General features: G+C 39.6%; 1 protein-coding gene across 1 annotated transcript; it reads right to left on the bottom strand.

The window, feature by feature from the left end:
* Window positions 1-29,457: 29,457 nt before the first annotated feature.
* On the bottom strand, window positions 29,458-59,603 carry FAM170A (family with sequence similarity 170 member A). Its single transcript, XM_081053131.1, has 7 exons — window positions 59,544-59,603; window positions 49,871-50,028; window positions 34,990-35,880; window positions 32,102-32,242; window positions 30,513-31,284; window positions 30,154-30,212; window positions 29,458-29,564 (listed from the first exon to the last, which is right to left on the bottom strand). The coding sequence occupies exons 3-6, from the start codon at window positions 35,057-35,059 to the stop codon at window positions 30,206-30,208; spliced, it is 990 nt and encodes a 329-aa protein (XP_080909257.1). The 5' UTR covers window positions 35,060-35,880; window positions 49,871-50,028; window positions 59,544-59,603; the 3' UTR covers window positions 29,458-29,564; window positions 30,154-30,205.
* Window positions 59,604-60,948: the final 1,345 nt, after the last annotated feature.

Genomic DNA, 60,948 nt, shown 5'->3' on the forward strand with positions numbered 1-60,948 from the left:
TCTCAGACTCTTTGTCATTAAAATGTTACTGCCCTTCCATGTCTCTGACTGGTTGATGTTTTATCTTTCCCTTGTTCCTGGTCCCCAGTGACCTTCTCCAATTTCTCTCACTTCTTCCTTTTCAACCACATTTTTCTCAATTTCAAGACCACTGACAGATAAACATGAGAAACATCAGAGATAGTTTATTTTCATGACATTCCCTTCAAAATGTCACCAGCATAAATGTTTTTGTGACATTTGGGACAAAGTACCCCAAAATACTTTCCCAGAAACACTCAGTATTTGTCAGACCCTTCAATATGTAAATGGAGGTTTCAGTGATCTAAAGAGATCAACAAAAAGGATCTACCTAGCATTAAGGGTGCTGCCTACATAGTCTGAGGTACAAGCAAACACAGCAAATACATGTAATAAACACTTTTTTTGATTCATTGGCAAGATCTTCTCTTTCATTTTAATGAATAGTCTAAATGCTAACTCACTTGCTTTAACCTTTCCTCTCAAAGGATACCACTGAGGATAATTTGCATATGCAAAAGAGTCACACAGGAGCTTAAATTAAGGCACCTGACAACTTTTCTAATTATTACACTTTTCAAGACTGCCAAAAATGTTGAACTACAGTCTGGACATTTTTCCCCTTGTGGAAGAATATTGCTTCTAGAAATCTGAATGGTTCTGCTGATCACTAGTAACTCCAGTAGATGACAAGTACCTGGTTCCACAATTGACACACTTTGTCTCCTTAGGCAACCTTGAATTATCCTAAGTTATAGGAAAGTGATATACTAGTGACTTGACTCTTCTTTGGGATTACACAGAGTATGACTTAATTTAATTTATTTTAATTATGTAAGGTATTTCCCAATGGAGAAACGTTCCAGGTACTGTAAGTAAACTTGCAATGTAATATCTTCTATTAAACAATCTATTCAAAATGGTTGGCACGTTGAGATTTCCAAGGTTTGCAGTAGTTCCTCTCTTCCTATGTCAAGGAGCTGTTTGTTCTGCTTTTTGGACAATAGTTAATTTAATGAAAAATTAACCTACACATCAGGACACCTTAATGTATCCACATCTCACACTGAAATATTCTCCCTTCGCTGAAGAGTTTTCACATTGATCACTTGTTTCAAATGAGCAATTGAAAGAAAAGCAAAATTCTCATGGTTGGCAGGACCCACATATTAATTGGTGTATGTATCGGTCTAATGTCAAGGATGTGCCTTTCCCTGCATCTTAGGCAATACTATTCTCAGGCTAAATGCCAACAGGCCTCAGTGCTAATCATACAAATCTCTAATACCAATCTTGTATGTGTGTGTTTTTAATGTTAACTGAAATGTAGATTCCCACATTAAACATTCTGAAATACTGTGTCCCCTATAGCTTTATCACTTGAAGAAGTTGTACAGTACTTTAAACTATAATGAAATAAGATTTTTTTTAAGAGGGAAATTTTTAGCACCACTTTTAGAGAGCACTCTTGTTACAAGAATCAGAATTATTAGCAGCACCTTTCTTGCTTGTTTTAAGAGACTCTTCATTTTCAGCTGATGGTAACATCTCTAAATAGATTTCACGCTCCCTGCTCAACTAGGAAAGCTCACGTAGCTCTCTTAACATTCAAAGAACAATCTCTTCACTGAGCATCACCAAAGTCCAACATGTATCCCAGAACCTACTAAAGCGCAAAATGTTTGTTGGTCTCAAAGTCTCACAGAAAAAATGTGTTTGTGAGAGCATTTTGCTCATTTTATCCCACTCTTCCACAGAATGTTCTTACATTCCAGGATGCACCTGAAAGGATGTAATAGGTCCTTCCCTGTGATCCTGTGAATTAATCATAATGACTGCTGTCAATGACAAAAGAAAGTCCTACAGGGGGAGGGATCTGAGTGTAAAGGACTACCGCTTGGTAAAAGCCCCAGTTTAGGAATACACCATCATGTAGCCATGGAAAGTTCAATTTACTGTATTTCAAAAACAAGAAAGGGGTTACTTGTAAAACCCAATTGAAGATGATAAAATTCAAGAGGAAATTCTGCCTAAGAGAGGCACTGGCAGCGAAGTTAAGTGCAGATCTAAGAAAGCAGTCAACCTCTGAGGTCAGAAACCAGGTCATTAAGCAAGGTTAGCAGGAATGGGCACACTAGGCAATCAGCTCAGAGGACACCTGCTCACCAGGTGTGACACAACCCTACTGGTTCTTAAAGACCTACCACAGCAACAATGCCTGGCAGGAAATGTTCAGGAAAGATTAAATCTTTCCTTTCTGCAGCTTTGATGGCTATCCATAGCCCTGTACCACCCAGAATCATCCTGTGCTGCCAGAAGGCAAGCAGCTAACCAGTGAGCATGACATTTTTATAAATTTCTCTCTCAATTCTAGAATGCTTTCATTTAAAGGAACATTCTAAATAGACCTTACAGATAATTTCAGAGCTGGGGGACCTACTAGATGCCAATATGTTGTTTTCAGATGTATTCATTTAGTGCTGACTCTGCCTCGCTCTGTACCACCTTTTCTCCAACACCACCATCATGACCAGTCATAGCACTAGGAATCATCAGCAATATTACCAAAAGTTACCAAAAAATTTAATGTTAAGATCAAAATGTTTTCAGAGGCTGCCAAAGTTGCTGATGCTGAGTTATCTAAGCCAATGCTTCTCAAACTTTAATGTACATACAAATCTCCTGGAGGCTCTTATTAACATTCTGTAGTTCTGGGGGGAAATCTGAGATTTTTGCATTTCTAACAAATGCTCAAATAAAGTCAAAGCTGCTGATCTATGGACCACACCCCTGAGTCCCTTGGTGATTCAGAACCCGCATAATTGACCAATACTCCAGGCGCTTCTTCAAATTAGAATTCAGCCTAGAGCCAAATCAAATTCTCCAAAGCAAGGGTTCTCAAAATGGGGTCCATGGGTCTCCAGCTCTGGCATCAGACTGCTGGATGCTAGTCCCAGCTCCTCTGCTTACCTCCTGTGTGACCTACCTACTAAATCTCTCTATGCCTCCATTTTCTCATCTTAAGAATACTATAGCATAGACTCTGTCTCATCAGGTCATTGTAGGAATTAATTGTGATAACTCAGGGTAACATGCCTCGCACAGGGCTTGGCATGTTAATCAAACAATAAAGGTTAGTTGTCCTTCGAGGATCCTAGGATGAAACTTCAGGGAAATCTATGAAGACACTGGAATTATTTCTAAAATGGTCTATGTGCTTAAGTTTGTTTCCCTAGAGAGAGTCCATATCTTTCTTTAGAGTCTAGGTGGAATCAATAACCCCAAGAAGTTTAAGAATCATTGATCAAGAGTGACTATGAGGTCCAGAGCTGCCCTGGTGTCTAGAATATGGATCTAAGGAAAAGACACATTTTGGTACAGCACAGCCATAAGCCAAACCCCACTGGGTTGGGGGACAGGCATAAGAGAGGACAGTAAACTAACTTTTTACTACTTTATAATTACTTAGTGTCACTGTCACCATAATCTTATTAACAGTGCTTGTCCATTGGGATAAAGTTCTTCCTGGAACTCACATTCTCTAAGGGCATAAAATAACATAGTGGGAAAACTCTCTCAGGTCACCAATCACCTAATGTAGGTAATACACTCAGTCTTTAAACAGCATCATGTGCATGGTCAGCATGCCCTATTCAACAGACCCCAAAGGGACAGTTCTGTCACAGCATGTCACCGAGCTGGGCACAGAGGAAGGAAAATACCAAACATGTCCTGACTGCTTGTTAGGACAGAATCGACTGTGAACAAGGTAGGCAGAAGGGACAATTTCATTGTTCCTGAAGAACTTTCGCATTTACAAAGGTTAATTGCAAATATCAAACAGAAGAACAAAAGAAAGCTGGAGAAAATTCAAATCACAGCCAAGAACAAATTTATGAACCATAATCAGTTGAGGGAACAGTGCGGGCCAAAGCGGAGGTAAAGAAAAACAATACTTTAAAATCTGCTTTATCAGTCTTCTTCCTTATTGTTTAGTGGGCAAAAAGAAGCCCAGTTTCAGAAGAGATACAGGAGGAATTTTTAAGTGTATCCCGTGAAAGATGCGAAAGCCATTGAATGAAGATTCAAAATACTCCTTTTATTGCTAAAACTAGTTTAAAGCAATCCATATGACTACACAGAATATTAGGACCTAACACATAGGAGGAGACTTTATTCTTAAGATTCTGAAGTAGGCATACGAAGGCAAATATATATGCAAAATAGAAGGCCTTGAGCATTAAAACAAAATACATTCATTGAATGTAGTTATAAAATCTCAAGGTGAGAAACTGGTTTTCATAGATACGCACCCAAATATCCAAAAGTGAACCTGATTTTAAATTATACAAGTAAACACTATGCTACGGAAGCTCACTAAAATGTTACAAAGGACAGCCCTTTTTCAGACTTTCCACAACCACAGCATCCCTCCAGGATACATGTGGATAGATACCATAAAAATAATTTCTACTTTCAGTTATAATACCCAACTTAAATTCTTACAAGGATGACTAAAGCTGATCTAATAGCTGATGCAATTTACTAAATTAGATTATTTGCTCCATTTGTAATAAGTTTTAAGTCACTATGCATATCACAATTTGAGTAGTTACCACTAAATCCCAAGGTTATATTATTCTTCTATAAGAAATAATCACACTAAAATAAAATTATTTTATAAATTTTAGAAATGGTACTTCTTAATCATAAACTATATCCATATCCCAGTTAATTGTATATTTCATCTGGATATTAAAAAAAACATATAAAACTCTAAACTGCTAGAAGAAACATAAGAGAAAAGCTTCAGGACATTGGATTTGGCAATGATTTCTTGACTGTGACACCAAAAGCACACACGACACACAAAAATACACTAACCAGACTATATCAAACTTTAAAATGTCTGTGTAGCAAAGAAAACAATCAATAGAGTGAAAAGGCAACCTACGGAGTAGGAGAAAACATTTGAAAATCATATAACCAATATGGGTTTAATATCTGTAATATCTGAAGAACTTCTACAACTCAACAAGAAATAACAAATTAAAAAATTGGCAGAGAACTTGAACAATTCTCCAAAGAGGATACACAAATGTCCAACAAGCACATAAAAAGATACTAAACATCACTAAACATAAAAGAAATGCAAATCACAACTACAGTGAGATATCATCTCACACCCATTAGAATAGCTAATATCAAAAGAACAGAAAATAACAAGAGTTGGTAAGGATGTGGAGAAATTGGAACCCTCTTGTGCTCTTGGTGGAAATGCAAAATGGTGCAGCCATTATGAAAAACAGTATGGAGGTTCCTCAAAAAATTAAAAATAAAATTACTATATGATCCAGCAATCCCACTTCTGAGTATTCATCCAAAACAATTCAAAGCAGGATCTTGAAGAGATATTTACAAGTATACACCCATGTTCATAGCAGCATTATTCACAAGAACTAGGAATGGAAACAACCCATTGACTACCCATTGACAGATGAATGGATAAGCAAAATGCTGTACATATACCCTATGAAATATTATGCAGCCTCCAAAAATAAGGAAATCCTATCACATGGGTACAGGATTTCAGTTTTGCAAGACAAAAAAGTTCTAGAACCCTGTTGCTCAACAATGTGAATATACTTAACACTACTGAACTGTACACTTAAAAATGATTAAGATGATTAAATTTAGTATCCTGTGATTTTTATCATAATTTTTAAAAAACATATTAATTTTCAAAACCCTGAGGGATATAAATGATGAACATCTAAGTATTACCTTGTCTTGTGCACCTGAAACTAATAATATAAATATATATACTAATAATATATATATAAATATATATATATTAATATATATATTATATCTGGGTCTTAACTATAGAAAATATTGTTTAATTTCTCTGGGATGCAAACTGGACATTGGGTTTTTATAAGCCCCCCTGCTGATTTATCTCTGCCATATGGGGCCATGGGCCTAGAGTTGTTAGATCTTCTGATATTTTCAAGAGAAGGTAGAATCAGGATATTTATATAAACAGTTCTGATTTGTTTAATGCTGTGAATTGATTTTTTAACTGTGATGCAAACCCAACATAGCATTTGCAGCCTCTGGGCAAGTGACGTCTGACTTCCTTCTAGTTTAAAATTTCTATGGATTAAAATTAAGTTTCCAGTGTCTCGGTACTGGCCTCCTTACTGGCCTCCTTACAGTGAGTCTCCCCTGGCTTATAAATCTTCCCTGCATGAAGTACTTATCAATAAACTAGGTCACTTTCCACACTGGGAGTGTCACAAGAGGTCGATCATGGTTATAAGTCCTCAGCTCCACGTGGGTATCGTTTTGGCCAGTAAACTGGATTGAGCATCTTTGAAGAGTTATTTCAGGCAGAGAACCCTGTTGTTGAAGTTAAATGTTACCTGGACTCCTCCTAAATACATTTACCATACAAAAACTGAATTGCTTTGATGTAAATAGGATTGGGGAAGGGGGAGTGAATGACCATGCACCATTTGCCACCCCATTAGCAGACTTTCCTATCCGAAGCAGACTCCACAAAGCCTCTGTGTAGGTTCAGAGGAAAAGCTTCAGAAGCTAGAGGAGGGAAAGTAGTGAGCTAAACCTCTTCATCCCCTGCTCTAAACAGAGCAGCTGCTGCTCTTATCAGCTGTACAGAGCTCCCCCACTTAAGCTTTGTTCAAAAAGGGGGTTCGACCGCTTTAAAGAAGAAAACTGAACAATCTTGACCTAGATTAGGGTACCTAGCATGCTCCTTAGTTTTTCAGATGACACCAATAGAGATAAAATAACCACGCAAATAGAAAATATAAGCATCAGTGAATAGATAGGGGAAAGGTGGGATACTGAGGCTCTCAAGCAAATCAAACAAAATATTACTATTTAGAACAGAACTCCAGTTTGGGGAAAGCATAAGTAGACAGATGTTAGCATGGAGATGTGAGGTCCCATAGCCCACAGCCTGCTCACTGTTCTTCCATGTAGAGCAGCATCCAGGCTGGACATCAATGTCTGTGGGAGTGAAAAGCACGTTTAGCAGTGAGGTTAATTACAGGTCTACAACATGAAGTTTTAGGAAAGAGTAAAGTAACCAAGATTATTCTGTCAGGATAAAAACACCATGAAGAGATTTAATATTAAAAGAAAAAGGCTTCAGAGGCAGCAAAAGAAATAAATTAATTAATTAGGTTGTATCAGAATTTAAACATTTTATGCATCAAAAGACACTATCCACAAGAAAAGTCAGCCAATAGAATGGGAGAAAATATTTGCAAATTATACATTTGATAAGAGGTTAATATGCAGAATATATAAAGAACTTCTACAACTCAACACCAAAAAAAAGAAAAAAAAAGAAAAAAAAGAAAAAAAAACCGAACAACACAATTAAAGAATGGGCAAAGAATTTAAATAGGCATTTCTCCAAAGAAAATACACAAATAGCCAATAAGCCCCTGAAAAGAAGCTTTACAGTACTAATCATTAGAGAAATACAAACCAAACTACAATGAGATGCCACGTTGCACTCATTAGGATGCTTATTTAAAAAGAGAGAGAAAAAAATAAGCATTGATAAAAATGTGGAGAAATTGGAACTCTTGTGCATCATTGGTGGGACTGTAAAATAGTGCAGCATCTTGGAAAACACTATAGCAGTTCCTCAAAAAAAATTAAAAATACAATCACATGATCCAAAAATTCCATTTCTGGGTATTTAAACAAAAGAATAGAAAGCAAGGACTTGAAGAGATAGTTTTCCATCCATGATTATAACAGCATTATTCACAATAGCCAAAAGGTGAAAGCAACCCAAGTGTTCATCAAGGGATGAATGCATAAACAAAATGTGGTATATACACCCAGTGGAATATTATGCAGCCTTGAAAAGGAAGGAAAGTCTGACAAAGCTACAACATGGATGCTTCTTGAAGACATTATGTTAAGTGAAATAAGCGAGTTACAACAGGACAAATATTGTGTTTCCATTTATGTAAGATAGCTAGAATAGTCATAGAGACAGACAGTAGAATGGTAGTGTCAGGGGTTGGGGGACAGAGGAAAGAGGAATTATTATTTAATGGGTACAGAGTTTTCATTTTTCAAGCTGAAAAAAGTTCGAGAGATGAATAGTGGTTATGGTTGCACAACAATGTGAATGCCACTGAGCTGTATACCATTTTATAAAATGGTTAACATGGTAAATTACATGTTACGTATATTGTACCACAATTAAAACAAAATTTTTTTAAGACACAGACTGAGAATCATGAAAGCACGTTGGCCTACATGCCAAGTGAGTCTCATAAGGACATACCAGCCATAAGGACTTAACATATTTCCTCTTCATAATATCTTCCTACCTTGTTTGGTAGACATGAGAATCTAATCCATGAGGGTGAACTCTGAGGGCTTCTTCTATGGCAGCACTGATCACAAGGACTTTGACTTAGAGGGGAAAATCAATGGAAGCAAGAAAGAAAGCTTAGAAGGGAAGGATTGGTTGAGGATAATGAGGTGAGAAGGGTAAGTAAAAACATTTCAGGCCAAAAGATTTTGGTGAACCTGATGATTCTTGTACATTATGTGCGAGACAACTTATAACAGACATCAAACTACTTATTATAACAGGGTAGATTAAAGTCTGCTGGTACCGTTTATGAGAATGAAGTCTTTAGACGACTGACAGGGCCAATGTATAGGAACAAGGGATTGTCTTTCAATCACTGAATGTAATATAGAGAGCAAATAAGGATCCTCCTTCTGAAACGCACAAAATTGCCTCATGGATGCTGAAACAATCTTGTGGTTTAGAATAGCAATGATTTTACACAATTTAGAACACTGAAAGTTCTCTCCTCACTTCCTCTGAAAAAGTTAAGATTCTGATACGTTTTTTTTTTCCATCTTCCCTGCATCAGAAATCTCTGAGAACCTCACACTTGCTTGGCATGGCCAGTGTCAAACATTCTTAAAGGAGTTTAAATATTAATGGACAGTGAATAATGTAAAACTAACAATGAATAAAGAACACACCAAATTTGATACTGTCATGATTTGAAAATTAATAGCAAATTCACAACAAGTAAGAGAAAATTCCAACAAAATAAGCTGGGAAAAGTTCAAAATTTTTTTAGTTACAACAGTAAAGAAGACTTTTCAAGAAAACATTGTGCCAATGAAGCTTTTGGCAAGGTTCATTGAAACAACCAGCTTCAAAAGTAGATGCAAAGCTCCCAAGTTCACGGTGGTGCTCGAGGGTACCAGCCCGTGACTGAATGGAGGAAGAAAATAAAAACATGAAAGACACACAAGAAGCTGCCAATGAGCTCCATCAGCAAGCAACCCCCTCCCCAATTCAATGTCAGCACAGTGGTGACCAAACACCTGAAATACGTATCAGAAGGATGTATTGTGTCCACAGACATGCCAAGCTTCAGAAGGAAAGGTCTGTCCAGGTGAGCAAAACATAACTGACCTATGTACTTTTCCTCTTTTTATTGAAACTCTTCTTGACCTTGAGTTGCTGAGTATTCACATCAGAAAAGCCATGTTCCGTTTCCTAGAGATAGCCATTTCAGTGTTTGGGGTTTAGACAAATCCCTACATGCATAATCATCATCTGCTTCACAACAGCCAGCCATCCATGAGGCCTGCAACTATTATTTCTCAGTATTTGACCTTCCCAAGCCCACCCAGACAACGGCTATATTTCCTCCAAAACATGTCTATCAAACCATAGGAGCAGTGCTTATTGGGTGAGCAATGGCTCACACTGCTTGTGATTCGCCAGTCACGTCTCCTTGGCATAAAGATCACTAAGACTTAATGTCTTTTCTGTGTAGAATATAAAGAGGAATAAAACCACATTTTTGTAATCAGAGCTATATTTGCCATTATGACATTAGCAATCAAAAATAAAACATTCACTGACCATCAAGCCTTAAGAGACGATGTTAAACTGTCCAGCTTTCTGTTTTAGTGGTCATTTCTTACTGAAACATAATCAACTTAAATTTGATGAAACAGAGACAAGATTATGGGAATAGCAACTATTCCAATCCCGGAGAAAGCCTAGACTCCCATTACGTGTTATTTCATTAGACTAAAAGTATTTTGAGATTCAGGTCTATGAAATTCCTTTTTAACCCCAGTGAAGGTCTTGCTCTCTTTTTCTCCAAACTGTTGTAAAGAAAACACAAATTCATAGTTAATGCAGATCAGTCATGTGGGGGCGGATTGCTTTTATAATGAGATACGGATCTAAGTCTCAGCTGTATCATTTACTAGTAATGTGTCCTGACGTGAGTTTCTTTATGTCTCTGAGCCTCAGTTTCCCGTCTGTAAAATGGGGCTGAAAATGCTCACCTCTGCTCATTGTTGAGGGTATTAAATGAGGTAATGAGGCTTGACACAGAGCCAGACACATGGTGTTTCAAACTTGAGGTAAAAGGAGGCTAGGCAATTCCTGTTTTCTTCTATGTGTTCTGAGGAAGGTGAGGAAGATGTGTAGAAAAAGAAAGGAGAAATATCACAGTACAATGCATTGACATATCATAGGTCCTCTAAGATATGTAGCTATGTTAACATCCTTTCCAATAGAAACACAGAATAAAGGACCCATTTTATGCAGCCATCTCACAAAGCAGGTATAGGCCTCCCACCATAACATCAGGAGTCCAAAGGGTTGCATTTAACTTCGACTTGTATTCACACACATTCAGATGTCAGGATGAAATCATTTCTTTAAAAAATAACAAGGAATTTAAAGATGTCCATTTATCCCCAGTCTCTAATAGGAGGGCTAGAAGATTTCCATATTTATCTCCCTTTCCCCTTCACGTTAGACCTGCCATGCCCCACTAGGATGTATTTAGCCTATATGCTTTTCTTTCATCGGTGTTTGATGAGAAAAAAAAAATCATCTATTCATGTGTTGATCTAGTCTTTTGTTTCCTTTCTAATTAGTTTTCTTCACATCATATCACAGAATGATAACTTCAGGCAAGCCTTGAAGAGTAAACTGCAGCCAACTTACAAATTCACAACAAGCTGAAGGTCAGCAGCACACCAGTGAGGCCGGAGTTTATTTCTTGGATAATAGAAATATTTGACATGAAAATGAAAAGGAGAGTTAATCAGTTAAAGAATCTGGCACAGTGGCATCTGGAGGGGGAGGGGAGGACAACACACTAAATGAGTTCAGAAACCAAGGAGACATAATGGACAAACCAGGTCGTTGCCAACATGTTCCTGCTTCTCTCCCTAAGATTTGAACTTCCTTTGAATCCAATCATTTAAGAGTGCAACCCTTTCCAGCTCTGGGAGGATTGAATGCCTCTAGTAAAATGCCAGCATAAATGAAAATTTAATAGCTTTCCACTTGCAGCACCTGTGCAGACAAATTTTACCAGGCTACAGACAAGTTGAAGGGCATCAGTGTGTTATAGATAGAACAGCTGGTCAAGTCCATGTTCATTTGTTGAATGGCTTCTGTAATCCCAGTTTGAGCTGGAAAGGAATCTCTAGAAAGGTAGTTAACTCAGAGCTTCCATGCAAGAAGCACCTGTCATCTAAACAACTTTGTGGAAGCTGTCTATCCTCTCAGCTGTGGCAAACAATGAGGAAAAACTGCCACTGAAAAGAGTGACGATGTTAGTCAATACATCCTTTCTGAAGAGACACAGCAAGGCCCTATTGCCACTAGTTCATGTTGTTAAACAACATCTGACCCAGAACCTGAGTCATTTACCCAATGCCTTCCTTGAATAAATGAACACTGGATTATTCACAATGCCTTTTGGTCCTTGTTCCACTGAGAGGTATTTTAGCTACCTATTTATTTTATCTACTGAGAATACTCATTCTAGGTCATTGTGTCTGCTCTAAAAAGTCTCTAAGTATTCTTATGAAGAAGAAGACTGAAAAAAAGAAAGCCTTTTCAGGAACAGAGTAGCAGAAATCTTATAACAACCCAATGAAATGCAAAGTACTTTCTTAGTACCAGAATAATCCCAGTGAGTTACAAGCATAAAACTTATTATGGAGATTTTTGGATTTATTATGGAGCACATTTTTCAAATAAAATGTTTTCTTTCTTTGTATTCATTAGCTGAAACATGCCCTATCTTCTCATGCAATTACTAGTTATTAAAGTTCTTTCACTGAACTGTTTATTAAGATCTGCTTCTTTATTTTTTTTCACTGTATCAGTAATATTTTATTTCTTTAATAATAGAAAAAATATCTGAAGCAACTAAGACATATTATTAACATCTATTAAATCTGGTATTGGGTGTAGAGGCAATTTGCAGCTGCCACAAGAACAGCCACAAAAACCTTGGGAATAAAGCTAATGCTGAATTTGCATGAACTGTAAAGGTATAAAACATGAAAACGATGAGCAGCATTAAGATAGAAGTATCACAGTATAATGGGAAAAGACGTGGCTTTGCTGCTTCTTTATTGATTTACACCCACTAGCCATCACTGAAACCACCCTATTCCAGGGCTTCTCAGTAAAAAGGAAATGAGAAGGTTGCACATACACAAAACATATGTTTATACGTGCCCTTCAAAACTAATAAACCACATAATTGAAAAATCAATAAAGATAAAAGGAGACCCCTCCAGAGAGTTCCGGTCAAGATGGCGCAGTAGGTAAATGCTGTGCTTACCTTCTCTCAGGACCACATCAAAATTACAACTACAAAACAACCATCATTGAGACTCGCCTGAAGTCTAGCTGAAGTCCTACAACTAAGGACATACAGAAGAAGCCACCTCAAGACTGGAAGTAGGGGCAGAGACATGGAATGGGCTGGTCCCACATCCACATGTGACCATTAAAAATGAGGAGGAATATCTCAGCGTCAGAGTTTCCCCCAGGAGGAGCAAGTGATCCCAGCCTCTCCCCAGCCCAGGATTCCAGTACTGGGGAGAGAAGTCCCCATACCTTCTGGTTGTGAAAACAAGTGGAGATTGTAGCTGAGTTAGACGAAAAACAGCTGTTGTCCCAGGCACTTTTCTTATAAGTCCCACGCATGGATTTACTCACCATCAACATCACTGGCTCTGAATTCCAGCAACTAGGGCAGCAGCTGGAGAGACAGCAGGGACATATGGTAGGGAACTGAGTTGTCTGGCTTTGGGAAGGGGGCTGGAAGGGCAGCTTTCTCCCAGACAGAGGAGCTGACGGAAGCTGTTGCTTCTTTGTTAAGCCCTCCTCTTCCCTGCGTGCAGACACAGGTGGCCGCTATATATGAGTTTCCATCAATCCGGCTAACACCGGTCATTCACCATGCCCATTCCTGAGACCACATCCTACCCAACTTTCAGTGGCTTTTTCATACAAACCACCTGCTTTGACTCATGCTGCAGACTTTGCTAGGGTCTCTCAAAGGTTTGCAGAACCCACATAAGCAGCATCTGTCTTGAGCATGCCTTGTACCTTCTGACACTAGCCAGAGCTAGCTGCGGTTCACAGCTTGGCCTCTCAAGATACCTCCAAGTACAGCACAGGCAGCGGCCATCTGCAGATTGCTTTGTGACTTTATGACTGCTCAATTAAAGTAGTCTTTGAGAATATTGATAAAGTACCTTAAGAAAGAGTTTATACTTTGCTCCTTTTCTTCTTTGATTTTTCAAATTCGAGAACAGTATGAAAACAGTGGAGAATAGCAGTTTTATTACTCATTTTTAGTAACTAAGAAATAAAAGAGAATGAATAACCACCCGTTCACTTCCCATATTCATTCTTTTAAACTTGGTCAGCAGCTATCAACTTAATGAAGTTTTCCTGTGACACCAACCACTATTACATGCAGACAATTAAATTCAGCAGGACTCAATTATTGGAAATGACACTGTAGTCATTCTTAAATCATTAACTGTTTCATTTTTCCCTTAGTCAATTCACATAACTGATTCCTACCCTTAGATGCTTAAAGTGGATATGTTTAATATAAAATCAGTAGTGCCCTTGTGCTTTTTGTGTCATTTCTACATTGTATAATTATTTAAGTAGTACCACAGCCAAATAATGTGTGCAAGGAAGTATGAGTTAACCATAAAGAAAAATTTACTTTTTCTGTTATTTAATATCTCTTGATAGAAAGCAACTTGACAACACTTTTTTTCTCAAGAAAATGACTTTATATGGGTTCTCCCAGAATCATATTCTGTAATAAACATTCTAGTTTAAATAGCTAATTTGAGAAATGGAAGAAATCCAGGTAGGAAAGTTAGAAAGTAAGGAGAAAGCAGAGTGTGCAATTAGCTGGAGAATATTGTGGACAACTGGAGCTAATTCACAGAAAAACAGGGACACACAATGATTCTACCTGAAGGGCAAGGGGGTCTGGGGCAATTGTGTACCTACTCCCATCCTTCATTGGTTGAGGGCTGCTCCAGGGGAGCTATTAATTCCCCCCACTTCCACCCTGCTGTCTGTGCAGACAGAGAAGACATCTACAGCTTCAGAAGAAGATCTTGAGCTAGAACATGGCAGGTACCCGCAGTTGGCAGCCTGTTGAGTGCACAGAATGGCAGATTCTCAGACATCTGGGAGAGGCACTAAATGAACTGCCAAGAGAAGACATGTGGCAAAAGCAAATTCAGAGGGTTTCACAGGGGCTCTTAGTGTGATTATAGATAATAAGAAATTTCTCTCAACAAGCCTGAGGTGCCTTATTCTCTCATTTACCATTTACTAAACAGTTCCTGTTTGCCAGGTACTGCAAGGAGTGCCCAATGTCCATGATCTCATTTGACATTCACAATCCTATTATTGTCATTACCAATTTGCAGATGAGGAAGTTGGGCTCAGAGGGATTAAGACACCAACCCAGGTCTCAATGATGCCAAAGTCTTTCTGCCTCCCAGTAATTTCAAAGGCTTCTAAATTGCTGTCAATTTGATGTCAGGTGGCTCCCTTCCCTGAGCCAGGCTTAAGTTTTCTTCTTTTAAAATAAACAATAGGGTCTGTATTTTAGGATACTAAGAGACTTAGACCAGTCTATACATAAATATGTATTGAACTATATTTTCCTGAGCATGGATAGGCAATCAGCTCTGGAAATTCTATCTAAACAACATCACAGTTCACCGCTTTCATATCTTTCAAATGCCAACCTGTGTACCAAAAATGGAGAGACTCCCCACTCTGGTGGGGAGAAATTTCTTATTATCTTCAATCACTCTAAGATCCCCTGTGAAACCCTCTGAATTTGCTTTTGCCACATGTCTTCTCTTTGCAGTTCACTTAGTGCCTCTCCCAGATCTCTGACAATCTCCCCATTCTTACAGTGGGGATGTTAACAAGAAGCTCTTACTTAGCATTTTGCACCTGTCCTTTTGTGGTTAGCACTTTCAAAGAGCGGCATGCTCCAGGAATTACAAAACCACCTCTGTTCTATTTCCTTTCCCTCTGATTTCCATTTGCACTGCCTGGTCCTGGATGGGGAGGTTTCCTTTTGCAGTCTCCTTCCAGTTTGAATTTTCTTACACCTCTTCACATTCTACATTTCACCAAGTGACAATTTTACTCTAAGATCTCCAGTTAGAACTTAAAAATGGATTTTCAAAGAACATCTGAGGGTTAGAACTTCACATATAACCATTTTCTATAATAAAACTTAAATTTGAATTTATTTTAACCAGTATTTTAGGCAAAATAATATTTCACACTCACATGTATTAGTCCCTTTTTACTCCTGGTTCTCCAAATCATTCTTAAAACCTTTAAACTTTAACCATCTAATGCTATCATTTTCAATGATATGTATCAATAGAAGGAACTATCATAGGGGGAAAGTCTTCTATGTTGTTTTGCCGTCTTAATTTCTAGACAAAAGCTTTGAAGTTGTCAACAGAGAGAAGAATGTGAAGCCAAATAATCCACAAACTAGAAAGATAGTCTAACAATTAGCAATGAAGTTCAAATTCTAGTACAACAAATTCCATGAAGTATACTGATGTTTTGTTGTAGTGACATTTCATAGTAATTGGCAGTTTGTTAAAAATTGCATTCCCAAGATCAAATGAGATCATGAAACACACTCAGAAATAGAAAGCAAGAGGACTCCACAAACAGTAGCTGTCTGGAACTTGTAAATGGTACCAAGTGACTAATAAAAGAAGATAAGCAGTATTATCACTGCTGGGGAATTTTGTTACTTTCAAATCACAAGGTGTTGGGGTAAGGGGAGAAGTGTCTGCCAAGATTACACACTTTGATTGTGACACATAATTACCAATCTAAAGATAGACATAGGCACAGACACACATATTGATAAAAACCTTTCATAGCATCTGTGCTTGAAAGACCTTTGGGTCTTTCATCAGTATGACTAGAGGCTACCTTCTCATCCTGGAACCTGCTTCCAGGAAGTATTTTACCTTCTTCAAAAGTAAAGTTAAAGAGGCTTCCAGGAGTGGCTCCTTTCCCTGAGCTAGGCTTAAGTTTTCTTCTTTTAAAATAAACAATAGGGTCTGTATTTTAGGATACTAAGAGACTTAGACCAGTCTATACATAAATATGTATTGAACTTAATTCATATAGACCCGCTGAATCCATCTTTCTGGTTTTAAGATTACTTCTTAAATGTCTGAGCAGATATGGATCTCGCACACATACCCACACACTTTGGTGGCAGGGAGGGTCTCGGATATGTAAGGTATTCAGCAATAAGTTTTAAGGAGAGAGAGAGAGGTTTTATTTTTTTATAACTTCTTTTGAAGCAAAAATGGTTACTGACAGCAAGGTCCAATCATAACTCTATTGCCTCAGTTGAAACAAGCCCAAAAGGCATGGCCTCTTCTGTTTTAGAGAGCAGCACTGCATTTAGAGCTGGCACAGGTTTGGACCAGAGAGACTTCTTTGAAGAAATTTACAAGAAGTGCACGTTCCCTGTGTCTTACTATTTGTGGCATATATCTCCTCAGGTGGTGCAACTCATTCAATCATCATGGATTTTAATTTAATTTTTTCTCATGAGAAAGACAGAAGCTATTCTTTGTATAGAAAGTGTCCATGAAAGGAATTTGATTAGAGTTCTCTAAAATGCCCTTTCGTTCTTACAAGGCTGGAGGTCAGGAAAAGGAGAAGGTAAAGAGGACCAGGAGTTACAAAGCTGTTATTTTTTTTGAAAGGCCTCTAGCTGTTATATACTTCTAGCACCCTGCCCTAGAATTACTCTAATTCCATTTTTTTCCATTAGCTGTTATTTCCATTCAGGTGTTACATGTGCCAGACTCCTTTTCTATAGCAATGGCCCTTAAAAGCGTCCTGAGGCAATTTAAAATAATACAAAGAAAGATCTGCCTTGCAGAATCTTAGGAGATTTCACTGATTTCATGTTGCTCTTAATGGAACTAAGCCATGGCATTCTCTAGTCTACCCTCACATAAAAAAGAGAAGGGGAAAAAATGAAATGAAACCTTACTTCCCTACTTGATTCCAGTGACCTATGTAGCCTTGTGACACTGGTCCACACACAGAAGATTTTAAGCCTATTGTCCATATTGATGCTCAGTTAAATCCACACTCTACACTTATATACCTACTTGACTTTTCTAAAACATACATCTGATGCAGTCCTCCATTGGACGCCTTCAGTGAATCCCCACTACCCACAGAACAATTGAAACTTGTAACTGCCTCTCTTTCCAGCCACATCTCCTGTTGTTCTCCTGCCTTGGATTTCATGCCCCAGTCATAATGAAGAACGGATAATATCCTCATCTTGAGGACTGTGTACAGACTCGTCCCTTTGCCTGAAATTTTCTCCTTCCCTCCATCTTTACCTAGGAAGGTCCTGGAAATTTTCTACTCATCCTGAAGATCTCCAATATCACTTCCTTTAAAAAGTCCCCTTAGGTCTCCCATCCTCTATGGGGTTTAATTAATTGACCTTCCTCTTTGCACCCATAGAAACCCTGCTTCCTCTGCCAAATGATGTATTTATTATCTCATAATTGCCTGCTTATAAATTAGGCCCTCTGACTGAACTATAAATTCCTCAAAGAGTGAAAATTTGTTTTCTTCACTATTGTATCTCAAAACCAAACATAGTACTTGACACATGATAGCAACTCAATACATACCTATTGGATGGACAGATGAGAGAGAAGCTGGCCAGCTGTATGAGGTCAAACACTATTCTATCTCTCACTCTCTTACCCGCAACCTGAATCGCAACCCAGTACTTCTGGTGGCACTCCCCGGTCCTGTAGCATTTGTAAAACTCCAATAAAATCCTTCCCATCCAGACACCTCCACTTCTGATAATTTGTTCTCTTTGACCGTTGTGACACCAGTTTTACCTAAGTATGACCAGTTGTATCCTACCACATATGACATCCTCTGAGCCAGGTGCAGCAATTCCTTTCATGATGCTATGATAGGCCACAAAACACGAAATCCCTTTGCCCACATCAGGGAGCAGCACCGACTCTTTGGGGCCTGGGAAATGCCATTGTCAGAAATTCATGGCATTTCTATAGTTTCAGCCCTGCTCTCTCTCTTGGGGTAAAGGTCCAAAGAACACATCGGAGAATTTTCTAGACCTCCATAGTTGTAAACAAGCTCCACCTTTGAAACATAATCTGGATAAAACCAGATATAAAAGCTTGCAAAGTAGATGAGGCCAAGGCCTCCTCCCTGATTTCCCTTCTGGGAACCATGTGCAGTTCACTGTTGTCTACAAAGCTATAAAAGGTGAACTTGAACTCAGGCCTTTACCATGTCCCAAGAACCATCCAAGCTTGGGTCTGCCTCTCTAAAACCAGAGCTTTGTTCTCTGGACCACTAGAGCCAGGTCACACATCTATCAGTATAATAAGAATATTTCTGTCTATCTGAGGACCTGGAATCTTTCACATTGATCCTATTAAATCTCCCAGGACTGCAAAGCTATGTTAATCCCAACTTTCACAAACCTCCTCATCTCTTGTTAGTCACAGGCAGCTAATTCCAGGAAGATTCCATTTTGAATTGGAAACACGGTTGTGAAGATGAGCTGGACTTTGGGGCTCCCGTTTCGATAGGGGCTTCCAGACTTTCTAAAGGCCATTAGGAGGAAGGTTCATCCTACCTCAGGGAAGTCCAAGAAAGTATTTGCAGTCAAGAATTGTCCATGGCTTCTGAGCTACTGCCATAAAAGATTTCATACTCTACCTAGATCTCTTCAAGCAACTTGAAACTATCCAACAGCCAGTGTGTACCATACGCTAGCTGCCTTCACCATAGCTCATCAGTAGGGTTGCTAGATTTAGTTGATAAAAATAAAAATACAGGATACCCAGTTAAATTTGAATTTCACATAAATAAAAATTTTTTTAGTATAAGTATAACCTATGCAATATTTGGGGCATACTTATATTAAATACGTATTCATTGTTTTTCTGACATTCAAATTTAATTAAACCTTTGACATTTTAATTAAACCTTTGACCTGATGCCTCAGAAATGGTGGAGGTTCATAAGGATCTCAGGGATACACCAGATAATCCTTGACTTTTATTTATACACCCTGAACAATGAGCATGAACTTTTCTTTCCAATTAACGGGCTAGAATGAAGTGTATCCTCAATTTCAGGCCTTTTTCCACTTGTCATTGTCACTACATTCTTTATTTTAAATAAATATTTTTTTCCAATCTTAATCGCTCATTAAAAGTATTGACAGTTCATTAGACAAAGGAAAACAACATGAATCTGAAAAATGAAGAGAACCGCCTGGTGTTTAGTAAAAACAAAAACAGAGGTATTAGGAAGATTGAAAAAGCCAAACTCAATAAGCAAATCTCTCCAAGGAAATTTTCATAGCTTGATATCCTCCCACACTCTGAAAATATTATTTCATCAAGAATGTAGAACTGCTAACCAATTTTAAGGCTTCTTTATGATTCTATCAAATTGGGGACACTTCTGTACTAAGAAGGGAGCAGAGTAATTGCTCTAGGGACCTTGGCAGTTGGTAAAACTCTTCCAAAGGCCTAGTATAGAAAGAGCAAGTTTTTCTATGGGTCTCCATCTTGGCCCCCAAAACGCTATGCTCCCAGTACTTGTCAAGTTTAAGTACTTTCTACATATTTTCATTTTTTCTGTTACAATTTAGACTATATCCTAGACTTGACATTACATAAATTGCATTAAAATTGCTGTTTTTACAAGTTGGAAATCTTGACTCGTACAGTCCCTGGCTTACCTTCATCCAGCTATATAAGGGTTTTTAAAATAGCAGTTTAGTTAGCCCATATAACAACCCCATGTTGTTTTAGAGAAGTGAAACTGTAACATGATATCGAAAGGTTTTAGTGGCAAATTCATCAAGTCTCCCAGATGGAAGCTACAGAGCAAAGTGATTAAGAGCATGGATTTTGACTTGCTCCAATGTCTCGGGCAAGTCGCTTGACCTCTGTGTATTTATTGGTACTTAACTGCACTAATCTGTCCCAGAGGGTTTATAATTGTACCTATTCTATGTGTACGTTGTGAAAATTATAAAATTATGTATAAAGCCATCAGAAGAGTGCCTGACACAGAGAAAGCACTCAGCAGGCATTTATTCTTAGTTATTGGAAATATTTCTCCATGAAAAGGACTGCTCTATCAGTAGATGACTCAGTGGGAGAAAGTGAATCATAGAGTCACAGCACGTTGAAGGGGACCTAGGTCATACTCTATGTGGAAAAAAGTGTATGTGTGCGTAGAAAAATGTCTGAAAGTTTCGATATCGAATGGTTAATCATGTTAACAGAGGACTGGAACAAATTGGGGAAGGAGTAAAGAAGAAATTTATATTTCATTTATATATCCTTTATGTTTTTACACTGAGACTTCTAATTCACTGTTTGTGGATTTTTGTAAATATGGCAGGATAAATGTTTTGAAGTTTTCCTACTATGTCTGTATTGTTATTTTGGAATTGCTGGCATTTGTTGTTATTTTTGGGTCTATACCCTGTGAGTCATCAGGCCATTCTGGAGGGAAGAGGATAGAACAGAAATGAAGTGAGAGAAAAGCAGTTTGCGGAATGGGAACTGACAATTTTGGGGGAAAAGGATATGATGAAGAAAAATGAGGTAAAGGTCCTACCCTTGTGATGAAAAGGATTCCTTCAGCTGAGGATTAGGGAAGTTGGAGGTGGCTGGACAAGAGAATCTACTAGAAGAGAACACACACGAGTGCAGAGCAAGCTCCCTGAGACCACGCTATTGGTCTCCATGTGAGCATGTGTCTGCAGTAGCCAGCACTTCACATATGTCTCCTCAGCAAGATGCATGTTGGGGGAGGGAGCATCCAACTTATTCTGTGTCCACTAAGCTGGGACACATATGTGGGGTGGCCCAGACACCTAGAGGGGTGATGGTGGGGGAATAGGGGACACCCTGCACCTGCACTTGGTGGGAACAAACAGAACCAGCTCAGAACTCCTCTGGGCCAGAGGTTTTCTGCACATAGAACAATCTGGATAGGTGTGCTTTATTTGGGCCAGGTGCACCTCACTGATCTTGGAATTTCTTAGTGCCTGATATGACTACAGTGTACAGTAACCTCAGAGGTGAATAAATTCTTCATCTGTGCTCATTTACTCCAGGCTAGCGTGATCTTGTCCCAGTGAACCCAGGGCTGCAGAAAGTTACCAGAAGGTTCCAGGAGTTTTACCCACATTTCCTTAGACCAGATAGGGCTCATCCTATGTGATAATGGCATCTGCCTCATACAGCCATTCTGAAGACTAATTTAATAGTCTATTCAAATGCTTAGAAGAGTACCTGGCTTATGATGCTTTCTCAGTAATTGTTAGCTATTTTTTTAAATTGGGGAACACTGGGGAATAGTGTGTCTTTCCAGGACCCATCAGCTCCATATCAAGTCGTTTTCAATCTAGTTGTGGAGGGCGCTGCTCGCTGGCCCATGTGGGAATTGAACCGGCAATCTTGGTGTTATGAGCACTGCGCTCTAACCACTGAACTAACCAGCCACCCCCAATTGTTATTTGATTTTATTATCATATTTCCCCTCCTTATTAGAGAGGGTTAAAGATTAAATTGTCATGACTCCTGAGAAAGGGTAAACTAATTTTTCTATTGATAATGATTCTGACTCTAGGTTTAATAAGCCATCAAAATCTACTGTTAAAAAACAGGGAGATTTAAAGTCTTGAGGGAAAATGTAGAGTACCTCAAAGAGGAAAGAGTTTGGCCAAGAGACTAGCAAAAATATTCCCCAAGAACAACAAGAAGAGAGAGTTCCAGGGGCGCAGAAAAGAGAATGCTCAGGTCAGATTCTTGGCAGCACTGTGATTACGACAGGAAATCTCAAAGTGAATTGTGGACTGAAATACCTGCGAAAGGAACCCCAGGCCTCTGCACTTGAAGGTTGCTCCAAAAAGCATGGCGGAAACAGCTAGAATCTGTCAGGCCTGATGCAATTATTGCAGACACGGCAATGGGCAACTCCACTGAGCTTGTCTGAAGAAGTAACTAGAGCTCGTGATGCCCTTTCAACTTTTTCCCCACCTCCAACATACCACAACCTTAAACACGTACATGCTTTGGTATGGATTAAAAGCTTGGAACATTTACAGTGTGTAACAGATTTTCTTCATAGTTTGTGAAATGGAACCATTCCCAAATGTGTTTCTGTGGAATTTTCTTCCTATTTTTGTTTTGGGGAGTTTTGGAGGAGGGATTTTCTATTTAAATGGATTTTTAAGACACATTTACCCTACAACTTTTACCTAAGTTATCTTAATTGGATGGGAATACAAAGCTCAGTTTAAACATTTTTGACAATTTGCTAAGAGGTAGTCTTGGTATGAGCTTTGTTCTTAGAAGGATTTGAAACTCAACTGCAGGTCTGCATGGGCCAGCTTTTGTGAGTTGCCCGACAGGGAGGCTTCTATAATTGCAAGAACACATGTGACGTTATGCCATTTCAACAAACATCCTCTAAATTGTGAGGAATAAATTTTACATGTTTGTGAGGGAATTAGGGAAGGAGATTGAAAGGTTACTGAAATAGGCAAAAAAGATGGGGATCAGGATGGTAAAGAGACAAGAAAGGGACCTTCAAAGATAGAAAAGATTTGCCAAAGAAGAGAAACAAAAAGAAAATATTCCTCCAGACTGTTTCCCATAGTGGCTGTACCGATTTACATTCTCACCAGCAGCGTTTGAGGGTTCCTTTCTCCCCACAAAATCTCCAACACATGTTATTATTTGTCTTGTTGGTAATAGCCATTTTAACAGGTGTGAGGTGATATCTCATTGTGGTTTTGATTTGCATTTCCCTAATAGCTAGTGAGATTGAGCATGTCTGTGGACATTTGTATGTCTTCTTATGGAGGGTCTTCAAAAACTTAAGAATAGAATTACCATACAACTCAGCAATCCCTCTTTCAGGTAACTACCCCAAAATTTTGAAAACTTTTATTCATAAAGATATATGTTCCCCTATGCTCATTGCAGCATTATTCATGGTGGCCAAGACATGGAAACAACCAAAGTGTTCTTCAACAGATGATTGGATAAAGATGTGGTACATATATACAATTGAATATTACTCAGTCATAAGATGAAATACTGCCATTTGCGACAATATGGATGGATCTTTAGATTATCAAGCTAGGTGAAATAAGTCAGATGAAGAAAAAAACAAGAACCATATATTTCACTCATATGTGGGATATAAAACTGAAAACAACAAATGTACAAGACAAACACAAATAAAAACTCATAGACACAGGCAACAGTTTAGTGGTTGCCAGAGGATAAGGAGGGAGGGAGGAGGTAGAATAGGATAAAGGGGGTCAAATATATGGTGATGGGAGATTTGACTTTGGGTGGTAAACATATAATGCAATATATAATTGCATTATGTATGCAATTATAGAATGTATACTTGAAACCTACATAATTTTTTAACCAATGTCACCCCAATAAATTTCATTAATAAATGTCACCCCAATGAATTTAATAAAATTTTTTAAATAAAATAAAAAATTGAGTAAGAAAGAAAACATTTCAAATGGCTTGTGAAGCTACAAAATTAAAAGGATTACTGATGTGTGAAGACTGTGGCATAGAGTGGATAGAACTTATCAAAAGTTGCTGAGGATATGGTGAGAAGCATGATTATCAAATTATAAATTTACTGGAATGGCATATTAGGGGAGATACTAGGGAGTACTCATTAGATGACAGTGGCAGGTGGAAAAGTTGTTTCAGGGAAAGATCAGTCTTGCAGAGTATGTCAGAGGTTGACAAGTGTGAGCAAGCAATGAGATAATGGGGTACATGGTTCCTTCATTGAGTGAACCCAGCCCCACGGCTAGCCTTGAAAACAACCAGGACTTTAGGAAATACTTGTGACACTGGAGTTACATTTCATTAAGACTTGGGGAAACACCCTTAACTCAGATCTTTTCTTCAAACACCGTCTTTCCTTCTTGAGCCTAGTTTGGCCACATCCCTCACCCTCAAGCTGTGAACTAATACTGCATAGCAAGATGACTCATTAGTGTCCCTGATTCCCTAGATATTGTGCTTCACATCAGCGGAGGACCCACAGCCGTTACCAAACTGTGGGAAACAAGAGGGTATGAACAAAAAGAGATACTGATAAAGCAGCGGCTTTCTGTGACTTGTGGCCCAAGTCAGCTGTGTACTTGGAATCACCTTAATTATAAACATCCTTTAGGGAGAAGTTCTCAGAAGACAGAGCCTGGCTATCTGAATATTCTGCACCCTCACAGTCCACTCGGTGACCTCAGTAACAGCTTCAGCTCCCAACATCCCTCCCTGCGTCTACTCACAGTTTACGGATTCTCCTTTCCTCCACATTTCTCTTGGGGTGTCCAGGGCGGAAAGTGGGGAGACTCAGGGCAGCCCATACTCTCCTGGGTTCCCAGTAGAACACTCAGCATTAACCTCCTACCTTCTGGGAAGCTTCTTTGATCTTCCCATTTGGGGGACTTTTTATTTCATCTGTGCCTCACATTGCTGGCTAGAGGTGGCCTGTGGGAAGGTGGCTAAAGGCAAGCAGTAATCCTTCAGACAGCCTGGCCCTTTTTGACTGTTAGGAAAAGTCTTTAGGGATGTTCTAGGAAGTACTGTTTGTTCTAGCGAAGGGATGGAAACAATCCAATCATACAATAATGCTAGATGGAAAATAAATGATGCTATATTGATTGTGATTGCATATAAATGATGGCATATTATGGGATCACAAAAAAGAGTTAAAAACAAAAGACCTAGGTCTACACAAATTGAGATGGATAAATCTTGAAAACATAATATTGATCGAAAAACATAAGATACAAGATGTAGATTATAACAGTTATGTAAACATCTGAATCAATTCTACATATTGCTCATGGATATATATGTATATATATACACACACACAAAAAAAATAATTAAAATATGAATTGGATACTTGCAAATCTTTGAAGTTGGTTACCTCTGGGGAGGAGGAAATCTTAAAAAAATGGTATAGAAAAGGTTATGTTTTAAAAGTATTTATAAAATGCATCATGACAAACTAAAGTTATTCACAGAATACATTATTTCCATTTAATGTCATCATTTATCTAGCAAACCTAAAAGAATCCACAGATAAACTCGTAGGAACTAATAAGATAGTTCAACAAGGCAGATGGATACAAGATCAGCAAATTTTAAAACTCAGTCAAGTTCCTCTACACTAGCAATAAACAAATGAGAAAATGTAAGAAAAAATAAGATATTATTTAAAATAGTAACAAGAGTTATATAAAGTATTTAGAGCTAAGCATATATAAAAGTAAATACAACTAACAGAGTATGACCAATTCAATTGTGCCCAACCTCGGGTTACAACAATAACCCACTCCACAAATGTTAACTATATGGAGCTCTTAGTTCATGAGAAAAGACCATTGTCTCAAGTAGCAGATCAATCGTGACAGTGAATCAAAGAAACAGCATTTTAAAGGTCAGCTAGTCCAAGCCTCATGATTACACATAAGGAAGCCGAAGCACAGACAGATGAAGTTACCTAGTCAAGGGCCCAATGTCCTGACTTGAAGACTAGCATTTTGCACTGATTCATAAGCCACAATCAAATTCAGCACTTTGGAAAGAGAAGGAAAAGAAAACAAAGAAATCAATCATGTAGTTACTCAACGTTAAGTGGAAAAATAGCCATGACAAAATTCCAGATACTGAGGGAAAACTGAAGTGCGGAGTTTAAGATGTCAATAATCCAGAGGGAAACTGGAGACCATTTAAAATATCTTATTGAATATTAATAATACCCACTGCAACTTAGAAATGTAATTGGATGAACAGGTAAAGTCACAAGACGATTGCGGGAGACAAGGGGCATCTTTCTCAAAATGTCCATCAGGAAGGGAATAATTATAATTTGTCACTAGAATAAAATTACACTTACCTAAAAAATAGGGTGGATCTATATTAAAAATTTATATTGAATATTCACATTAAAGACATTAAAACATCTCCAAAAAAGCTAATTTTAGAATATATGTTATGAATAATTTATGAATCAAAAAACTCTATAAAATTATATGTCATATATAAAACACCTATGTATGTAAATGCATGGACCAAAAGTCTTGAAATCAAACAGCTAGTACTAAAAATCTCTGCAGAAGGAAGTAGGTTTAGGAGTGGGGTTAGGGTGTTATGAAGGGGAACTTTTGTTTTACTTTAATACTTCAATATCATTTGAGTATAAAGAAACTATTCCTATATTAAAAAGAAACTATTCCTATATCACTCCTAAATTTTAAAAAATATATAGCTGGGTAATATTAGGAAAAATTAACTGGAATATTTTTATTATTTCTCTTTGCCCTTAGATTTTTTTCTCCATCTAGTCATGGTAGATGGACCATCAGCTCTAATGCGTCTTTTGGAGCAATAATTAATATAAGACCTGGTGTTATATTATATATTATATTATATTACATTACATTACATTATATTATATATTATACCAGGTCTTATATTAAAATAAGACCCAGTCTTATATTAATTTTTGCTCCAAAAGACACATTAGAGCGAATGGTCCACCTAGGTCTTATTTTTGGGGAAACACAGTAGGTACTCTAAGTTCATTACCTCAGGAAGGTGAAGACCCAGCAGAAATAAGAGAGAAAAAAGACAAATTCTTGGCTTTGGAATGTGAGAGCAGAAGCCACGGTAGAACAGGAGAGATTTCTGTGAACAAGGAACAAATCTCACCTTGGTTGCACTGGGAGGTAGGAGACATGGAAGGAAGTACAAAAGGAGATAGGTCAGTGTGGCCAGAAACAAGGGAAATTGTGCTTTAGGGACAATATGCCCAGGGCCAGAATCAGTAACTAGAGACTATCCAGCCTGCACTTGACCACTGACTCCAACCACCGCTCCCAAGCTCAGATACTTGGGAAACTCAGGGTGTGAGTGTCAGTCACTGGGGTCACACCTGGCTGCACCCCCCAGATAGCCTGTGTAGCAAGAGTTGTGGCCATTCCCTGTTTATGAGAAATCCTCATCTATTTCCATTTTCTGTTCTAGTTCATTTAAATGGATTTCAGTTACATCTACTTTACTGGAATCCTAACCAGTTTAAAAGATGAGCTTTAGTATGGCGTCAAACTGCTCTGAAGTACCTTAGTCTGAGCAGAGACTCAGGCTTATTCAAGCTTTGTCTTTTCAGGAGCCCCAGAGAGGATCTGGTGTGAGCGGCTTAGAAAAACATTCAAGCCACAAGCCCTGAGTCCCCTCTTCGTGGTCAATGCAGTTCTTGTGAGAACATGTGAGCACAAGACCTGCTTCCTGCAACACTCTGAACCCCGCCTACAAGCCCTCGTGTTACCTCCTCCACGCTTTACAGGGAAGCCTCTATCCCAGCAGGAACAGCATTTCATAACCAATAACCTACCAATGTATGTGGAATAAACCCTAAGTGTTTGAAGCAGTCAGTGGGAGAGAGAAGTCAAAAAACATTCCAAGGAAAGGAGAGAAAGTGATGTCAACATAGGAAAAGAAGGGGAAAGGTATAATTCCCAGTGAAGGAGGTGAAAAGGAACAAAGGTGAAGATTACAGAGTACACAGAGGTAGCCAGGGTAAGTGTGGAAGGGAAGCAGAAGCCTCAACAGCTGAATTCTTTGAAAGGACAAATGAGGCACTAGGCATCTTGAGGCAAGAGACGTGGATATGCAGATGACATCCCAGGTGGAGAAGCTAGGAAGCATGAAACCAGTTAGGAAGCTGGCTTATTATTATTGTCAAAATAATAACGACAACACCAGATCACTAAAACCATTGCTGATTTAATAAAGACCCATAGAAGACACACTATACACCCTAAAAAAAAAATCCATGGGACTTTGGAATTAAGACTTTATTCTTCCTAAAATGACAAAAGCTCTGAACTTCAAATCATTTCCTTCCAATCCCATTAGTCCTTCCTAAAGCCTGGTTTTGGCTCCCTATGCATATTAGGAAGACACATTACTCCCCTCCTACCTTTTAGATCATGGACAACCTCAAGCATCAAAATGAGTCTTCAGTGCCTCCTAGACAAGCTTAGTTCCAGTGCATGGTAGCAGCGGGGTGAGGATGAAGTTCAGAGGTGATGGGGCCACAAACTTGACAGACTAGAATAAGAATTTATGTACAGATTGAAATATTAATGTCAGAACTGGAAATAGCAGATCTCATTGGCTCAAACTTCCAATACAGCAATCTCCTCCCCAAATTCCTGACTGCGGTCAGATGGCCTCTTTTTGAGTGCTGTAACAAAAGTGTCACCATCTCAGGAGGAGCTGGTTCCATGGACAGCTTCAAGACAGAAATTTTCCTCTGTCCTGGTGTTTCCTTGTGAAGCTGCAGCTAATAGCCCCTTGTCCAGGCCAAACCTAGGGAGACATGCAGGCCATCCTCCAGCCCTCTGAAGTTTCCCTCCTTAGTGCTGTCAATCAGGACCCTCCGGACATGGTTTTCACAGCACCTACCACCTTCCAAAAGCTTCATCTCAACTTCATGTACCTTGTCATGATCTCATGAAAAATACGGCATCGAGCCTTGGAAAAGTCACACAGAAGCCTAATCAATCAGGAGCTTGGGTACCGCTGCGTCTGCAATAGGATGGTGAGTATCTTTGGTGCTTATGGAAACCTCATTCACAAACCACTAGAGAGACAGATGTAGATGACGGATGAATCAGTAGATAATAGAGGGATAGATAGATGATAGATAGACGATAGACAGACAGATAGATAGATGATAGATAGAGAGATAGACAGATAGATAGATAGATGATAGATAGATAGATAGATAGATAGATAGATAGATAGATAGATAGATAGATAACTTAATTAAAGAATGCATCCAGGAAAGTTTTGCAAAACAGCCTTTATTTCACATGATGTTTGTATGTTAGACTGAGTACTGGTCCCTTCATCTTCCTTCATACCACTGGCATTCTGTCTGCTGCTATCTCGATAGTCCTATCTTCTCCCTGGACGTGAGAAAACAAATGAGTCCACAGGAAGAGACAAGAAGCAGTATGAGCTCTACTAGTCAGTTACCTTTCATTTTGTCTTAAAGCTCAGAACCACGCACACCACAATGAGTTCATTTCCAGAGCAAAATGAAGGTTTGGGGCCATTCCCAGATCTCATTTTCATGTATCTCCCTCTCCACATTCCCCTTTCTCTTAGAGGTCTATATGGGGCACAGTGAGATCCCAGCTCCGGCCAAAGACTCTCATCCCTTAAACCTCTGGCCCTGCAAAGGCCCCTGTCCTTTCTTCAGACCCTCCTGGTCCTCCAGGTTGTGCTGAGCTCTCTCTGCCGAGAAGGGCTGCTGGCACTATTTCTTCTTAGAGTGAAGTCGATTATGGACACACTGAGAGAATTCCTATCGAAACTCGCCACTTTCTCGTGTAAATCATGGAAGTCAATTCCCTGGAAGCATTGGGTCTCCTACAAGTTGATGCAGCTTCAGAGCCACCAGGTAACCCAGGGCAGCTCTGCAGCCCCTTCCCTTAGGTTCCTCTGGGCCTTGATGATATACGCCTAGGAGACTGTGCCAATCTCAGGTCTTACCTTTCCCAAGAGAAGGTCACACCATCTTCCAGGATCTTCTGGCCCATGAATCTCAGTTGCTGTGTGGAAACCAAAACAGAGAAAGACACTTTTTAATTAAAGATGAAAAGTGCTCTGTTAGCCCTTGGAAATTCTCAGAACTTTCTGTGGGAGCTGAAAAGCTCAGGATAAATTCTCACTCAGTCATGATTTTATTAAATGCTTGGGTAAGAAGCAAGGGGCCCAGTTGTCCCCCCTTCCATAATTCCCTGAGCTGATACAGCTCCCAGGTCTCCCTTATTGAGGCATGGGCCTCGATTGGAGAGACAGTACTGGCTTGGAGAAGGTACAGTTCCCTCAGCAGACCCATCCCTGCTCACTTCCTGTCCTTTGGAGAATGAAACACAAAGCCTGGACATTGGCTCCAGGGCCTCTTCATGTCAAGGTCTTCCCCTGTGGGTTGCTCCTCCTCCTTCTCCTTTTCTTCTTGCTTCTCTTCTTCTTCCTCCTCCTCTTCCCCCTCATTCTCCTCCTCCTCTGCCTCCTGGGTACTCTCTGAGTCCACACTGCCTGTCAGTTGAGCCATGGTGAGATGGAAGACATGGCAGCTGAAACCCTCCCTGATCCCGAACTGTACGTGCTCCTGGAGGGTCTCCAAGGTGGAGAAGACCCGGCAGCAGGCCATGCACCTGTAGCCAGTCTCCATGGTCACCAGCCAGTCAGGTGTCTTGGCCCTGGGTCTCTCCTCAACTGTGGAGGACACTGGTGGGTTGTCTGACTCTGCCCTTTCTTCATCCCCGCTGGGCTCACTGTCAGACAGGAGGTTTCTGGTGGATACATCAGAGGGGGGAGTACCTACTCGCACGTCCTCAGGAAGGTTCACTACTTCTATCCTCGGCTGCTTTCCTAGTGACTCCGAGGTTTGTTCTGTGTCCCAGGAGACAGCCACACCCTTTTTCATTCGTACCTGCATGTAGTATATTTTCAGGCCCCTTCCCTCTTTGTTTACACACAGAGAGGACACACAGGTCTTATAGGATGAAGGGGACGAGAAGGATACATGTGGTGAGGGGGGAGCAGTCTCCCCTTGTTCCTGAACCTGGGCTGGGGGGGATCTAGGCTGGGGACTGTCTCGATGTAATCTCCGGATTCCTGGGAAAGGAAATTAGAAACATAAGAATGTGCATGTGGCATGCCAGAAGCCGAGAGAACAAGTATGGATATGTAGATTAGAGGAGAGAGGGACCGTAGTGTGATGTAGTTGTGCAATGAGCCTGCTGTTTGTTGTTCATATTATGGGGTCGTGTGTGTGGTGTCATCTGTGAGCTTTTCATTGGTGTGTGTAGGGATATTGGACAGGTGTCTGTACATAGGCGTGTGGAGTATGGTGGTGAGGGCGATGGTATGAGGGGTGTTAGTGGGATGCATGTGTTATGAGAATAATGTGGGTTCGTGTCATCATTTGCGTGTTATTTGTGGAAATGTGAGCTGTGGTGTCGGAGAATGGCATTGTGGGTCACGTGTTTGGGTTTTGTGTGTGTGCTCAGAATGGGTATGCATGGAGTGTGTCTGTGTGTGTGAGGCGTGTGGGCTGGGCTGATGGCCCCGCTCCCATGCTGAAGTGAAGGGCTGTGCTGAGGAGCTCTGGCCTTCTCTGGAAGCAGGCAAAGGCAGAGCTCACATGTCCCCCAAAAATGCTTCATCTAGTCCCTCTGCCCTCCACCTCAAGCCAAGATCTTCCTGGCCTCTGCCCCTGAACTCCCACACCATAGTAGCATCAGGACTCACTCTCCCACAATGAGCTCAGATCCACGCTCTCCTAATAGCTCTGCCATCCTCCCCAGGCTCCTCTGCAGAGCCCTGACCACTTCCAACTGCCCTGGAGTTCCGGTGAGCCTCATGCTTGGATCTATGTACCTCCTGCCATACACCCAAGGAGCCCCACACCCAAGGAACCCTGCACCCTTACCACCATGGATGAGTTTGCGTGGAGTAGAAACACAGGAGAAGTATTCGGAGGCAGAGGATGTCTCCTCTACCCCTGGGCCACAGCCTTTGGCCACTTCAGTTGATCCAAGCTGGGGGGCATCTTCTTGTGACTTCGAGATTTCTGAGGAAGGTATGAAAGCCTCAGAAATATGGTGGGTTGGGCATGTTTATGAATCATTCATCTGTCCAACAAATATTTACTAAGTGACTAAGTGATATTACTAAGTGATATTACTAAGTGATATTACTAAGTGATATTACAAATATTTACTAAGTAATATTACTAAGTAATATTTACTTAGTGATTTACTAAGTCAGGTGCAGTGAATACACATGGCTTAGAGTCTGGTTCCCAGTGGATACTCCAACATTTAACTATAATCAACAAGTACTTTGTTAGTATCCTTGTAGTAACGTAGGCCTCAGTGGTGACTATGAATACCACGTTTGCCCGAAAATAAGACCTAGGCGGACAATCAGTTCTAATGTGTATTTTGGAGCAAAAATTAATATAAGACTATGTCTTATTTTACCCGGTCTTATTTTATAATATGAGATCGGGTCTTATATAATATAATGTAATGTAATGTAATGTAATGTAATGTAATGTAATATAATATAATATAATATAATATAATATAATATAATATAATATAATTAGTATAATATAAATATAATGTAATATAATATACTGGGTCTTATATTAATTTTTTGCTCCAAAAGACACATTAGAGCTGATTGTCCAGCTAGGTCTTATTTTCGGGGAAATCCAGTACGTCAAAGCATAAAAGTTATGTGTATCAGATAAGTCTGTGATAGATGTGGGTTTGGTGTGGGGAACAGGGTGGAAATGTGTATATCTGTGTCTATGGAGAGTTTGTGTGCACAACTCAGGAATGTGTGACACACACCCTGATTGCATGGTACGGTTTGTACTTATGATGTACATTCACTCATTCATTCAACAACATTCAGTGAGTAGTTACTATATATCAGGCACCATTCCACTATTCCAGGTTCTGATAATGCTGAACCTTCTAGCAAGGGAAGACAGACACTAAACAGAAATACAGGAAATACTCACATATGTCAGCTGATGGTAAACATATAAGGGTTGCCAGATTTAGCAAACAAAAATACAGGATGCCAGTTAAATTTGAATTTCAGATAAACCATGATTAATATTTAGTGTAGATATTCCAATGCAATATTTGGGTCATACTTATTTTTGGTAAGTATGTCTCACACAATATTTGGGATACACTCATACTAAAAAATTATTTGTGGTTTATCCCAAATTCCAATTTAACTTGACAGCCTGTATTTTATCTGGCCACTCTGATAAGGGTTGGTAAATCTGTATTTTTTTTTATGGTTTGTACAAAGTGGGTCTGTTATTACTACACAATATGTTATGTGTATATGCATGTGATTGGTTCTTGTAGCGGTATTTAGAGATAGTTGAAGGCAGCTGCTTTTGTGTGAGAGCTGAGAATATGTATATGTCTACTGATAGAGACATATATAGAGAGTTTGCTCCAAAGTTTGGTGTGGGAAGAGAGGACAGCATACATGCATTTGTTGCATGTGAATACAGTACAGGAGTGATATGTGTATATACCTATATGCTTTAAGTGTGGTTGAATAAAGAAGTTGTGTGTGGAGATGTGCAATTTGTTTTCTGTATTGGAGTGTACACGTGTCTGTATGAGTGACTGCTGCATGGAACATCCTTCAAAGGAATTCTATATACAGTCTTGTACATATTGAGAGTCATCCAGGTCCAGGCATGATGATAGGAACCTTACCACACAGACTACACATCTGATGAGCACCTTATCGCCATCCTCCCCGTGGCTCCCCCATACAAACACATAAACAAAACTATTTTGAAGTGTAAGGGGCAGGGACAACCATTGCCTCGCCCATCCTGTCCCAGCTGCTGCCTGAAAATCTGCCTGCTGTACAGGCCTCCATTCCCAAGGCTCATCCTGTAGTTTTCGGGACCCCAGGCTTCCAGGAAGCCGCTGGGCTCTAATTTGGGGCAGAAGCCTCCAGCTGGACTTCTGGGGTAGGCTCCATTCTGTCCAGTCTCCTCCATATGACCACCCCCTTTCTCAGGGAAAGACCCTTGCTCACATTTAATACATGCAGGCACCACATGGCCTAGGAAGTACATCCACTTGGCTCTCAGAGGGTATCTCCCTGAAGGGCTCTGACAACACTTCTCACCCTCATCCATCTGGTCTCAGTCTCTGGAAGGCCCGTCCCTTCCCTTGATCTCTGGGAAGCCCACCCCTGTGGATTCACAAACTCTCACGGATCAACTGGTAAATCCTTCCTGCTGAAGGAATAAGATTTCCATGCTTTCAATATGGTGCCATTGCTAGACAAACAATCTCCTTCCAAACAAGCATTTCACTGCTCAAGATATTTTTCAACAAGACCTTTAACCTGATTGGCTTCTCCTTCCTCTTTGTAAAATGGACAGTGCAACTCATGGATCCCTGTGAGCACCCTTTATATCACCAGTGACCCCGGAGTAAGATCAAATAGAGAAAGGGACTGAGAAAAACTGTCCGTCTGAATCTGAATCAGCCAGCTAGAAGTCCAACACAGCCCCAGGCCCAAGCAGCCCAGGAAGAAGAGCTCGGATCAGCAGGGCTGACTGCATGTCCTGGGGGCATGTGGCCTGCCTTTGGGGACTCACACCACAGGGACGTTCAGGAAGGACACAGCAGCAGCAGCCAATACCAGGTCTCTCTTTCCCTACTTCATAGGTGACACATTCTCTGCAGCCCCTCCTTCTTCGAGAAGGCTCAGGCTGGCAGCCACCCTTGTGTCCCAGACAAGTTACCCAACACATACCTCCTCCCTTCTCAGCAGTTTCCTGGGCCTCCTCATTTTCTAGATGTTTCCTCTTTTGGCGTTGTTTCATAACACCAGCCAGAAAAGTCCCTTAGAAGATGCTCTTCTAACTTCCTCCCCCCCTTTTGCCTACAGGTTGGCCCTTTGTGGCTCTCAGGAAATCTGTTGAAATAATTCAGTACAAATAAAAATAGTCGAGTCTCCCAAATGTCTGAAGACCTCAGACCATTTAGAGAACCCACAGCACTGTCCAGTGCCCACTACAGAGCAGGGCTGTTAGGGTTCAAAGGTCACTAGGCCCACCACAGGATTCTCTGACCTCAAGGGTGACATCAGAGCCTTCTGGGGACCGAGGTCCAATACAGTCTCTGCCATCACACAGACCCCATTTTCAGGACCAATTCCTTTTTTCCAGTGGAACTTCTCCCGTGAATTCAACTCTCACATCTTTCAAACGTGCCAGGATAGTTTAAGATGTTAATCTGTTCCTGTTTAATTTTTCTCTTTTCTCCCTTTATCTCACCCTTTCCCATCTGCATTCAAGTGGGTAGCAGACTCTGTCTGCTGCAAGCAAGGCTGGAAGCAGCAAAAGCATGCTGATAATCTTGGCTTTTGTTGCTAAAAATCCCAAACTTGAGAGATCCTCCTGGTTCCAATCTAAAATTAGAGACACTTCCTTTTGAGGCAGTAGCCATGATCCATTGGTGTGCTGAGATGAGATGAGTCACTGCTAACATTAGAAATCCTCAGTGGACTAAGGTAGGTTCCAATTTGAAAGGGTTCCGCAGAAAATCTTACAAAGTCTCAAGCAGAGGGAGAGTGAAGACAGGGCAAATGCAATCTTGTGAGGATTTGCTGGTAAAATTAATCTTCCTGTTTCTTGCAGAATCCCTAGAAAAGACAGGACAAGGAGAGTTTTTTTTGGTGTGTTTATTTTTTTTAATTTTGTGGCAGAAATTTTCCAATGCACACAAAGTAAAGAGAATTGTATAACAGGAATGTGGCTTCATATACCCACCATCCAGTTTCAACAATTATCAATACTCTGCCATTCTTGTTCTGTCCCCACCCCCACACATACTCTTTTAGCTTTTGGTGTGTTTCTTTTAGTTTAGGTGTTTGGGGAGTGGGAAAGGTGCTGTATTTCAAAGCAAACCTCAGACATTATGTCATTTCTCTTCAAATGCAGCAGAATTTATCTCCAAGAGACAAGGACTTTTTAAAAACATAACAGCAATATCATTATCTCACCCAACAAATGTAGCCATAATTCCTTCATATAGCTTAATAACCAAGCCACACTCAATTTCCTCCAACTGTGTTCAAATGTCTTTTCTTATACTTGGTTCATTGATTTCAAGATCCAAACAAGGTCCATTATGTTGCAATTGGTTGATATATCTTTCAGTCTAGAGCAGTTCTCCCACCTACCCTTTTTTTCTCTTTTGCCATTTATTTATTGAAGACACTAAGTTGTTTATTCTGTAGAATTTTTCAATTTGGAGTCAGCTGATTGTGTTCCTGTGATGTCACTTAAGATATTTCCCTATTTCCTGTATTTCCATGTAAACAGGTAATCAAATACAGAAAATTGATTATATTTAGATTCAATTTCTTGTTATTATAAGATTATTTTATAATTGGTGCTATGTACCTTCCTATTACATCACAACAAGAAGCACATAAAGATGTCCCATTTTTAACGATGTTAAGACTGACCAGTGGTTTTTGGTGCTATCTGCTATAATGTTTCCCATCAACCTTTCAACAAAAAGCATTAACAACCATTGATGATCATTATTTCACTAGTTCTAATTCCATCATTCTGAGGAGAATGATTATTAAGGCGTCTTTCTTAGACCCTGGGTTTCTGAAAGAACTGAACCTCTCTTCGGAAAAGGATTCCAATGATACCAGCTCAGGTTCTCCAAGCGAGGATCAATGGAGTTTATCTCAGCAAGTCCAAGCTCAGTTGGGACCTACTTTAGTCATTCCCTCATTTCTTCATTCATTCTTTGTTCTGTGAGTATTTATTGAGTCCCTACTATGTGCCAGTCTCTCTAGACCCTTGTAGTTGAATATTTGTGCACAAAACGGAGGATTTTCTCTCAAGGAGCTTAATTCTAGAGGAAAAAATAGACAATTTTTCAAAATATATGACGTAAGTATAGGCTAGATATTGACAAGTACCATGAAGAAAAATAGAGCAAGAATCTGAATTTGGGACTATAGGAAATGGGGGCATTTCTGTGTTCAATGGGAGATCATGGTAATCTTCACTAAAAAGGCCCTGTCTCAGTAAGACCTGAAGGCAATAAGGGAGCTTAGAGCCAAGTTTCTATTTTCCAGGCAAAAAGAAGAGGCTTGAGTCCTGGATCGGGGATGGCTTCGCTTGTTTGAATATCACAAAGGAAACTAGTGTGGCCAGAGCCAAGGGAGGGAGAGAGTGGTAGAGATGATGTCATGGAGATAATGAGGGACCAGATTATATAGGCTCTTAGAGGCTGTTGTCAAGGCTTTGTTTTTTACTCTGAGTGACATGGAAAGGTTGAAGAGTTTTGAGGGAGAAATAACATTTAAAAAGATCACTCTCATTGTTTTGTTGAGAAAAGACTATTGGGAGTCAAGGGCAGAATCAGAGAGAACAGTGGGCCTATTGTAATAATCCAGGATAGAGATGATCCATACAAGAAAAAAACAGCTAAACCAGACTTCATTAAAATTAATACCATTTTCTGTCTAGGATCCTTTTAAGAGCATGAGAAGACAAGCTCCAGACTAAGAGAGAATGTTTGCAAACCACATACATAGCCAACAAAGGAGTAATAGCTACAAAGAACTCTCAAATTCACCAGTTACAAAAAAATAAACAATCCCAATTAGAAAATGGACAAAAGGTGTGAAGAGTTGTTTCACTGAACAAAACAACAGATGGCAAATAACATAAAATGATGTTTAATATCATTAGCCATTAGGAAAATGCTAATGAAAACCACAATGAGATATCATTACACACCTATCAGAATAGCTATGAAATTCAGGTAAAGAATGAGCGTGCCTCTCAAAAAAATTTTCTCTCAGCACCTGTGCAGGTCTTCATGGAAGGCACAGTAGATAAACCTCTTGTTATCCACAGCAGGGCAAATAAATTAACTCTGGAGGAAACACTACCAAAACAATACCTGCGCACAAATGTGAGGTTCAGTCGTTACCCGCAGGAGCGGCAAATCTCAATATTTTTAATCTAGAATGGACCTTGAAGTTCTCTAACCCAATTTAAGATTTGAATACCAATTCCAACATGGGGTTGGGTTGGTGGGGGTTCCCCACACCACCAAGTGGTTCTGAAACACCAGGTGAGTGACCTGCAATTCAATTCAATTCTGACAATATCTACCCAGAAATGGCATCAGATTCCATAGGTCAAGCGCTCAGTCCTACATTACCTCACCGATCACACACACACACACTTCAGACACCAGTTTCAAGTCCAAGGTAGATTGTCACGTGTGCTTCTGATTGACCTGCTATATAGATTGGAGGTTCCAACAACTCCCCCAATCCAGGTTTGATTAATTTGCTCACACAAAGTGACTTACAGAGCTCGAGAAACATTTTACTTACTAGATTACAGGTTTGTTATAAAAGGATTTAACTCAGATGGAAGAGATACATAGGGCAAGGGATGGGGAAAGAAGGCAGACCTTCCATGCTCTCTCAGCGCACCACTCTCCCTGAATCTCGCGGTATTCACCAACCCAGAAACTCTCTGAACTTTCTCCTTTTGGGTTTTTATGGAGGCTTCATTACATAGGCATGCTTGAATAAATCACTGGCCACTAGCCACTGATTCAACCTCCAGTGTCTCTCCCCTCCCCATAGGTCAGGAAGGGTGAGACTGAAAGTTCCAACCCTCTAATCACAAGGTTGACTCCACTGACAACCAACTCCCATCCTTAGGTATTTTCCAAAACTTGCGTCATTAATGTAAAAAAAAGAAACTTTTATCCTTCTCATCACTTAGGCAATTACAAGAATTTTAGGAGCTCTGTGTCAGAAAGGGGTTGAAGACCAAATATATATTTCCTGTTATATCACACAACCACCTTCAATTTCTACAGCACCACCTTCAAAAAGATGCCCAGTCTGTGTTTCAGGATTTTCAATGTAGGAAACTTACTTCCCCTCAGAGCAGCTCCGACATCTACTTCTAGGAAACAGTAAAATTTTAATTTAACAAAAGGAAAAATATCTACCCTGTTTCCCTGAAAATAAGACCTAGCCAGGTAATCAGCTCTAATGCATCTTTTGGAGCAAAAATTAATGTAAGACCTGGTCTTATATAATATACGACCTGGTCTTTTATATTATATTATATTATATTATATTATATTATATTATATTATATTATATTATATTATATTATTATATTATAAGACCCAGTCTTATATTATAGTAATATAAGACTGGGTCTTATATTAATTTTTGCTCCAAAAGACGCATTAGAGCCGACATTGTCCTGCTAGGTTTATTTTCGGGGTAACACGGTATATCCCCGGGGCTTTCCCCCATTCATCATAGTGATACCCTTTAAAGATCATATCAATCGAGAATAAGCTCGATTGGCGGTGGGGGGCAGTGGATAACCTAAGGGCCTAGCAAAATGGACCCGAAGCCATGAGCAGTGAACCAGGCTATTTTCCCCCACCTGACAGCAGTGCTGCCAGCCACTGGCACGTCCTTCACCACCTGCTTCTTCATTTATGACGTCACCTCCACCAAGCACACTTGGGACATCTACAAAGGAAGCGCTCCTCATCTCCTTGGTGGCCTCGCTTATCATGGGCTTTGTGGTCCTCTTCTTGCTGCTCTGGGTTGGCATCTACATATGAGCTCCCAAGAGTTCCAACCAGACAGCTTCACCGAATCCCTACTTTTGTAAATTAATTTTTTTAACTATTGCTGGAAGTGTCTCACATGCTGCTCACAATAAAGGCAGATGTGTGACAAAAAAAAAAGAAGAAGAAGAAGAAGAAGAAGAAGAAGAAGAAGAAGAAGAAGAAGAAGAAGAAGAAGAAGAAGAAGCAGCAGCTTGATTATCTTATTGTAAAAAATAATCCCCCCAAATACCAGTGGTTTAAAACAACAAAGGCTCGTGTCCTGCTCCTTGTACATGCCTACTGTAGGCTGGCTAGGAGTTCGGCTCCTTACTGTACTCATTCCTGGATCCAGACCGACAAAGCCACCAGTATGTGGAAAATTGTCAGTCATCACTGCAGAGAGAAAGAATTCTGGAGAATCTCACACTGGCATTATTAAATGTTCTGGTCCCAAAGTAACACACATCACTTCCACCCAAAATTGTTGACTGCAATCTTATCATGTGTCTCTCCATTTTCTAGACACCATAAGCAAAAATAATTATGGACAGTACTACAGAATAGCACAGAGACCATACAGAAAAATCCTAATCCCTCCCCACTAAATATGAGACTTGACAAAATCATCAAGCTACACATTTGCAAAAATAGGGCTAGAACTCAGATCTCTTAGGTCTTAATTCAGAACCTTTTTCCACGATGCTGTTAGGATTTTTACACCAGGAAAATGTACTCAGGATTATATGGCACTTATTTAGTTTTGTTTTGTTTCTGTTTTATAAATAGATTCAGGAGACGGTGTTTGGAAGCCCATAAACACTTGCCTTAAACGGAAAAGCAACTGCAAAGTAATTTCACTGCCTTTTGAAATGTCTGAGCTGGTAAAGATTAGATGTCTGAGAGGCTTTTATATTCTGAATATAGGGAATACAAAGGAAATGATCTTCCTAAGATTTCAAGAAAACAGATGGAAAAACTCTTCACCCCCATTTTGCTATTTTGATTACCCTGTTGACACCCCAGCTTTTTGAGTAATAGTGGTGGCAACAGCTAGAGTTGAACCAAGATAAAAGTATATATAATAGTGTGGCAGCCCCTGCAGAACCACATACTACAGTAAACGCTTTAGCTCAGTCCTATTTGCTCAAAGGTCTGTGCAAAGTAACAAATGGTTCTGAAACATTTATTCCAAATGACTTTTGCTCTTATTACTTTAAAGATAACGCAGCTGCCAAATATTTGCTCCGAGATGAAAAAGAACGCACATATGAGAGGAAGATTTATGCGTTAAGATATGTTGCTTATTTTGCTCCTGCAGATACAACGCACATCTCATGAATTAGAGGCAATCTTCCACTCTTCTCCAAATTGTGGATAAATGGGTATGTCTTTCCCCACCTTTAATCCACCCTGGTCATAGTTGCGTCCTTAAAAACATATTATTCCCCAGCTCAAATCTTAAATGGCTTCCCAATATGAGCAGAAAAATCCAAAATATTCAACCAAACATTCAAAGTCCTGCAAGGTTAAGACCCAGAGTTTTCCAGACTATGACACAACACTCCTCTTCTGGGTTCCATAAAGTAGGCCAAACTTCCCTCCCTCAAACAAAGGGACTGCAATCTTATCATGCATCTCTCCATTTTCTAGACACCATAAGCAAAAATAATTACGGACAGTACTACAGAATAGCATAGAGACCATACAGAAAAATCCTAATCCCGCCCTATTAATATAAGACTTGACGAAATCATCAAGCTACACATTCACAAAAATAAGGCTAGAACTCAGATCTTGCTCAAGTCATTCCTTTCAAAAGTACAAATTTTCAAAATACAATTTGTTTTTTAAGTACAGCTAAAATCTCACTTACTACAAGAAACCTTTCCAGATATCCCGGTGAGAATATGCCACACATTTTCATAGTATGTTAGTTGTATCTCTATGATAGTTCTTTTCATAAGTTTCCTGTATTCTGGCCAGTCTATTAAAGAACGTGTCTGATCTCCGCACAACACAAGGTATGAAACTTTGGAAGGCAAAGGCTGTGATTCATTATCTCTGGATTCTCCACAGCTCCTTGCACTTAGTACAAACTCCCCTACATGTCCCCACCACCACCACCCAAAAATACCAAAAGCTTAAACAAATAAATTGCCAAAGTATGGGGTCTTCTTTCTCCCTAGGCCAAATGATGTCATGACCAGTTGCTTCTTTTATTTTCCCCATACCAGCAGAGAAATGTCATCTCTGCATTTAGCCCAAGCCTGTCACCATATGCACGCATCTGAATGAAGTGAGAGCCCTGTTCCTCCTGTGTCCTGTGTAATGACTCCCTTTACCTCCACCTAAAACAGTTTTTTTCACTGCCTAAAATTTAACCATAGAGCTTCAGTACTTTGAATATTTAACCTTCAAAGATTTTTATTAAAATACAAATAACCTCATGAGAAGTGATAACTTAAACTATTATCAACTACTGTTTTAGCAAGGACTAGGGGAAAACAGGCTGAGAATTGGACCGTTTTTTAATAGGATAGGAGATATGGAGACAGGGCAAAAAAGGAATGATATTTGGCAGAGAGGGAGATATGGGGTTGGTGGTGAGAAAGTACCAAAAATAAATATTCAACTTCCTCATGTATTTGAAACAAACTAGAGCTTCCCGAGATGGTATCCCTATGTGAATTAATGTATTAAAATTATAAGACATCTATATCCATTGCAAATTAATAACATTAACACCCTGAGTTGAGACTCCTGGAGTTCAAATAACTATAGAGTAATCCAAGTTTCATTACAAAAGAGCCCAGGGATTGGGGTAAAACCTACAACTGTACAGGACACCTTTCCATCAGGGATGTAGCTACTATGTCTGAACTGTAAGCAAAGGACACAAGCCTTGCAAAGCAGACTCGCATGATTCCTAATGCCTTGGAATAATCTGACTAAGCCGCATTCTCCTCTAAACCCATTTGGTAGGGTTCTGAAAATCTCCATGAACCTAATACCCTTGACATCACTGCCTGGAAGTGAGATTTCCAGACTACTAACAGGCTCTGACCAAGGCCACAGTGTCTCTTCCAAAAGATGGGCTTTATAGCCACAATGAGGAGAGGAATATGACGTACCTGAAAATACCATGCTTAGAATGCCTCTTGCCCTATCAATCATGCCTCCCTGCCTATTTAAAGAATTAGTGAGAAACCTGCTCCTCGGTGTGACAGCTGAGGTCACTGAAGAATAGGTGTTACTATGAACCCACAGTGTCTGTCCTGAGGAATACCATAAAATGGTCAAACCCCCACTCCTTTTGCTGGAATATTTACTGGTTGACTCTAGAAGAGTTCCGCTGCAGGCAATGAGCAAAAACCTCCTATCAATCACTTTCAGTCCTTAAATGAGTAAAAAGAGACTAGAGGCTCAAAACAGTGGAAAATGCCTACCTGACACAGAACTGGAAGTACTGCAATGTACATATGGGTGATTTTTAAGACTACTTTTAATAGTGTGTGAAACCCTTTGAGTAGTTAGTTCTCCGTCTCTTGGGTGTCCCAAATTTTCCATCTCACTGAAATGTAGAAAAAAATTCAAGTTCTATCTTCCCCCAGAGAGAAGAGGCAGCCACAAGCTTTACAAATCTAAAGTTAGAGTTTGTACATGCAGCCAAGTTAGACTGTCTTACTGTTGCTGCCCTACAGCACAGCAAACCTGATTAGATACTTGATAAAATCACTGTCAAATAACATTTATAAGGACACAATTGCATGAGATGGTGGGTTAAGTTGAGGATAATGAATGACACAGTTACAGCCACAGGCCTCCGGGTAGCTATAGTCTAAGGCAAGCATGTGAGCATATACCATAGGAAAGGCAAAATTAAAATGGCAGACCCAAGCAGAATGGTCCAACTGTTCTGCCTCTGCGGATTCTTCTTGTCCCTGTCATCCATTCATCCCCTCCAAAGTATATCCCAAGTGTGGTGACCAAGGTGGAAACAAACCCTGGAAAAACTCTCCAGCAACTGCTGAGATGCTCAGGGTTGGGAAGCACTTGGATGCTTGTGAAATCCAATCTCCATGGTACCTTTGAATTTCCTCTCCAATGGCTCTACCAAGTAGTTATTTGACCCATGCTCCAACACTTTTAGGGGCTGGGAATTCACCCCCTTCTAAAACAAACAAACAAACAACAACAGAAAAAAATCTCTATACATCCCTTGTAAGGACAAACCTATTTCCACACAGCCTGTTGTTTCTAGTTTTGTCCCTTGGGGCCACAGATAACAAATCTATATTACTCTCCCATAAGACAGTCCTTCTAATATTTGAAGACTGTTATCTCAGCCCTTTAAGTCTTTTCTTCAGCTACACAGCTTTATTCTTCCAAATATCCAGGTTTCATTTCCCCGTTGCCATCCAGTTTTTCTCCTGAATGTGTCCTAGTTGATTTATATTTGTGCTTATGAATGTACATTCCCCAGAACTGAACACAGTATTCCAACTAAGGTCTGACCGAGGCAAAGTAGAGTGGGGTTCTTACTTCCTCCATCATAAATACTTCTCCTAAGACTGGCTTTTTGTCACATCCAACTGTTAGCACCTGCTGAGCAGATGCACTCATTTTGAAGTAGCCAAGTCAAAAATTCAAAACCGTTATTACCAAGTAACGTAGCCAGATGATATCCAGACCTCTTTTATGCCCACCTAAAGACCATCCATAGCCTTACTCCTTGTACAAACATAAAAGTACAAGAAATGGGTGAAATTTTCTATTTTGCACATTCCTTGTAAAAAAAAAGCTGAAAACTACTTGATTTTCCCAAGATTCTGCAAAATATCCCAGATCAAAAATTATCTTCTCAAAACATGATGCAACATAGTGAGCTAAGTGCACAAACCTTCAAATCCCATGAAGGGATACCTGATTAAGTTAAGCCATGAAATGTCAAATGGCATCCTGCCAAATTAATAGTGAAATGTAGGGGAAAGAATGCAGGTGTGTCATTAGAACCACCTGAGTTTCTATCAGTCGCTTTAATAAAATACCGTTGGCCAGGGCATATTATTCTGAACCTGCTTTCCTTCCCTAGAAATGAGATTAATACTCCCACCTTGCCAGATCCTTTCATAAAGCGCTCGACACAGTGCCTGGTCTATGGTAGAAAGGCAGTAAATGATATGCTTCCCGTCACAACACACACTATTACAGCTTACATCTCATTTCCCTTCACAGATCACTAGCTCTTTGGGCAAGGGACTGAGACCTACTTGTCTTCGGATCCCCCATATCCTCAACAGCTAGCATGAGGACACACACACATTCTTCTTGAATATAAATGTGAGCATCTGGCTTCAAATTCAGTAGCGTATCATATAGAAATAATCACATTTTACTTCTGGCCTCTCAGTGTCACAAGGGATCTTTGAAAATTTCCAGAAAGTATCTAAGAGAACCTATTATAAAAATAACAAACTCTCCTCAAGTCTCAGGCAGTCATGTTCAGATGATGTTCTACGTCTCACCTATTCAGGAAACAGGTTGACATTGACATGTCTAATATTTTTAATGTTGACCCAATTTTAAGCTCTCTTTCTCTCCTGAAGTAATGGTGTTCCAAGACACAGCTAAAACAGGAGGGGCAAGAGGAGGCTGATGGGGAAAGCCAACAACTGATCTATCCAATTTCTGACCTATGGCTCAGTGAGCTAAAGGAACATTTTGTTGGTTTCCGATGTCTACCCTGAGCAATAAAATTAAGAGAGTTCACTCCCACCATGCCACAGCCAGGCTGAGATAATTGTTACTGTTATGGCTTTAGCAATTTGAGTGGGAGAAGATAAGAATTCTGAAACAGATTCTTTACTGGAAAGCATCCCAAATATCTCATTAATCTACTTTTCATTTGGCAAACTTTCCTCTCATTAAAAGTGCCATGCTCTGCAGTTTACGACAAAGCAAAGATGCCTCTGGGAAGGCAAAGCAGCAAAATGGAAAGAACTCAAGCTCTGGAACCAGTGGGACCTGAGTTTGATTTCCAGGGGCGCTAGTGACTTGCTCTGTGACTGTGGGCAGTTTTTCTTAGCCTGTTAGAACCCCCAGCTTCCTCATCTGTAAAGAGAAGATAATTATCTTGTTGTGGCTTATGAGTAGCTGAGATCAGCTCTAGGACCTTGGGCATGTGTGTGTTTGTTTGTTTGTGTGTTTCTACTTTAAGGCTCAGAAGGTCATCTGCAAAATGAAGATCAGCATAGTACTAACTTCATAGCGTTTGTGATGAGGATTTAAATGTAAAGAGAGAGGAAAACTCCTGACAGTATTCCTAGGAGGCCCAATTCAGAGCGGGGATGAATCGCCTCCCTCTGGACAGTAAAACGGGGAGGTGCCCCCAGACACTTGCTGCCCACAAAGTCATCCTTAAGTTTTAAATACCGCTTTTAATACTGAGCTGTGTTTCCCTTGATTAAAGTTTAAATACTTTTAGACCCCAGTTTAGATTTGTTTTGCACGTATAACATCACCGAGTTCCAGATTCCTTATTTCTCAGCCCTAGGAAGGCTTTCTGAGCCCTAGTAAGGAGAGCCCTTTCCAGCTGATTTGGTGTTACTCACCACCAGGGGGAAGGAGGATGCTCCTCTTGGGTTGGAAACACAGAACTCAACTTCCAGGGCTTTCCTTTCTTCCCTTCAGTCAGAAAGATTGATCTGACCTAAGAAGTTTTGCCTTTCAAAGCAATTTCTATTTCATGAGCGAAGTTTAAAAAAAAATAAAAATTCAATGCACCAAAGAAACAAAAGTCAAGAATATAAGAAAAAAAGAACAGAAAACAGAAGGGAAAAATTAGCTCCATGTTGAGCACAAAATATTGATATTTTGGGTGCCCTAAGCTTGAGCCTAGGTTCTATTTTGTGCTGAAATTCTGGGCCCCTCTGGCAGCTAATAGGTATTAGTCTGATTTTCATGGGGAACCAAGGGTAGGACAAGGTGATGGTCTTAATACAGTTTTTAATATTTCACAGCTTTGTCCACGGCCTACCTACCCTCATAGACTCACATCTCACTGCTAAAAAGAGAGGGTATACATCTAAACATAAAGAGAGAATGTACTACCACCCTGCCCTGCTCTGAGATCCATGCATGCCCCAAAGGGGAAAAGACAGCTTTATTCCACTTCTGTCTGGCTCATATCAAGAACCTCAAGAAAGGAATCAGAAGCAGAGACAAGAATGGAACCAGAGGGGCCGCCAACTGAGAACAAAATCTGTGCTCCTTCTGAGGGCAACCAGCCTGCTACCATGGAAGCTGGAGCAGGGGAGGAAGGAAACACAGGTGACAAAAGCCCAAGGGACCCCAGTGGGGGCAGGTGGGAGGACATGGGGCTTTGTAATAGCCACAGGGATAAGAAGCTAAAAATAATGAGTTGTTATCATTTATGTGACCTCTTTTACAACTCCAGGCTGCGTGACCTGAGATAATGAGCTGACGTTGGTAATATCGCCGCCTTCTGTTATTTTTCTGCAATTTAATCTGCAAAGTGTTATAATGAAGTTCCCTAGTGAGCTGTGTTCACCCAGACTTATTCTCTTCTGATGCAGGCACTCCCAGTAAAAGAAATATGATTCTTAATTCTTAGAATTTATGTGCTGCTCTTCATATATTAAAGTAATTCATTGTAGCACAAGGATATATGATTTGGGTTACTTTTCTTTTAAGTGGGATGGGCTGGTACTGAATCATCCATTTTCTCATTCAGGTTCCCTTGCAACTAATCACCTACATTAGAGAAACAGCAGGTCAGGGTTAGGGGCACAGTGTATATCCACAAGAAATTTCTCTGCAAAGAAGCAACAAATTATAAAGAACTGACTCCACTCATATGTGGGATATAAAACTGAAAGACAAAGAAACAAAAGTTCATAGACACAGACAACAGTTTAGGAATTACCAGTGGGTAAGGGGGGACGGGATGGTAGAAGAGGGAAAAAGGGGTCAAATATGCGGTGATGGAAGGAGAACTGACTCTGGGTGGTGAACACACAATGCAGTATATAGATGATGTATTGTCGAAATGTACACTTGAAACCTATATATAATTTTGCTAACTGATGTTACCCCAATAAATTTAATTTAAAACAAAAGAAATGTTAAGTCAATCAAACAAGGAGGCCATTAGACTCAGGTGGTTCTAATACCTTAGCGTTTTACATAAGCAAGCCTGTAAATATCTCGAGGTTAGAACTGAAAATCTAAGGATAACCAATCACAGACAGCCAACTCGACTTTCCCAAATAATGCGTAAGCTATAGCCAATCAGATAATCCCCTTGCTTTGCTTCCATATCTTCTCTATAAAGTCTTTCTCTTGGTTCCTGTTTGGGGAGCTCTCATAACCACTTACCATTTTGCATGGCCAAATTTGAATTGATTTTTGCTTCAATAAACTCTTAAAATATTGACTATGTCTCAGCTTATCTTTTCATAGAACTAAGCAACACTAGTTCAAAAGATAACAAAAAATGTTCATTAATATTAACTGGAGCCTAGCCTTAACCTGTCTGGGCCTCAGTTTCTTCATTAGTTCTGAAAAAAACAAAAATCTTGCAGATAAGATCTCCTATGCCTCTCCTTAGGGTTCTCGTGAGAGCCAAAAGAGAACATTTGAAACATTTTTAAGCTATGAAGGATAGTAAAAAGTAGGGGGCCATCTAGTCCATTGGGCAATGGAACTTTGTTTTCAGGTCAGTTAAAATACCTGTTTCCCTAACTGTCGTTAAATAACAAGATTCAATTGAGTAAATTTAAAGATCTAATTATATTTATTAAGCAATTCATGAATCAGGCAACATCCAATCTAGTGACTAAAAGGATACTCCAAGGGGGTGTACACAGTGAAAGATTTTAATAGGAAGAAGGATGTGGCAGAACATTTATTAGCAAAAGAAAAGAAAGGATTATTTTTAGACCAGGATATCTTCTTTTTGGGGGGAAGGGACCAGCAAGGGTTTTATCCATGCAGACTGGCCTCTTCTTCTTACGGGGGATGAAGAGGGCCCATGTGACAGATCACCTCAATGGTGTTGACCAGAAAACTCCACACTGGTTGATGAAGATTACATTTCTGGTGAAGGTCCAAACTGCAGGAGTTAGGTCAGATCTTAAGTCTAGGTTTGGTATCATGGACGTCAGCCTAAGGGACACCATTTGGAGCCTGTCATTTTCTTTTTTAACATTGTGATATTACAGTTTAATAATTTATAAAATGTACCTCTCCAGCTCATAATTCTCAGGTGATTACATGAAGTACAGAGGCAAAGAAAAAAACCAAATCTCTTCCCAACACAGTTGCTGGGCAATTTTAGATCATATTAGAAATCTCTGAGTGACGCTGCATTATGATATCTGCTATTAAGCATTCTTTCAGAGAACAAAGAAAATACATGCCAACACTAAGATGATCTTGCCACTGTTATCTTACATGCACATGGGTGTGTTCTTAAGGCACTGTGCAAATTAGTATGCCACCAAGGTAGTGAAACGTGGCCACACACATCAAAAGTGTGACTTAAGAGGAAACATCCTTCCCATGGGAAAAAAAAAAATGAGCGGCTTTTCGTGAACAGAATAAGAAATTAAATTAGAGCTCTGGGTGGTGACAACAGAGAACAGGTCATCCTTTGAAACCCCATTTCCTCCTAATTTCATGTTAATAGAAGCCCAATCTCCAAAAAGTGACTTTCCTATTGCCTAAGGTAAATGATGTCAAACTAATTTAAATATTTTTCAAATACCTTTCCTTAATACCTTGTGCAACTGAGAAATCTCACAGGCTTGTCAATCTTAGCCACGCCATTGTTTCCAGCTCTAAATCCTGCCTTTGGGTTTGGCTTCTCTCTTTTTTCACGGATGAGCAACATTTTCAATCAAGTTGTTTTTCTTGTTACTCTGGGAACCAGGCTCATTCTGAATTAACATAATCCTCTAAATCAGGTTCTCTGGCCTTACCTTCTCCTTCTCATCTCTTCTAGAACCAGAGGCTCACACTCCAGGAACTGTGTGGTGTGCAGAGAAAGTGCTGTGGTGTGGGACAATTCACTTTTGAAATCTTAAGAGCAGGAGAGAGGACGCTTCACTTTTCTGAGTCGGGTTCCCAACGGTTAGCCCTGGACAATCGAGACATTAATAAGAATCAAACAAGACTTCACTCAATGACCCTTCCTCCAGGAATGCTTTCCTGTCCACTTTCTCCTCCCTTCGTGAGAACAACCCATTCCCCACCTTGTTTCCCTATTGTGTGTTCAGACTTCAATCACAACATTTTAGTCCACTTCCTCCTTTATATTTCTGTCTCCCCTCACCAGACTGAAAACTTTTAGAGGATAGGCCCTTTGCCTTATTTATGTTAGGAATCACCAAATAATGCTCGCCAATGTTTGTTATTAATGGGCTCAAACTAATGTCTGTTGAAAGATGACTTTGTTAATTGACTAGTTGATTGATTGAATGAATGCTACAGATGAAAATGTTTTATAAACCTCCAATTGCTAGACAAATGTGGATTATTATGTGAAATTCCATAACTTAGCTTTGAACTTAAGGTAATTAGTCAATTGCTCAAAGTTAAGAGGTAATGGACCTAATAAATGTTCATATTTCATGGCATCCTTAGTTTTTATTTGCTTATTTGTTTAATCCAGATAGCCACCAAGAATTTACACACCCTAAAATAGTAATACACTAAAAAAAAAAACAGTCCATGCAAATAGAAATATTGAAAGCTATTCGACTGGTTAAATTAGTGTTGCCTCTTAGAGATGCAGTGATGAAACAGCACACTTTAAGTCCTTCCTAGAGTACAAACTGGTGTCCTGGAGAGACCATTCATGCTAACTCCAACACAAAACACTGAGGGGCCTGTCCTCGGATACCCATTTTGTTTTTACCAATTGATCTTGGTGTGAGAGTACTTACAGGAAGTAGTTGGGTGTTTGGGATTTTTTTCCACTATCCAATTCATAAATATTGGACACCAGCTACATGTTGGCACCGTACAAGAGTTGGAAACAAGGATTTTAAGGTCGGCTGTGGTTGGACGACACGGTCTTACAAGAACACAAAAGCCATAAACAAGGCAGAATGTAAATGCCATAAGACAACAGGTACCTCCCCAGTGCCATGGGTCTAGTGACAGAGAAATAACAGGCAGTAAGAGATCAGAAAAGACTTCATGTAGGAGGTGACATTGGTTATAAAAGTTAAGCTGTGGACAATATTTCGATCCACATAGAAAGGGAGGACAGCATCGTAAAGCTAGGGGAGAATACGGATTCTAAGGAGGCGTGATGCTGTATACAAACTCCAGAAGGGAAGGCCAACTCCCTTGGCTGTCTTTAATCCTCATCCAGAAGTTTCTATTCATCTGCTCCTGGTATACTAACTTAACTCTAGTAGTAACCAATTTGAGATTAGCTGAATTTAATGTAAAATAACTCTAATATTACTGCAAATATCTCTCCCTCTTCCCTGAAGCAAAAAAATATTATCTTGAAGTAATGGATCAAATACTACATTTATATAGTATCTCTAGAGAAATTATTAAACATCTGAAATACACTTTGGATACCACAATTACATTGTCTTTAATTTTTCCTAGATAGCTAAACAAATAGTTCTCAGCCTTTTCTGAAAATGATCTGTGCTTAACATGAAAAAACCCTTTTAATTATTATAGCATAACATTTTGCCAGCTTCTACATCATTTGGTCCTTGCCAAATTCTGATGTCTAGCATTAGAATTAACTTCTTTGGAATATTTTTAAGAGCTTGGAAATGCAGAGGCATAACAGTATAATATTTCTTAACTCCATCAAATTCTAGGACAGGCTCTTCAATCTGTGATCGGAATAAAGAATTGGTTTAATTGAATGTCTCCAAAACTGGTGTTCTGCAGGATATGAATAGGTGTTTCATTTTTTTAAAAGAGACATATTAATGGAACAAAGTTAATTAGAACTTTTTGTTTTGTTTTGCCTGGTTTTATCCACAAGACTTCTCAGATTCATTAATATGTTCTCATAAGTTATGAATCTCCAAAGAAGGTTCATATGTCCGCCAGACTTACTTTACAATGAAACATTTTTTAGCCATGTCTATAAATTCCCAGAATATTGTTTCAGGAAATACCAATCTGAGAAACATTCACCTAATGAATTACTCTAAATTAAAGATAATTTCACCAGTCAGCTTTGGAAGATCAATCACTTGACCTCCACAGAAATTTCTCCCTCCATGCAACAGAGAACATGCTGAGCAAAACACAACAACAAAAAAAGCACTATCCATCAAAAAATAAATAAAACATTATGTGAATTATGTGGCAAATGCCACTGAGACAATTATTTCAAGATGCCAAAACAAAAACTTTAAATATTTTTTCCAAAGAAATAATGAAATTTTTCTATAGTACAAAACATATTTGACATGCTAAGAAATTGGTATTGTGTTACTGTGTATGAGATACACAGCTACTTTCCATAGGTTTCCTCACTTGCGAAATACTTACCGTCAGAATATCTAACAACTTACAAAATTCACCTATTCAAATCAAAAACTGCTCCAATGAATCTGCGAGTACATGCCAGAGAAAACATTTAGGTGGCACAAAAGTTTTAGTAAAAAGTTCCCTCTCAGCTTTTCTTCAGACAGGTTTGGAGCTTGTATACTCTGATCAAAAGTGCTGTGTCACTTAAAATAAATGAAGTTTTTTTTGAAAAGGGTGTTGTGTATTATCATTGTTATCTCCCTCACATTACTAAGAGAAAAATCTACTGAAAGAATAGGAAGGTAGAAAAGACCTGAGACGAAAGCAGTTCTAAGAGGGGTGGAAAAGCCCATATATTAGAATAAAAGGGAGATGTGATGAGGTACATGAAGAAGTAAACTTGTGAAAGACATAAACTTGGCCTTGCACATGTACCCATCTGCCACATCTATAATTTTTTTTAATGTATGAAAAGCTTGTAAAAATATTTGAAATTGTTTCAGAAAACTTTACTGTGATTGGTACAGCCACTATGGAAAACAGCATAGACGTCCCTCAAAACAAACAAAAAAAAAGAATAGAATTACCATATAATCCAGCAATCCCTCTTCTGGGTATCTAACCCAGAAATCTGAAAACATTTATTCATAAAGACAGATGTACCTCTATGTTCATTGCAGCATTATTCACTGTGGACAAGACATAAAAATAACAAAAGTGTCCTTCAATAGGTGATTGGATAAAGAAGATGTGGTATATATATGCAATGGAATACTACTCAGCCATAAGAAAAGATGAAATACTGCCATCTATGACAATATGCATGGACCTTGAGATTATCATGCTAAGCGAAATAAGTCAGACAGAAAAAGTCAAGAACCATATGACTTCACTCATATATGGTCTATAAAACTGAAAGCAACAAACAAACAAGACAAACAAACAAAGAAATGAAGCCTCATAAACATAGAAAACAATTTAATGGTTACCAGAGGGTAAGGTAGGAGGGAGGAAGGTAGAGAGGGAAAAGGGGGTCAAATATAAGGTGATGAAAGGAGAACTTACTCTGGGTGGTGAGCACACAATGTGATATATAGATGATGTATTACAGAAATATACACTTGAAACCTATATAATTTCACTAACCAACTTTATCCCAATAAATTTAATAAAAAAATTTTAAATATGAAAACTTTATTGTGTTTTATAGATATGGAAGAGTGATTTAATGATTTTGAGGAAAATAGTTTTGTGTTCTTGAGTGGGCTAGAAATCCTTTACAATTTTTCCCATTTGAAGTAATAGGATATAGGCTACATCTATTCAAACTTTCACATCCGGAATATTTGCCTAGATTTTGATAAAGAAGGATGATTAATCATACATTCGTGGAGGAGGTGGTTAAATACCTGCCAAATAGTTATATTTTTTCCAAGTAGACACCTTGGGAGTATAGGAATATGTGATATTACTATTGGCATTAATCAAAATATTTTTAACATCTTTTAAAAATGTTGAGGGGATTAGAAAATAGTCGGTAACCACAAAATGGCCTCAGGGTTTTTGAAAAATAATTTGGGGAATGTAATCAATAATGTTGTAAAGATTTTGTAGGGTATCTGATGGACAAGTGTCCCATTTGGGAGACCACCTCAGGGAAGATATAGATGCTTGATCAATGTACTGTACCCCTGAAGCTGAACAATAATGAATGCCAACTATAATTTTATATATATAATGTGATGGCTCGGTGCGATGTCGGGGGGATAGTGGATGGGGGGATGGGGGAAGGGGGGCCCACAGTGTGAGGGATATAAATGATGAACGTCTAAGTATTACCTTGTCTTGTGCACCTGAAACTAATAAAAAAAATGTTTTCCTTTAGTTTGTGACATACACTTTTAAATCTCCTCAGTGGTGAGAATAGACTAAGATATTCAGAACCAGATCTGGAAAATAAGTGGTCCTTTTAAGAAACGGTAGTTTGACCAACTGAGGTCTCTTTATAAAGTAATGACACCAAATTTCTTGTGTGACTTATGAAGTGATTCTGAAATCAGTAGGATAGGAGGCATTCCTATGTGTTTTAATTAATGGCAACATCATGAGAAAAGATTTTTTTTCCAAAATGAATGTGAAGAATAAAACTTTTTGTTATGAACATGAAGCTATAGTTGTTCAAAACAGTTCACATTTTGTTCAAAAATAACTTGTAAACTTAAAGCAAATTGTTAAAGAACTAGATACCTACCTATTTTCATCCAAATGGGATATTTCCATTTCAAGCATTATTTGGAAGGAGTGATGAGACTGAATCTGTCTGCTCTGGCTCCTTCCCATTTATAATGTAGAAAACAAACAAATCCATGTGAAGATTAAAAAAAAAAAAAGTTGGGAAGTGGGAGGTAGTCAGCAGGTATTTAACTTGAGCTGGAGCTCAATCAGATGCACAAGACAAGGTGAAGACTGTTTCAGAATCTCCCAACACCTCACAAAGCAACCACACAAATCTGATGGTTTTCAATCTTAATATTTACCTTACTTGAATTTCAAGCAATTTTAAAGCTGTAATCCTTTTGGCCCCTAGCAATAGAGCAATGGGCACTTAAGACACCGAATTCCAGTCCCCATCCTGCCCCTTTGGGTACGGCCTTACTCTACCGAGGACAGAGAAATTCTGTTTTGTTTATTAATAAACCCCAAGCACTTACAATATACACTTCTCAGTGCTCAATAAATACTTGAAGAAGGTTTAATTTCTCTAGGCCTCAATTTCCTTATCTGTTAAATAAGGATACCAGCTTAGACCAAGGGACTCTAATCATAGGATATACTTACTAATAGAGCCTCATCTTTTTTTCTTTCCTCCCTTTCCAATGGCAGAAATCCCTTCCCAAACTACACCAAAGTGCTGATGGTCAGCTGTCTCCCTCATGCCTGATTACCATCTGTATTATCAACAGGCAGTTCGCTTTCATAAACTCAAGATTCTGCAAAAATGACAAAGAAGTAGGGCAGAAACTACTGGTTGCATACAGAATATCCATTCATTCTTTCTTTATCTATCAGTAGCAGAACTCAATTTGTTTGGACTGTAGTATGTTCAGCTAAAACAAACAAAATATTTCCCCACCCCTCACCTGTGGTTGCTGTAGTTATACAACACAGCTCTGGCATAAGAAATAAAAGCAGTAAAACTTCCTAAAAGAATAAGAGAATCAGCTGATAGTGCCACATTCTGCTGGAAACAGCACAGTTCTGAAATGCTGGAGGTGAGACAGACATTCAGCAACCTCAAATAAAGCAGTAGGAAAAGGCCAAGAGAATTGTCAGTTTGGACTTTCAGGAAGCAGACACTGAGTCAGAGTAAGCAACGCAAGATGATTATTGGAAGGGTAAAGATAAAAAGCAAGAGAGGAGTATAGACAACATGTATCTCAAGATAATAAAGGCTGTAGATGACAAGCTGACAGCTAACATACTCAACAGTGAAAAGCTAAAAGCTTTCCCTCTAAGATCAGAAACAAGAAAAATGTGCCCACTCTCACCACTTTCATTCAACATAGTTTTGGAAGTCCTAGCCATAGCAATAGGAAGGAAGGAAAAAAGGGAGGGAGGGAGGAAGAGAGGGAGGGAAGGAAGAAGGGCGAAAGGGCATCCAAATTGGAAAGGAAGAAGCAAAACTGTCACTATTTGCAGACAACAATGTATAGAAAACTCTGAAGACTACCAGAAACTGTTAGAACTAATTAACAAATTCAGTAAAGTTACAAGTGCAAAATCAATATAGAAAAAATCTGTGTGTTTTTATAAACTAACAACAAACTATCACACAGAGAAATTAAGAACATGATCCCACTTACAATTGCATCAAAAATAATAAAATAACTAGGAATAAATTTAACCATGGGGGAGTAAATGACCTGTACACTCTAAATTACAAGACATTGATGAAAGAAATTGAAGAAGACACAAATAAATAGAAAGATATTTCATGCTCATGGATTGAAAGAATTAATACTGTTAAATGTCCATATCATCCAAAGCAATTTACAGATTCAAAGCAATCTCTAGCAAAAGTCCAAAGGAATTTTTTTACAGATGTAAAACAAATAATCCTAAAATTTTTATGGAACCAAAAAAGGACCCAAATAGCTAAAGCAGTCTTGAGAAGAAAGAACAAAGCTGGAGGCATCCCACTCCCTGATTTCAAACTATATTACAAAATTATATTAATCAAAACAGTGTGGTATTGGCATGAAAACCGACACATAGATCAATTGAACAGAATAAAGAGCCCAGAAATAAACCCTTGACTATATGGTCAATTAACTTATGACAGAGGAAGCAAGAATATACAATGGGGAAAGACAGTCTCTTCAATAAATGGTGCTGGGAAAATGGGACAGCCACATGCAAAAGAATGAAACTGGACTATCTTACACCATACCATACACAAAAATTAACTCAAAATTAATTAAAGCCTTGAAGGTGAAATTGGTCTGCTTAGAGGGGCGGGTGCACTGGCTTTAGTGCAAGCATTTTTTGATAGCTACTCACATTAAAGAAACTTGTTTACTTACTTCTGGATTCTTAACCGCATTGTTGGTGATTTCAACGCTAGAAGTCTGACTTCCAGATAGCTTTAGGAAGCACACTTTAATCTCTCTGGACTTCAAATTCCTTTGCAAAATGAGGAGGTAGGATTATGTACCACCACAAGTATGTATAACAGAGGGGATTTAATGCACAGAATGAGTTACACAGATCATAGAGAAGCCAGAGCCAAATGGGATGATATGGTAACCCAGGTATTAGCAACAACAGGAAGCCAATACTACCACCTCTAGGATGCAGAACAAAGAGAGGAGGCGGAATTGCTGGAGCTCAGGAGAGTTCATCAGCCCACAAAGGCTGGAACTATCCTGTAAAATGGGAACTAGAGCCATGAAATAAATTCAGTTGCTGTTAGAGAATCAGCTCAAGGCAGAGAAAGAGAAAGGGAAATACCCGGGCTTCTCCCTTCTCCTTACCACCCTCCAGGGTGTCACCAGTGCCTCCACTGGCTAAACTCAGGGAGAAGCCAGTGAACAACAGAGTACAGAAAACGACAGCCTTCATGGGTCAGCCTCTCCATGACAGAGAACACTCCCAGGATAAGACGAGAGAAGGATCTGAGGCTGAGCAGGTCTCAGACCACTGTAGCCTAGATCAAAGCTATCCACATTTTTTTCAAGAGCAGGTAACATGAAAATAAAAATGTAAGTCAGAGACTGAACTGATGATAGTGTTAGAAAAGATCTATGATGGACATATTAACAGGCAAATCTATACCAAGGCATTATTCATACTTATAATTTCTTTATTCATCAAATGGGTCTGGTGCCATTTTAGCTGAATTAAAATAGTTCAAAATTATATAATTAATAAAACCCATGTCCATCACATCTGCTAACATAATTTCTGGCAGCTGTATTCAATAGAAGCTAATTTATGTGTGGGTTCTTGTTCGGTCTTTTTTTTTTTTTTTTTTTTCAATTTAACCAAAAATTCCAGGCAGCCAGGACCCAGAGATTAGACAGCTGCACTGGTTTGACGACCTCTTACTGGAAACTGAGCCAAAACACCACAATTCCTCCTAGTTGGAATAATCTCCATTTCTCCAGGGAAGTGCCTGCACCCACCACTGAGGAAAGACTCCCAGAAGCTTCGAGGGAGGTGTTGTATGTGTCACAATGGCCATGCCAACATTGTCAACCTCTGCCAGGCCACAGGGCACTGATTCTCGGTTAGGAAGCTCTTAAACCTACTTCTTACAGTACGCAAATAATTCATAAGGGAGCCCAAAACTGCTAAGAAAAATTCCCTGGAGTCCTAGCACTTAGCCATCCTTAGCCCTTTTGGGGACTGGCCTTCTAAAATCCTTGGGTGCCAATTAGAGCTAGGCCATCACTGAAACTCCTCCCCCACTTGGGCGACCATTATTGAGTTTTGTTCTCCAGAAGCCTGCTGTAAAGAGAACACAGGTGAAGCCTAGCACTTCTATTTGGGGTAACCATCATTTTTATGCCCCCTGCACTCCCACCAAAATAGGAATTTAAAATGATCCACATAAACACAAACTCCTGTTTATCTCTGTCAGCCCAAGGAAATGGTATAATTCCATGAATAAAAAGCCCCTGGTCCCATCCTTCAAGTTTTCCCCCTCCTCTTCCAGAGTCCCAGCCACGGGGTGATAGTATTAATAACCGGCTCCAGAGGGCAATGAGATGTCTGAGTGGAGAGGGTCACATTTCAGCTGAATAAAGCCCACTCAGCAAAAACAGGAGTGCTCATCAGTAAGGTAACAAACAGAATTTTCTTCCTGTCTTAAAATAGACACTCTGAAGCACTCCCACTGCACCCAGCATAAGAATTTCAGGAAGGAGTAAATATGGCCTATTGTCAGGTTAAGGAGAGAAAGTCAGGAAACAAGCTGAGAGACTGTATCTGAGAAGGAAAAAAAAAATTTTAAGGAAGACATTTATTTAAGGCAACAAAAGGGTCTATCTTGTTTACATTTAACATTGTAATGGTTGGAAGGTTAAAGTTTTGGAGCAAAAATTGTTACTATTCACCTAGAAGCAGCTGATTATATTTTAGTGACCTTTACCCTCTCACAGTTATTTAAGGAGGCCTATTATAATGTCAAGCCCTGATCTTTTCCCTGAGAAGAGATGAGACAGAAGAATTACCTGTATAAAAGGGCACTGAGTCACAGCAGAGCCAGTCTGCCCGTCTGCCCTCAGGGTTGCCACAAAGACAGAAAGAGCAGACAGGGAGTCTGAAAAGGACGGAGGAGAAGGAGCATCTGAGGACTCAAGTTTCATGATAAGTTCACTTTACACATAAACCGGAAGTAGACTCTCTGCAAGGACTTAAGGTTGTTACTTCCTTTACAGGCTAGGGTTCTGCAGCTGATGTCTCACTCACGCTTCCCTGATTCCCCTTCTCCTCCCAAACTCATCCTTTTCCCCTGCAACACGAAGATAATTCATGAGTGCCCCTAGATGGAGGCCAATTGTCTCAGCTAACAGGAATCTGTAGTTTTCTAAATCAGTTCAACACATGGACCCAAAAAAGGAAATTTACACTTACAGCTACTGTCCATGGCCTTTCCACAGTTAAATGTGTTTTCTTCAATCTTGTGCTGCCATTTAAATAGCCAATTCTACAGAAAATTGCCCCTTTGGAGAAAATGCTGTAATTTCCAGCGTGCGGGGGGTAAGGAAGCACTTTAAGGCCATCGATCCCAAGGGGAGCGAAATAGGCTGGCACCCAAGAGTAAGAATAGCAGCAGAAGTGGCAGCCGTCTTGCTGCCACAAAGATGCTCCAGGTGGACACAGGAGAGAGAAACTAATGGAAAGAAAACATGGGGAGAAAAAGGAGGTCAGCATCTAAAAGCACTTAAGTGCTAGCTTTATACTAAATAGGAAGTCAAAATATCATTTCCGAGGTAAAAGTAAGAACTCTAGGTTGTCAGACCCAGCTTCCTAACCTGGGCTTCAGTTTTTTGGTACAAAAGGTGCTCTCAACTATGGGGGCACACTGGAATCACCTGGAAGCTTTAAGGGAAAAAAATCTGATGTCAGGTCCCACGCCAAACCAGTTAAATGAGAATGTGGAAAAGCGGCAGCATTGTGAGGTTCAAACATCTCCCAGCTGATTCTAATGCAACAGGAGGGTGAGATCCCCTGGCCCCCACCAACCCTGCCTTGATCAAGCAGCCATATTTGGAACACCTCTGGTGACAAGAATTCACTACCTTCCGTGGAAATGCGTTCCATGTTAAGACCATTCTGATTGTAAAGATTTCTTTATGCTGAGGCTCAACCTGCCTTGCTATAACATGCACCAGTTTGTCCTAGCTCTGCCCACAAGGGCCATGCATCAAATTTGGGAATGATACAAATCTGGAAGGACTTCTTTGATAGTACCATTGATAGGCTAATGGCAAATCTGAGGCCAAATTTAGCAAAATGAAATCCAATAGATATCCACATTCTATCTTTTACTCAGGGCTAAGAAACAACGGCACAAGGAGAAGATGGGAGAGAAAGAGCTTTAGCACATGACAGATTTCCAGGTCTTGATGCAGGGATAGAGGCAGTAACTGAACAAGAATTATCAAGGTGATTGTGGCGGCCCAAACTAATCCTGCTCTCCCAATCTGCATGAACAGCCATGTGTTCCAGAAAGAGGGTGTCATGCGGGATCTCTGGTCCCACTCCCCACATAACGCAGGACATGGTGAGGCCAAAAAGGAACACCCACGGAGCCGTAAGTAGAGGAGTCATATCACTAGACTCTCACTGGCGGCATCCGCCTCTCTGCAATCCGCTCTTGCTAGCTCAGCCACCATCTTCTTGCTAGCCCCCATTTTCTGCTAGCATAGGCACGGCAGTTATATTAGTGGCCAATGGCTCACTGGTTACAGCCGACGGCCAATTAGCCACAGCTGATGGCCATCCGATCACAGTTGATGGCCATTTACTACCTGAG

The sequence above is a fragment of the Rhinolophus hipposideros genome (assembly GCF_964194185.1).
Source record: "Rhinolophus hipposideros genome assembly, chromosome: 7".
NCBI lineage: Eukaryota > Metazoa > Chordata > Mammalia > Chiroptera > Rhinolophidae > Rhinolophus > Rhinolophus hipposideros.

Coding starts and splice junctions, on each gene's coding strand:
- FAM170A (XM_081053131.1), bottom strand. CDS start 35,059: ATGAAACAACGCCAAAAGAGGAAACATCTAGAAAATGAGGAGGCCCAG. Junction 32,243..34,989: donor AACTGCTGAGAAGGGAGGAG/GTATGTGTTGGG, acceptor TACCTTCCTCAG/AAATCTCGAAGTCACAAGAA. Junction 31,285..32,101: donor ACGCAAACTCATCCATGGTG/GTAAGGGTGCAG, acceptor TTCCTTTCCCAG/GAATCCGGAGATTACATCGA.